This window comes from Nicotiana sylvestris, chromosome 6 (assembly GCF_000393655.2).
Source record: "Nicotiana sylvestris chromosome 6, ASM39365v2, whole genome shotgun sequence".
NCBI classification, from domain to species: domain Eukaryota; kingdom Viridiplantae; phylum Streptophyta; class Magnoliopsida; order Solanales; family Solanaceae; genus Nicotiana; species Nicotiana sylvestris.
The window spans coordinates 127,836,533-127,908,621 of NC_091062.1; the positions used below are offsets into that span (position 1 = coordinate 127,836,533).

The 72,089-nt window shown below is 39.1% G+C and overlaps 1 protein-coding gene across 1 annotated transcript; it reads right to left on the reverse strand.

Moving 5' to 3' along the window:
- Nucleotides 1-31,422: 31,422 nt before the first annotated feature.
- On the reverse strand, nucleotides 31,423-32,717 carry LOC138871259 (uncharacterized). The gene is made up of 4 exons (XM_070149133.1): nucleotides 32,349-32,717; nucleotides 32,135-32,303; nucleotides 32,006-32,084; nucleotides 31,423-31,903 (listed from the first exon to the last, which is right to left on the reverse strand). Exons 1-4 carry the CDS (start codon nucleotides 32,715-32,717, stop codon nucleotides 31,423-31,425), a joined length of 1,098 nt encoding a protein of 365 aa, XP_070005234.1.
- Between the last annotated feature and the right edge of the window lie 39,372 nt (nucleotides 32,718-72,089).

Consider the following 72,089-nt stretch of genomic DNA (forward strand, 5'->3'; position numbering starts at 1 on the left):
TGGCCTACAAGGATCTATGCCCTTTCCCGGACGTCCAACTCCCGGCTGGGTTCAAGATGCCTAAGTTTGATTTGTATGAAGGGCACGGTGATCCCATGGACCATTTGCGAGGCTTTTGCAGCAAAATGAGAGGGGCAGGCGGCAAAGACGAGCTACTGATAGCTTATTTCGGCCAAAGCTTGAGTGGATCGGCACTGGAATGGTATACCAGGCAGGATTCCAGCAGATGGTACACTTGGGATGATCTGGCGCAGGCTTTCGCGGGTCACTTTCAATACAATCTCGAGATAGTCCCTGGCCGTCTCACGCTGCTGAGGACCGGAAAGAAGCCTGGGGAAAGTTTTCGTGAGTTTGGTTTCCGCTGGAGAGAACAAGCAGCCAGAGTTGATCCTCCCATAAGAGAGGGAGAAATGGTGGACTACTTCTTGCAAACACTAGATCCAACTTACTTTGGTCACTTGGTGACGACGGTTGGAAAATCCTTCAATGAAGTAGTGAAGATAGGGGTCATGATAGAAGAGGGTCTGAGGTCTGACAAAATCCTGAATTACTCGGCACTCAAGGCAACGACCCAGGCTATTCAAAGCGGCACGGGAGGTGCGCTGGGAAGGAGGAAGAAAGAAGAAATTGCCACGATTGAGGCAAGCAGTTGGTCCAGGTCCGGCAAACCATACTACAACCAATCCAGACCCCACAGGCCAAACTACCCATACAGCCCACCACAACACTACTATCCACCTCAAGAACCACACTTCTCCGTACACCAAGCCCAAACATACACTCAGCCTCCGGTTCGCCCGCAATGGCGCGTGCCGGCTCCCCAGAACACACATACACCACCACAAAACACCTATCCTCCACCCAGAACGTACAGGAATCCTCCGGGGGCAGGATTTCGAGGGAGTCAAGCTGCTAAAAATGATAGGCTGCAGAGACATAGAGACTTTACTGAGTTGGGAGAGACCTATACCACCGTATTCCACAAATTGAGATGGCTGGGTTTGGTGAGTCCTGTCGAACCTAGAGAGAAAAACCCCCCACCCCAAAATTTGGACAGATTAATAAGCTGCGAGTACTGCTCAGGAATGCTGGGGCATGATACTGAAAAATGTTGGAGGCTGAGGCAGGCAATACAAGATCTTATTGATGCCAACAAAATCGAGGTCCAGGCGCCGGAGGCGCCCAACATCAACCAAAACCCATTGCCAGTACACCGCGAAGCTCACATGATCGAGTTGGTATACAAGGGAGGAGAGCCAATGAGACCATCCCAGACAGTGATGACAATCCAAGCCGCTCCGAAAGAGGAATCGACCGGTGGAAGACCAGGGGTACAGTCGTAGGGAGAAGGCGTCAAGCCAGTAGTGATATTGGGAAAGAGTCTGTTCACCGTAACAAAGAAACCCGAGACAGCCAAGTTGGTAATATCAGGGACTCCACCCACACCCGCAGTTGTGTTGAAAGGGGTATACAGGGAACTGGTCACCATAAAGCCTGTAGTCCAACTGCCGATGATTGATAGCAAGGCCGTGCCTTGGAAGTATGAGAAGGCAGTGGTGATGTACAAGGGAAAACAAGTGGAGGAAGATAGTTGTGAAGCGCAAGGGATGACTCGATCAGGACGGTGTTTTGCTCCGGTGGAGTTGAGAAGACCCAACCCAGCTGCAACAAAGAAACCTGTGTCCGAAGAAGAAGCTGAGGAATTCTTGAGGAAGATGAAAGTGCAGGATTATTTCGTGGTCGTACAGTTGAAGAAAACACCGGCCCAGATCTCGCTGCTGTCATTACTAATCCATTCTGATGAACATCGTTGGGCCCTGATGAAGATATTGAATGAGGCTCATGTGCCCAACGAGATTTCTGTAAATCACCTGGAAATAATTGCCAACAAAATTTTCGAGGTGAATAGGGTAACATTCTCAGATGATGATCTGCCAGTGGAAGGCACAGAGCATAATAAAGCTCTCTACCTAACTGTCAAATGTGAAGATTCGGTAGTTACTCGGGCATTGGTGGATAACGGCTCAAGTGCCAATATTTGTCCATTATCCACCCTGAACTAGTTAAAGATCGACCATGGAAGAATCCACAAGAATAGCATTTGCGTCCGAGGATTTGATGGAAATGGAACAGCCACCGTGGGGGATATTATACTCGAATTGACCATCGGTCCAGTCCAGTTCACCATGTAGTTCCAGGTATTAGATGCCGCGGTATCTTATAACCTTCTGTTGGGACGACCGTGGATCCACGCAGTGAAAGCAGTGCCTTCCACCTTGCATCAAATGGTCAAGTTCGAGTGGGATAGACAAGAGGTCGTACTGCACGGCGAGGACACTGCGCGCACCATGAGTGGCGCCATTGTGCCCTTCATAGAGACCAATGATGACAAGGGTCCTTGGGTCTACCAGATTTTCGATGCAATGTCGGCAAACAAGATATCTGAGGGTGAGATCATTCAGCACCCTAGGGTAGCTTCCGCAACGACCATGATGGTCTCGGAAATGCTGGGTAATGGGTTTGTGCCGGGAAAAGGCCTGGGGGTTGAGTTTCAGGGGATTGTCCAACCTGTCTCCCTGCCCAAGAATTTGGAGACTTTCGGGTTGGGGTTCAAACCAACTGCAGCAGATGTAAAACAAGCGCGGAAAATGAAGAAGAAAGTCTAGTTTCTTCCCAAACCCGTGCCACGTCTCTCAAAATCTTTTGTTAGAGCAAGTGCCAAGGGGCCACCGGTCCCAAAAATTCTCGGACCATTGATTGGAATGGACGGGGACCTGAATCAGAGTTTCGAGAGGCTATTCGCTGATGTCAATATGGTAGAAGTTGGAGAAAGTTCCAGCAGAGCGGACATACAGTTTGTGGGGCTTGAGGCCAAAACCAACAATTGGACGGTTACTCCTCTTCCTATTCGGGGGGAGTCCTGGTAGTAGGCTTTGATTTTTGCTTTTCTTGTTCGGAGTATTCCAGGGTGTAATCCAAATTTTATTTTTGTTTTGTAAAAGTGTGAACCCTGTTATCCCGTAAGTTTAATAAAGTTCTCTTCTTTTGTCTCATTTTAATTTTTGTTTTGTTCTTTTTCTTTCTGAATAGTTCTCTTTTTACTGGTTCTAATGACATGGCATGCACAGCGGATCTTCGACCTAGTCTAATAAATCAATCCGACTCCGACTTAATGATACAAGAGGTCATTTGTGACAATGAGTCTGAATATGACGAGGATGAAGCCTTCAAAGAGATAAACCGAGAACTGTGCCAATTTGAAGAGAAACCCAAGCCTAACCTAAATGACACTGAGGCTGTGAATCTAGGAGACACGGATAATGTCAGATAAACCAAAATCAGCATCCACATTGAGCCAAACATCAGGGAAGAATTGATCAAAACCCTCATGGAATTCAAAGATGTTTTTGCATGGTCATATAATGATATGCCGGGATTAAACAACAATCTAGTGGTTCACAAATTGCCCACTGACCCGGCATACCTTTCGGTCAAGCAAAAGCTAAGGAAATTTAAAACAGAGATGAGTGTAATGATCAAAGAAGAGGTGATTAAGCAGCTGCAGGCGAAGGTCATTCGGATCACTCGATATCCCGAGTGGTTGGCCAATGTGGTACCAGTTCCGAAGAAGGATGGGAAAATCAGGGTATGTTTCGACTACCGCAATCTCAACAAAGAAAGTCCTAAGGATAACTTTCCGTTGCCCAATATCCATATCCTGATCGATAATTGCGCTGGGCGTGAGATCGGATCCTTTGTGGACTGTTATGCAGGATATCATCAGATCTTAATGGACGAAGAAGATGCGGAAAAGACAGCTTTCATTACACCATGGGGAACTTACTGCTACCGGGTCATGCCATTCGGACTGAAGAATGCTGGGGCAATGTACATGCGAGCAATGACTACTGTGTTTCACGACATGATACACAAGGAAATTGAGGTGTATGTAGATGATGTGATCATAAAGTCTCGGCGACAGGGAGACCATGTAGCAGACCTAAGGAGATTTTTTCAAAGACTCCGAAGGTATGATATCAAGCTCAACTCGGCCAAATGCGCATTCGGGGTTCCATCAGGAAAGTTGTTAGGATTTATCGTCAGTCGACGGGGTATTGAGTTAGACCCATCCAAGATCAAATCCATCCGAGATTTGCCACCGCCAAAGAACAAAATGGAGGTAATGAGTCTATTGGGGAGGCTAAATTATATCAGCAGGTTCATCGCCCAACTTACGGCGACTTGTGAACCCATATTTCGACTGCTGAAAAAAGATGTTGCGGTAGACTGGACGGCAAAGTGTCAAGAGGCTTTCGACCAAATCAAAGGGTATCTGTCCAATCCACATGTGTTGGTTCCACCTGAGCCAGGGAGGCCATTAATTCTTTATCTGACGGTCCTGGAGAATTCATTTGGTTTTGTACTGGGGCAACACGATGTCACAGGAAGGAAGGAGCAGGCCATTTATTATCTTAGCAAGAAGTTCACGGTGTATGAGGTAAAGTACACTCAACTCGAGAAAACATGCTGCGCCCTAACTTGGGTGGCTCAGAAGTTGAAGCACTACCTGTCCTCGTATACTACTTATCTCATATCCCGTTTGGACCCATTGAAGTACATTTTTCAGAAACCTATGTTTAAAGGGAGGTTAGCAAAATGGCAAATTTTGCTCACAGAGTTTGATATCGTTTATGTGACGAGGACGGCCATGAAAGCCCAAGCGCTGGCCGACCATTTGGCAGAGAATCCAATTGATGAAAAATATGAGCCTTTAAGGACGTATTTTCCCGACGAAGAAGTGATGCACATAGGTGAGTTGGAATTATCCGAGGAACCGGGTTGGAAGCTTTTCTTCGATGGAGCCGCGAACGTGAAAGGGGTTGGAATAGGAGCAATACTCATTTCTGAAACGGGACGTCACTATCCTGTTACAGCTCAACTACGCTTTTATTGCACCAATAATATGGCCGAGTACGAAGCCTGCATTTTGGGTCTGCGATTAGCTGCGGACATGGATGTCCAGGACGTTCTGGTCTTGGGAGACTCGGACCTCTTGGTACATCAGATTCAGGGTGAGTGGGAAACACGGGATTTGAAACTCATACCCTATCGACAATGTTTGCACGATCTGAGCAAGCGATTTTGATCAGTGGAATTCAAACATATCCCAAGAGTCCATAACGAGGTTGCCGATGCATTGGCCACCTTAGCATCAATGTTACACCACCCCGAAAAAATGTATGTTGACCCGTTGCACATTCAGGTTCGTGATCAGCATGCTTATTGCAACGCGGTAGAAAAGGAAGCAGATGGTGAGCCTTGGTTTCATGATATAAAGGAGTACCTCAAAATGGGGATATATCCGTAATAGGCCACTGGAGACCAAAAAAGAGCCCTCCGGCGTTTGTCTAATGGTTTCTTCCTCAGCGGAGGAGTGTTGTACAGAAGAACCCTGGACTTGGGATTGTTAAGATGTATAGACGCCGGTCAAGCCACGACGGTTATGACAGAGGTACATGCTGGAGTTTGCGGGCCACATATGAGCGGATATGTATTGGCAAAGAAGATCCTTCAAGCAGGGTACTATTGGCTCACCATAGAGCATGACTGTATCACTTTCGTGAGGAAATGCCATCAGTGTCAGATACATGGAGATCTGATTCATTCTCCGCCAACAGAGTTGCATACGATGTCAGCGCCCTGGCCATTTGTCGCATGGGGCATGGATGTCATTGGGCCTATCGAGCCGGCAACATCCAATGGCCATAGGTTCATTCTGGTGACCATCGACTACTTCACCAAATGGGTTGAGGCTAAAACCTTCAAGTCGGTAACTAAAAAGGCAGTGGTGGATTTTGTTCACTCCCATATCATCTGCAGATTTGGGACCCCAAAGGTGATCATCACGGATAATGGTGCAAATCTTAACAGCAGCCTGATGAGAGAGGTATGCCAACAATTCAAGATTACACACCGCAATTCCACCCCATATCGTCCCAAGGCGAATGGAGCGGTCGAAGCAGCCAATAAGAACATCAAGAAGATACTGCGGAAGATGGTGGAAGGATCTAGACAATGACACGAGAAATTACCCTTTGCCTTGTTGGGTTATCGCACTACAGTCCGGACTTTCATAGGTGCAACTCCTTATTTGTTGGTATACAGAACTTAGGCAGTTGTCACACCTCCTTTTTCCGCCCCCGAGAGGGGACAAGGGAGTTTTTCCAATTAAAAGACAATCGAAAGGAGATTTATTTGTTTATTTCAGAGTCGCCACTTGGGAGATTTAGGGTGTCCCAAGTCACCAATTTTAATCCCGAATCGAGGAAAAGAATGACTCCATATTACAGTCTGCGTACCAGAAATCCGGATAAAGAATTCTGTTAACCCGGGAGAAGGTGTTAGGCATTCCCGAGTTCCGTGGTTCTAGCACGGTCGCTCAACTATTATATTCGGCTTGATTATCTGATTCTATACAAATATGAACTTATGTGCAGATTTTAACTTTTTACCGCTTTCATAATTATTATTATTAAGAATGTGAACATCGCTTAAAACATGTCCTTGGACTGTGTCACATGAAATGTACCCACAATCCGGAACATGTTTTATTTGACGTTTTGGGATTTGGATTTGGGTCGCATGAAATGCACACCCAAGTTTAAGAAAGTAGATTATTAAACACGTACCTAAAGAGACTATCGTGTTATTATTTTGGGAAGGCCGTGAAATTTGCTAAACGGCCCGTCCTGGAATCTAAGTATTTAATACCTATATTTTTGTGAGGGCTCCGCAATCTGTACATTTTTATTTGGCGAAGCTCGTCTCATTTTTATTATTTAAGGGCAAACTTAAGACAACTACGATTTTCTACCAATGAAGCCATCCGAGATTAAACGAAAACAACGATTCCAATAAGTAATAATATCCATGATAAAATGAAAGAAAAAAAAAATTCAACAAAGACGACTCACAAACCGTTCATATGTTCTCACATTTGCTTTAAGCATGCAGTAACTAACCATAAGATAAACATTTTTTAACAAAAACAACAAAAATTGCATTGTTGACATTCATCAATATCAAATACTCTCATTCGCCTTGAATCATAATATGCGAAACGAACAAAATGAAACAAAGGATGAAGAACAATAACCTTTGAACCTCGACAAACTCAGAACGACAAACACGACCCCGACGGAACTCACTGAACGAGGAACAACGACGAAACCTCGGAACAACCTCGACGTACCGGGCCTCGACGAACAACGATGACCTCAATGGAGACTGAAAGCTCGGCCATAACTGTCAACACACGAGATGTTGGTTGCTGCTGGATTTTCTCGACGCCGCAGGTTGGTTCGAAAAATGCAACAGAAAGGGGTCGTTTGGATGTGAGGAAGGAGGTGGCTATGGAGGGTCGTTTGGGCAGTGACCGATGAGCAGGAACTGGACGAGATGGGACGATGAGGCGGGATGACGAAGGAGCAGCGGGGTGGCTGGTCGTGGTGTTTGGACAGAACGGATGAAGTAGTGGTGGTGGGTCGGTAGTTTTTGGTCCGTTGCTGGGGGTGCTAGAGTGTTTTTTTGTAGGGTTCAGCTAGTGAGGCAGATGATGGGGGAGTTGGGCGACGATGGTTGCTGGATTTTTTGGCTCGGCAGGTGGTTTTGGGTAGGGTTCCGACTGGTTTGGGTGGTGGAAGGAGGTGGTGCTTTTGTGGTGGTTTGGGCAGTGGTCGACGGAGAAGCTGGACGGGATGGAGGGAGTTGGTTGCGACGGAGTTTGGGAGGAGACGGGGTGGTCGTTTGATGGTGGTTCCGGTGTTGGGGGGGGGGGGGTAGGGATCGTTAGGGTTTTGCTTTGGTTCTTCTTCTTTAGGAAGAAGAACATGAACAATGCCTGTTTCAAAAAATTTCCAAAGTCCCCCCTTTCCTGTGTTTTTTCCGTGTATTTGTAACCTTTTGCCAAGAAAAATGAGCCCCACGCGTGGTGGGGTTCAAGACTTGTGTCCCCCACGCGTGGTGGGGTACCCCTTGCGTCGTGTTCCATCCGTGTTCCCCACGCGTATCCCCCATGTGTGGTGGACTCGGATTATTGTGGGCTCGGTCTGAAAATTAGGCCTGAAACCGGGTAGTTTGAACCCGAATATTATTCTTTTGCCCGGACCCGAGAATAAGAACACGACGTTGCTCAATTAATCCTATGTAAGCAAAATAACTACAAAAAATAAGACTAATATTTAAAACAACTATATCTTTTTTAATATTTTTTCAAGATTAAAATAGCTACAAAATATTAATAGAACTATTTTTTGTAATTTTTGTTTTTATATAAAGATAAAATATAAAGTAATAATATTTTTTGTATTAAAATGACTACAAAACATTAATAGAACTATATTTTTTGGTAATTTTCGAAATTATATAAAATACAAAATAAGGTACTATTTTTTGTATTTTTCAAGTTTATGAGAAATACATAAACTAAAAATTTATATATATTTTTTGTAATTTTTCTTTTTGCAACGAAATAAAGCAAAAATAGTCAAAATAGGTATATTAGACCTAAATTACATATTTATGCTAAAAATGTGAAAATTCTCGGGGAGGGTAAAAAATCAGGTGTCTACAGCAGTAATACCAGCGGAGGTCGAAATTCCGTCCCTCCGGATTGTCGCTGAAGCCGAGATTGATGATGATGAATGGGTCAAAGCTCGACTGGAACAGTTGAGCTTGATAGACGAAAAAAGATTGGCAGCAGTGTGCCATGGTCAGTTGTATCAGAAGAGAATGGCAAGGGCATACAAAAAGAAGGTACGCCCCAGAAAATTTGAAGTAGGGCAGCAGGTATTGAAACGGATCCTCCCGTATCAGGTCGAAGCAAAAGGCAAGTTCGCCACAAATTGGCAAGGGCCTTATATCGTGACCAGAGTGTTGTCCAACGGTGCTTTGTGCCTAACAGATGTCGAGGGAAGATGTGTCGACATGGCTATCATTTCTGATGCAGTCGAAAGATATTATGCGTAATTTCTTCGATTATGATAGTTATTGGTTCGTTTGTTTGTATTTGGTACTTATCAGATAATGAAATGACGGAGGCAATTCTTTCTTCTATCCAAACACTTTTAACCCTTGCTTCCCCCTTTTGAGCCTTAAGTTACTCTTTTATACCCCTCTTTTGGAATCACTAAATGGGAAAAGATATGAAAAAGAAGAAGAAATTTAAAAAAAGAAAAAAAAAGAGAAAGAGAAAGATAAAGATCACAAGAAAAACACGAGAAGTAGGAACTACGTTTGACCTGATTCCTCAAAGAGGATACGTAGGCGCCTCACGGCTCGGTCATAGTGTGCATTAATGCGCATAGCTCAACATAGTGTAAATATAAAATTCCCCAAGCAAAAAAACTGGGGCAGGAATTATGTTTTGAATATCCAAAAGGGTTTGATTCCAAGAGTTGTAACACTTCACCCATCGAAGTTAAGTTAAATATTTGACACACAAAACCAACATCGATGCCCAAAAGACCTCCCGATCAATGTCCGAGAAGTGCCAAGTTAGGACAATGGAAGCCGAGGATAATACGCTGATCTCTAGCAAAGAAGGGGATCATAAATGAGAAATGAACTGATAGCCAGAAAGAATCTCCGAAAGAGAGAGTCATGTCGGCGACACCCCAATTCCCCGTTGAAGGGCAAAATGAGAGAGTCTTATCGGTGAAAACCTTCGCAGGCACCATAAGGCGACGAAAGATGAGAGATATAAAACGAGAGAGTCTTATTGGTGAAAACCTTCACGGGCACCGTAAGGCGCCGGGAGATGAGAGAAAAGAGAGAGTCTTATTAGTGAAAACCCCTCGAAGGGCACTGTAAGGCGACAAGACAGATTGGCAAAAGGATCCACATTTGCGAAGAAATGGACACCTATTTATCCCCAGCAAGTAAGGCCATCAGGCAGGTTGATTGGTACAAATAGACTGGGTCGGGGATCCATGGTGCACGACATGATCATAAGGACCAGTCATATCATCCAGATAAGTTCTTTTCTTTTCTTCTTTCCCACCAGTATTTGTTCAGAAAGATTTTTCTCCTTTTCTATCTTTTTCATTTCTTTCTAGAAATTCGTTTTGAAAAGGATTTTTCAGAGTTTACTACCAGAGGCCAAAGTGGTACAAAAGAAAAATACGAATGGGACAGGACCAGGATGAGGCAATAAGACAAAAGGCATTTGGTGCAAAACCAAAAGACAAATTGGCTTAGAAAGTTAAGGGGGACGTGAAGAAAAGCGGAAAATGACGGTTGAGGGACTTATGGACCAAGTTCCAAGAAGATCCCCTAGCATAACGACAATAGATCATGAACCAAGGTCCGAAGTGGTCAGACACCACATAAAGGAGGAAGGAGGCAGGGAGAATTGGCCCGCCTCAAGACAACTCTAACAGTCCTGTCCCCAATAAGGATATCCCCGGATGATAACGTCCTATGCCATGCAGTTCTAGGAGGGAATAAAACTTCCAAGAAAATAATGTTGGAATTAAAGAGGACTCCCACAGCTTGTTTTGAAACAAGAAGGCAGGGAGAAATAAATGGAAAGCCATCCCCAGCAGACATTCCATCCCCAACCAGTTTTGAGAGCACAGAAGGGGAAAAGAAAAAATATCCCCCAGCAGGAAGGACATGACTGCTCACCATGATTAAAACTAACAAAATCCTTTTGTCTGCTACAGGAAAATAAAGGTTGATGATGGCAGAGGGACGCAACGTAAGAAAGGTCACCAAAACTGGGGCAGAAAATTTTCTGCCGTTTTCAACATTTTTCTCGGAGGAACGAGGAAACAGACTCAAACATATCATGTCTTTAATATTATGCGCCCACCTGTATAACAAGGGAAAATATTGAATGTCTTTACCAATAGGCGCCCACCTGTATAATGAGAGGAATATTTTCATGTCTTAGTTTAAATAGGCGCCCACCTGTATAATGAGAGGAATACTTTTATGTCTTAGTTTAAATAGGCGCCCACCTGTATAATGAGAGGAATATTTTCATGTCTTAGTTTAATAAGCGCCCACCTGTATAACGAGAGGAATATTTTATGTCTTAGTTTAGATAGGCGCCCACCTGTATAACGAGAGGAATATTTTATGTCTTAATTTAATTAGGCGCCCACCTGTATAACAAGGGAATACATTTCATGTCTTTACCAATAGGCGCCCACCTGTATAACGAGAGGAATATTTTATGTCTTAATTTAATTAGGCGCCCACCTGTATAACAAGGGAATACATTTCATGTCTTTACCAATAGGCGCCCACCTGTATAATGAGAGGAATATTTTCATGTCTTAGTTTAAATAGGCGCCCACCTGTATAACGAGAGGAATATTTTATGTCTTAGTTTAGATAGGCGCCCACCTGTATAACGAGAAGAATATTTTATGTCTTAATTTAATTAGGCGCCCACCTGTATAAGAAGGGAATACATTTCATGTCTTTACCAATAGGCGCCCACCTGTATAATGAGAGGAATATTTTCATGTCTTAGTTTAAATAGGCGCCCACCTGTATAACGAGATGAATATTTTATGTCTTAGTTTAGATAGGCGCCCACCTGTATAACGAGAGGAATATTTTATGTCTTAATTTAAATAGGCGCCCACCTGTATAACGAGAGGAATATTTTATGTCTTAGTTTAGATAGGTGCCCACCTGTATAACGAGAGGAATATTTTATGTCTTAATTTAAATAGGCGCCCACCTGTATAACGAGAGGAATATTTTCATGTCTTAGTTTAAATAGGCGCCCAGCTGTATAACGAGAGGAATATTTTCATGTCTTAGTTTAAATAGGCGCCCACCTGTATAACGAGAGGAATATTTTTATGTCTTAGTTTAAATAGGCGCCCACCTGTATAATGAGAGGAATATTTTATGTCTTAGTTTAGATAGGCGCCCACCTGTATAACGAGAGGAATACTTTTGAGTCTTATACTGCAGATCTTGAAATCAGTAACCCACCGGAAGGTAGAAGGTTACAACAGGAATCCCCAGCAGGAAACAATAAAAATCCCCAGCACCGGGAAGGAGAAGGTTGCAACAAGGGGTCCCAACACAAATTCAAGCGCCTGAGTCAAAAGGGAGAAAAGACACGTCTTGAAAGAAGCGGCTTGTGAACATTAAATTGTGCCCAACATAACAAATATGATGAAGAAATCCGTATCCCTAGAGGAACCACCTAAAAGCTTGATGAAGCAAGCCATGTCCCCAGCGGACCGAACAAAATGATGAAAAGTGGTATTCAGAAAAGCAAAGGGCCAGTGTCATCCCCAAATTCACGGAAGAAAAGCACCGGAAGAATCACTAAGGAAAGGAAGTGAATGTGACCGAGCCCTGGTATCTGAGCTGCCTACATATCCTTGGTTATACAGGAATCAGGCCACGTGTAGTTCGGAAATGAGAGAGATGGTAGAGTGTACCGAGGTGAAGAGCCGATCGAGGGGCCGTTCCGTTGAGGTTCCGGTCCGTGGTCCTGTCATTACATCAAAAATGAAAACTGAAAAAGACTAACTAAGCCTATGAACTACTAGTTACAAGGATTCCTATCTTTAAGTCTTCTGAAACTTGATCTTGAGTCTTGAATGGTGCTTCATGCAGACTTTGGATTTGAACCTTGATACTTGCTAGTTGTAGACGCTAGTTCTTGAACAGACCACATATGTTCTCCCCTTCTGTACTTTGGATTCTTTTTTCTTTTTCTTTTTCTACGCCTGATTTCTTCTTTTCTTTGTCCTTGTTCTCCAGGTGGACGCCTGATTTCTTCCTTTCTTTGTCCTTGTTCTCCAGGTGGACGCCTGATTTCTTCCTTTCTTTGTCCTTGTTCTCCAGGTGGACGCCTGATTTCTTCCTTTCTTTGTCCTTGTTCTCCAGGTGGACGCCTGATTTCTTCCTTTCTTTGTCCTTGTTCTCCAGGTGGACGCCTGATTTCTTCCTTTCTTTGTCCTTGTTCTCCAGGTGGACGCCTGATTTCTTCCTTTCTTTGTCCTTGTTCTCCAGGTGGACGCCTGATTTCTTCCTTTCTTTGTCCTTGTTCTCCAGGTGGATGCCTGATTTCTTCCTTTCTTTGTCCTTGTTCTCCAGGTGGACGCCTGATTGCTTCCTTTCTTTGTCCTTGTTCTCCAGGTGGACGCCTGATTTCTTTCTTTCTTTGTCCTTGTTCTCTAGGAGGACGCCTGATTTCTTCCTTTCTTTGTCCTTGTTCTCCAAGTGGACGCCTGATTTCTTCTTTTCTTTGTCCTTGTTCTCCAGGTGGACGCCTGATTTCTTCTTTTCTTTGTCCTTGTTCTCCAGGTGGACGCCTGATTTCTTTCTTTCTTTGTCTTTGTTCTCCAGGTGGACACCTGATTTCTTCCTTTCTTTGTCCTTGTTCTCCAGGTGGACGCCTGATTGCTTCTTTTCTTTGTCCTTGTTCTCCAGGTGGACGCCTGATTTCTTCCTTTCTTTGTCCTTGTTCTCCAGGTGGACGCCTGATTTCTTCTTTTATTTGTCCTTGTTCTCCAGGTGGACGCCTGATTTCTTCTTTTCTTTGTCCTTGTTCTCCAGGTGGATGCTTGATTGCTTCCTTTCTTTGTCCTTGTTCTCCAGGTGGACGCCTGATTGCTTCCTTTCTTCAACATATAACAACCTCCGTTCTACAGGCGGGTCCCTGACAACCAAAACAAACAAAACAAAGGAAATTTCCTAACCCAGTTTGCACTGGGAAGATTTGTGAGTCGTTAGCAAAATCGTAACCCACTGATATTACTGATGCAATGAAGAGGAAATTTCCTCTAGGAAGTGCGTCTCCTAGGGGCAAAAAACTTCGATGGCTAAAACTAGGAAATGCGTCTCCTATGAATAAAATCTCAATTTAGGAAGTGCGTCTCCTAAAAAAAACTTGAAAGACCTTAATTAGGAAGTGCGTCTCTTACAGGTGAAACTTCAATAAACTAGACTAGGAAGTGTGTCTCCTATGGTCGAACTTAAAATGAATCAAACTAGAAAGTGCATCTCCTAAGGGTGAAATCTCAATTCGGGAAGTGCATCTCCTGAAATAAAATATAATCTGAACGATCTAAACTTAGGGAGTGCGTCTCCTATTGGTAGAACTAAAATTAGGAAGTGCATCTCCTATGGGGTAAAACTAAACTTAGGAGGAAATGCCTCTCCTATGGGTAAAGACGCGGGATGTATTCCCTTTTTATACATGTGGGCGCCTACTAGTAAAGACATGAAATGTATTCCCTTGTTATACAGGTGGGCGCCTAAAATATGAAATGAACAGACAAAAAAAAAAAGTATTCCTCTCATTATACAGGTGGGCGACCTAGAACAGAAAGTATTCCCGCATTTTACTGGTGGGCGACCTAGAACAGAAAGTATTCCCGCATTTTACTGGTGGGCGACCTAGAACAGAAAGTATTCCTGCATTTTACTGGTGGGCGACCTAGAACAGAAAGTATTCCCGCATTATACTGGTGGGCGACCTAGAACAGAAATGAAAAGACAGAAAAGTATTCCTATGGGTAAAAGTAAACTTAGGAGGAAATGCGTCTCCTATGAGTAAAACTAAACTTAGGAAGTGCGTCTCCTATGCGTGAAATCTTAATTCAGGAAGTGCGTCTCCTATCGGCAAAACTAGACCTAGGAAGTGCGTCTCCTATTGGTAAAGGCGTGGAATGTTTTCCCTTGTTATACAGGTGGGCGCCTAATGGTAAAGACACAAAATGTATTCCCTTGTTAGACAGGTGGGCTCCTAAAAATATTAAATGAACAGACCAAAAGTATTCCTCTCGTTATTCAGGTGGGCGCCTGTCTTTAACAACAATTTAGAAAATAAAATCCTATTCGAGGGCGGATGAACCCAAAATATCCTATTCGAGGGCGGATGAACCCGGAATATCCTATTCGAGGGCGGATGAACCCAAAATATCCTATTCGAGGGCGGATGAACCCAAAATATCCTATTCGAGGGCGGATGAACCCAAAATATCCTATTCGAGGGCGGATGAACCCAAACTATCCTTAAGACTTGAAAATGTCTTACCTCGAATACTTGCTGGGAATTGGGATGAATTTTACCTTTCTACCTTCCCCATTTTATTTTTTTATTTTTTATTATTATTCTTTTTACTATTATTATTATTATTAGCTTCTTCCTTTGAAGACTAACCGCTGAGGATACCGATTTTCACCAAACTTGGGTTGGACTCCTCAAACCTGCTAGGGATAACACTGTTGGGGGTAAAATGTTATCAGCTGGGGATAACGCTGTCGTGGATAATACTGTTGGGGGATTTTGATTCCTTCAGAACTAGTGCTTCACTCTTCGGAAGGCTGCTGGCCTCTTGCTTTTCTAAGTTCAAGTTTTATCCCTTTGCTGGAGAACAACTTCCTCCATTGAAACTTATTATGTTGGGGGCAACACTGGTTCTAAGACCATTTCCCTTGAGACTGACGTTATCTTTATTCTTCCCCGAATGGGTATCTGACTTTCAGAAAATTTTCTAAATAAAAAGAAAATTTTCTGCCCCAGTTTGATAATATCTCTTGTGGCATGCATTTCTGGCATCAATGCCATTTCCTTTACCTGTTTCAAATCAAACAAAACGCGGTGGTTGGTTGTGATACTCCCACTGGGATGGTTTTCCCTTTCTCCTTCCTTGCTCTGCGCTCCACAACTCGTTGGGGACGATGGCATTTGCTGGGGATAATCCCTTTCTGCTGGGGATATCCCTCTTCTTTTGTGGCATAGCTCGGAAACTGGCATTTCCCCGACCTTTTAGTCTAGGATGAATTTCCCAAATCATGCTCACTGCTTTCCTTGCTTTGTTTACGGGCCTTGGCCTTGAGGTTTATAACCTTGGTTTTGACAAGGATATCCCTCTTGACACTCGTCAATCCTTTGTCAATTCTCTTTTGCTGGGGATATCTTTCTTGACACTGGCCTCGCGCTTGTTCCTTGCTGACTATACCACTTGGATGTACTAGTCAGATCTCATCTTGCATATTTGGAAAGCTGATGGCATATTTTGAAGTCAGTTCACACTTGTTCTGACCAAACTGACTCTATTGGGGATTTTGCTATGAAAGGAAAAAGATAAAAAGGGACAAAATAAAAAGACAAAGGAAAAAGATGACTCTTTAACAAAAGAAACTATAAATAAAAACCTATCAAATGCAGATACTGACTCTAATGGTCATGACATGCATATGTGGTCTATCCTCTACCGCCAATCATCTTTCAAGATCTTCAATTGGCAATTCCCCATCTGATTCTCAATCTTATTCGACTTGTAGTGCCCGAAGGTTTTCACTATCAAGTCTCTCTCATTTTGGTTTCTCTCTCAGCTTTCATCGCCTTATGGTGCCTGTGAAGGTTTTCACCGATAAGACTCTCTCATTTGTATCACTTTCCAGCTGGGGATTTGGAGTGTCGCCGGTATGACTCTTTCTGCTGGAGATTAGAGTCCTTTCTGCTGTGGAACAGAATGTTATGTTCGCCGGTAAGACTCTCATTTGTCTGACTTGGCATCTTTTGAAGACTGATCAGAAGGTCTTTCTTTGGACCGTAATGTGGGTTTTTGGATAGGGCTAGAAAGAAAGGGTATTAAAGGCTCAAAAATGCATCGATTTTGGGTCATTAATTACAACCTTCGGAACCAGATTTATTTACAACGACCGCAACCTCTGCCCCAGTTTCTTGCTTGGGGATATCTTAATTGATTGATTTTTTTTTCATTTTTCAAAACTATGACCGAGCCGTGAAGCGCCTACGTATCCTCTTTGAGGAATCAGGTCAAACGTAGTTCCCAATTCCTCTGTCTCATTTGACTTTTTTTTTTCTTTGTTATCATTTTTCTTTTCTTTTCTCTTTTCTCTTTTTTTTTTCGATTTGCTGTTTTCTTTTCTTTTTTCTTTTTTTTCTTCGTTGCTACTGATTTCGAACGAGGGGTACGAAAGAAAATAAATAAGGCTCAAAAGGGGTAACAAAGGATAAAGTGTTTAGGTAGTAGAACAAAATGCCTTCGTCATTCCAGTCTTCAAAACATGCTAAGTGCAAACAACACAATTAAACAATAGATTTATAGTCTCTTCCGATGGTGCTGGACTTGACAATTATGTTAAACATTTGCTTTTTCCTTTGTCATTTCTAAAGCACCGTTGGGCGACACTCTCATTATCATGAATGACCCTCATGCCAATTTGGCGAATCTTGCTTTTAACAGTTTTGTTTGTGCTTTACTTGCCCTAGTTCCCCATGACTCGGGCTCCAAATAATCTCAAACCGTTCTTATTTCCTTTAAATGCTTTGATCACCTTCCCAGGGTTTTATGATTAACTTTTAAGATTAGGCCCAAACTGGGTGCGCATGTCATGTCCCTAGAATCGACATTGAACAAAAATGATAAAAGGACTAAACAAAAGAAAACCGGAAATAATAGAAGACCGGATTTTGCATTAGATTACCGGTGAAATGGTTTGAAAAAACAAAAACAAACCGGAATAAAATCCTAAACAACCTGGACAAAACTTAAACAAACCGCTATGACAAAACAAATGGAAAGATAAGAAAGTTTGACACAGGACAAAATCCGAATTACCATCCTAATAATCCGAACAACAAAAATGACAACAAAATAAGCCACCACAAGCTTCTCTCTTGCTAACCAAGGAACGGAGCGTCCTTCCCCTTTTATCAAAACTGGCATCTTAGCCACTGAACTTCGCTATCAATACTGTCAATACCATTACCAGCTTCAATATCATCAACCTCCGTCAGCAAGTTCCCAATAGGATTCGAGTGCTTCTGCTATCAGGCCTGATCCCCGCAAAGTGTGCATCATGATGTGCGAGTAAAGGATTCTACGCGATGTTCTGGGTGTCATTATCCAGCTTACCACATACCAACCACCTTTTTTCTTTGTGATTCAAAACGAAACAGGTTAAAATGGACTCAGTCGGTCCCCATTATTAACAACATCTTTTTTTTTCTTTTCTTTTTTTCATTTTTCTTTTTTTTTTTCGATTTTTTTTTCTTTTCTCTTTTTTTTTTTCATTTTTTTCTCATTTTTTTTTCATTTTTCTCTTTTTCATTTTTTTGTCGTGGTCGAATCTTATGGAGATTGCCTACGTATCATGACCCCGCATGAATCAGACCTTGCGTAGTTCGGACCAATAAGAGATAAACAATAATAAACATTTTTTTTCAATTTTCATATTAAAACAGACCAGGTTTCAAAGGTTTGAAGATGACTTACAAACTCGAAAATCAAACAACCCACATATTCTAATCAAAAGATTTACAAACGCCAAAACAAATGGCCAACTTCCTTCCTCCGTTTGCTAATTTTAACCAAATGGTTGTTTTTGCAAACGTGGCCTCTTCCAAATTTCACATGAATTTTGAGGCCGGAAGGATTATTTTATGACACTTTACAAACTTGTCCATTCTTTTACGAAAATAACCTTTCGACAACTGAAAGATACTCTAAGGCTATTTCGGCAAGAACAGTTTAAAACACGGCCGAAGCTAGCTCGGCTTATTTTTGACTAAAAATCCAAACGGTATTCACCTTACCGCTGACTCTTTGTTTTTTCCAAATTATAATAAAAATCTGGTGTTGCAAACACGGCCCTTCAACGCCTAGGGGAAGAAGATTTTTAAGGCTGTGTGGGTCAACTGGACCAAAAATCCTAAACATGACCCAAAAGGTGGCTGTTTATGCAAAGTCAGCCTTCCTGCGTCCCTTTCGAGAACATTCGGCTATGTCTTGATAAAACAGCGTCACCCGACTTCTTTATGACTATTTTTATCATTTTTCAAATTAGAAAACTCAATATTGCAAGCACGGCCCTTCAACGTCTCGGGGACGAAGATTTTTAAGGCTGTGTGGGTCAACTGGGCCAAATCTTAAAAAAGACCCCAAAGGTGGTTGTTTATGCAAAGTCAGCCTTCCGGAGTCCCTTTCGGGAACATTCGGCTATTTATGACAAAATAGCATCACCTGACTTCTTTATGACAACATTAAATTTTGACATATATTTTTTGTCATTTATTTGTATTTGGCTTTTTTAGCAAAAGGGGGGTTGGACCCGATGAGGGTTGCCTACGTATCTCACATCCGGTGAGAATCAAACCCGCGTAGTTCGGGAAAATAAACTATTTTTGAGAAGACCCTTTTCCATTTTCTATTTTTCCCACAACAAACAAACAAACTATTATTTTTCATTCATATCAAACAAACAAACTAACGTAAAACATAAAACATTCCTTCTTTTTTCTTTTTTTTTTCAAAATTTTGGCAGAGTTTCGACACTACTTGGACATTGGTTTTTTTTCTAAAAAAATAAGTAGTTATATCTCTACACTGTTATTTTCTCCTCTTTTCACGATTTTCTAATTTGTGGAAAAAGATGACAACATACAAAATCTTTTGAATTTTCATGCTTATATATATATAATTTTTTTTATTATTATTATTATTATATATTTTTTTTCAAAAATGTGGCATGGGAGACATAAGGATTTCCAAGACATCTTGGATTCCACAAATGTTCCCCATGCGCTTTTCCCAAAATATGAAGCGTGGGGGACATAGGGAATTCCAAGACTTCTTGGATTCCACAAATGTTCCCCATGTGCTTTTCCCAAAATGAAGCATGGGGGACATATGGAATACCAAAGCTTCTTGAATTCCACAATGTTCCCCATGTGCTTAATTAACATAATAGCATGCTTATCTAAAAAATCGTGCAACTTTCTTATTTAACGTGATCAGCATGATAAGGAGTGTCATTTGTCCGCAACTATCATTGGTCCGCCGAATGACCCATTCACCTTTGAATAAGTACAACATGTAGCACATAGGATGCCAAAAAATGGTCTATTATTTTCAGGTTGCTTGTCCTAGACGGACTCAACCCCTGTGTTGAGTCCCCTAAGTCAAATGCACATGATGCAAATAAACGTTCCTACTAGGGATCCGGCATGTGGCTTTGTTATACTAGGTTCAGAACCTGGGTGTTTGTTCTAGACCTGGCTTACCCGAGCGGACAGCTCGAGCCGAGGGGGGGCAGCGTACCGGGAATACAGAAGCTTCACCGGCTTAGCAACTTGTCCGAACCTCGTTCTAAATTGGGATTTGACACTATACAGAAAAGAAGTCGTACGAAGTACACCCTTCTTCATGATTTAGAAGACTCAGAAAGGATAGGGGTTTCGGCACAGTTTATATACAGTTCACGTAATATCAAAGCGGTAAAAGGCAACCAGTTAGCACATTAAGCACATATCATGTAACGACATCAGATAAAACCAAGTATAACAATTTATCTAAGCTCGAATTTCTAACCCTGAACCAGTGGTTCTGGTTTATCCCCAGCAGAGTCGCCAGAGCTGTCACACCTCCTTTTTTCGCCCCCGAGAGGGGACAAGGGAGTTTTTCCAATTAAATGACAATCGAAAGGGGATTTATTTATTTATTTCAGAGTCTCCACTTGGGAGATTTAGGGTGTCCCAAGTCACCAATTTTAATCCCGAATCGAGGAAAAGAATGACTCCATATTATAGTCTGCGTACCAGAAATCCGGATAAGGAATTCTGTTAACCCGGGAGAAGGTGTTAGGCATTCCCGAGTTCCGTGGTTCTAGCACGGTCGCTCAACTATTATATTCGGCTTGATTATCTGATTTTATACAAATATGAACTTATGTGCAAATTTTATATTTTAACCGCTTTATTATTATTGTTTTTAAAAGAAATATGAACATCGCTTAAAACACGTCTTTGGACTGCGTTACATGAAATGCACCCACAATCCGGAACACGTTTTATTTGATGTTTTGGGATTTGGATTCGGGTCGCATGAAATGCACACCCAGGCTTAAGAAAGTAAAATATTAAACACGCGCCTAAAGAGACTATCGCGTTATTATTTTGGGGAAGACCGTGAAATTTGCTAAACGGCCCGTCCTGGAATCTAAGTATTTAATACCTATATTTTTGTGAGGGCTCCGCAATCTGTACATTTTTATTTGGCGAAACTCGTCTCATTTTTATTATTTAAGGGCAAACTTAAGACAACTACGATTTTCTACCAATGAAGCCATCCGAGATTAAACGAAAACAACGATTCCAATAAGTAATAATATCCATGATAAAATGAAAGAAAAAAAAAATTCAACAAAGACGACTCACAAACCGTTCATATGTTCTCACATTTGCTTTAAGCATGCAGTAACTAACCATAAGATAAACATTTTTTAACAAAAACAACAAAAATTGCATTGTTGACATTCATCAATATCAAATACTCTCATTCGCCTTGAATCATAATATGCGAAACGAACAAAATGAAACAAAGGATGAAGAACAATAACCTTTGAACCTCGACAAACTCAGAACGACAAACACGACCCCGACGGAACTCACTGAACGAGGAACAACGACGAAACCTCGGAACAACCTCGACGTACCGGGCCTCGACGAACAACGATGACCTCAATGGAGACTGAAAGCTCGGCCATAACTGTCAACATACGAGATGTTGGTTGCTGCTGGATTTTCTCGACGCCGCAGGTTGGTTCGAAAAATGCAACAGAAAGGGGTCGTTTGGATGTGAGGAAGGAGGTGGCTATGGAGGGTCGTTTGGGCAGTGACCGATGAGCAGGATCTGGATGAGATAGGACGATGAGGCGGGACGACGAAGGAGCAGCGGGGCGGCTGGTCGTGGTGTTTGGACAGAACAGATAAAGCAGTGGTGGTGGGTCGGTAGTTTTTGGTCCGTTGCTGGGGGTGCTAGAGTGGTTTTTTGTAGGGTTCAGCTAGTGAGGCAGATGATAGGGGAGTTGGGCGACGATGGTTGCTGGATTTTTTGGCTCGACAGGTGGTTTTGGGTAGGGTTCCGACTGGTTTGGGTGGTGGAAGGAGGTGGTGTTTTTGTGGTGGTTTGGGCAGTGGTCGACGGAGAAGCTGGACGGGATGGAGGGAGTTGGTTGCGACGGAGTTTGGGAGGAGACGGGGTGGTCGTTTGATGGTGGTTCCGGCGTTGGGGGGGGGGTGTAGGGATCGTTAGGGTTTTGCTTTGGTTCTTCTTCTTTAGGAAAAATGAGCCCCACGCGTGGTGGGGTTCAAGACTTGTGTCCCCCACGCGTGGTGGGGTTCCCCGTGCGTCGTGTTCCGTCCGTGTTCCCCACGCGTATCCCCCATGTGTGGTGGACTCGGATTATTGTGGGCTAGGTCCGAAAATTAGGCCTGAAACCGGGTAGTTTGAACCCGAATATTATTCTTTTGCCCGGACCCGAGAATAAGAACACGACGTTGCTCAATTAATCCTATGTAAGCAAAATAACTACCAAAAATAAGACTAAATTTAAAACAACTATATCTTTTTTAATATTTTTTCAAGATTAAAATAGCTACAAAATATTAATAGAACTATTTTTTGTAATTTTTGTTTTTATATAAAGATAAAATATAAAGTAATAATATTTTTTGCATTAAAATGACTACAAAACATTAATAGAACTATATTTTCTGGTAATTTTTGAAATTATATAAAATACAAAATAAGGTACTATTTTTTGTATTTTTCAAGTTTATGAGAAATACATAAACTAAAAATTTATATATATATATTTTGTAATTTTTCTTTTTGCAACGAAATAAAGAAAAAATAGTCAAAATAGGTATATTAGACCTAAATTATATATTTATGCTAAAAATGTGAAAATTCTCGGGGAGGGTCAAAAATCAGGTGTCTACAGCAGTAATACTAGCGGAGGTCGAAATTCCGTCCCTCCGGATTGTCGCTGAAGCCGAGATTGATGATGATGAATGGGTCAAAGCTCGACTGGAACAGTTGAGCTTGATAGACGAAAAAAGATTGGCAGCAGTGTGCCATGGTCAGTTGTATCAGAAGAGAATGGCAAGGGCGTACAATAAGAAGGTACGCCCCAAAAAATTTGAAGTAGGGCAGCAGGTATTGAAACGGATCCTCCCGCATCAGGTCGAAGCAAAAGGCAAGTTCTCCCCGAATTGGCAAGGGCCTTATATCGTGACCAGAGTGTTGTCCAACGGTGCTTTGCGCCTAACAGATGTCGAGGGAAGATGTGTCGACATGGCTATCATTTCTGATGCAGTCGAAAGATATTATGCGTAATTTCTTCGATTATGATAGTTATTGGTTCATTTGTTTGTATTTGGTACTTATCAGATAATGAAATGACGGAGGCAATTCTTTCTTCTATCCAAACACTTTTAACCCTTGCTTCCCCCTTTTGAGCCTTAAGTTACTCTTTCATACCCCTCTTTTGGAATCACTAAATGGGAAAAGATATGAAAAAGAAGAAGAAATTTAAAAAAAGAAAAAAGAAGAGAAAGAGAAAGATAAAGATCACAAGAAAAACACGAGAAGTAGGAACTACGTTTGACCTGATTCCTCAAAGAGGATACGTAGGCGCCTCACGGCTCGGTCATAGTGTGCATTAATGCGCATAGCTCAACATAGTGTAAATATAAAATTCCCCAAGCAAGAAAACTGGGGCAGGAATTATGTTTTGAATATCCAAAAGGGTTTGATTCCAAGAGTTGTAACACTTCACCCATCGAAGTTAAGTTAAATATTTGACACACAAAACCAACATCGATGCCCAAAAGACCTCCCGATCAATGTCCGAGAAGTGCCAAGTTAGGACAATGGAAGCCGAGGATAATACGCTGATCTCTAGCAAAGAAGGGGATCATAAATGAGAAATGAACTGATAGCCAGAAAGAATCTCCGAAAGAGAGAGTCATGTCGGCGACACCCCAATTCCCCGTTGAAGGGCAAAATGAGAGAGTCTTATCGGTGAAAACCTTCGCAGGCACCATAAGGCGACGAAAGATGAGAGATATAAAACGAGAGAGTCTTATTGGTGAAAACCTTCACGGGCACCGTAAGGCGCCGGGAGCTGAGAGAAAAGAGAGAGTCTTATTAGTGAAAACCCCTCGAAGGGCACTGTAAGGCGACAAGACAGATTGGCAAAAGGATCCACATTTGCGAAGAAATGGACACCTATTTATCCCCAGTAAGTAAGGCCATCAGGCAGGTTGATTGGTACAAATAGACTGGGTCGGGGATCCATGGTGCACGACATGATCATAAGGACCAGTCATATCATCCAGATAAGTTCTTTTCTTTTCTTCTTTCCCACCAGTATTTGTTCAGAAAGATTTTTCTCCTTTTCTATCTTTTTCATTTCTTTCTAGAAATTCGTTTTGAAAAGGATTTTTCAGAGTTTACTACCAGAGGCCAAAGTGGTACAAAAGAAAAATACGAATGGGACAGGCCCAGGATGAGGCAATAAGACAAAAGGCATTTGGTGCAAAACCAAAAGACAAATTGGCTTAGAAAGTTAAGGGGGACGTGAAGAAAAGCGGAAAACGACGGTTGAGGGACTTATGGACCAAGTTCCAAGAAGATCCCCCCAGCATAACGGCAATAGATCACGAACCAAGGTCCGAAGTGGTCAGACACCACATAAAGGAGGAAGGAGGCAGGGAGAATTGGCCCGCCGCAAGACAACCCTAACAGTCCTGTCCCCAATAAGGATATCCCCGGATGATAACGTCCTATGCCATGCAGTTCTGGGAGGGAATAAAACTTCCAAGAAAATAGTGTTGGAATTAAAGAGGACTCCCACAGCTTGTTTTGAAACAAGAAGGCAGGGAGAAATAAATGGAAAGCCATCCCCAACAGACATTCCATCCCCAACCAGTTTTGAGAGCACAGAAGGGGAAAAGAAAAAATATCCCCCAGCAGGAAGGACACGACTGCTCACCATGATTAAAACTAACAAAATCCTTTTGTCTGCTGCAGGAAAATAAAGGTTGATGATGGCAGAGGGACGCGACGGAAGAAAGGTCACCAAAACTGGGGCAGAAAATTTTCTGCCGTTTTTAACATTTTTCTCGGAGGAACGAGGAAACAGACTCAAACATTTCATGTCTTTTACATTAGGCGCTCACCTGTATAACAAGGGAAAATATTTCATGTCTTTACCAATAGGAGCCCACCTGTATAATGAGAAGAATATTTTCATGTCTTAGTTTAAATAGGTGCCCACCTGTATAATGAGAGGAATACTTTTATGTCTTAGTTTAAATAGGCGCCCACCTGTATAATGAGAGGAATATTTTCATGTCTTAGTTTAATAGGCGCCCACCTGTATAACGAGAGGAATATTTTATGTCTTAGTTTAGATAGGCGCCCACCTGTATAACGAGAGGAATATTTTATGTCTTAATTTAATTAGGCGCCCACCTGTATAACAAGGGAATACATTTCATGTCTTTACCAATAGGCGCCCACCTGTATAACGAGAGGAATATTTTATGTCTTAATTTAATTAGGCGCCCACCTGTATAACAAGGGAATACATTTCATGTCTTTACCAATAGGCACCCACCTGTATAATGAGAGGAATATTTTCATGTCTTAGTTTAAATAGGCGCCCACCTGTATAACGAGAGGAATATTTTATGTCTTAGTTTAGATAGACGCCCACCTGTATAACGAGAGGAATATTTTATGTCTTAATTTAATTAGGCGCCCACCTGTATAACAAGGGAATACATTTCATGTCTTTACCAATAGGCGCCCACCTGTATAATGAGAGGAATATTTTCATGTCTTAGTTTAAATAGGCGCCCACCTGTATAACGAGAGGAATATTTTATATCTTAGTTTAGATAGGCGCCCACCTGTATAACGAGAGGAATATTTTATGTCTTAATTTAAATAGGCACCCACCTGTATAACGAGAGGAATATTTTATGTCTTAGTTTAGATAGGCGCCCACCTGTATAACGAGAGGAATATTTTATGTCTTAGTTTAGATAGGCGCCCACCTGTATAACGAGAGAAATATTTTATGTCTTAATTTAAATAGGCGCCCACCTGTATAACGAGAGGAATATTTTCATGTCTTAGTTTAAATAGGCGCCCACCTGTATAACGAGAGGAATATTTTTATGTCTTAGTTTAAATAGGCGCCCACCTGTATAATGAGAGGAATATTTTATGTCTTAGTTTAGATAGGAGCCCACTTGTATAACGAGAGGAATACTTTTGAGTCTTATACTGCAGATGTTGAAATCAGTAACCCACCGGAAGGTAGAAGGTTACAACAGGAATCCCCAGCAGGAAACAATAAAAATCCCCAGCACCGGGAAGCAGAAGGTTGCAACAAGGGGTCCCAACACAAATTCAAGCACCTGAGTCAAAAGGGAGAAAAGACGCGTCTTGAAAGAAGCGGCTTGTGAACATTAAATTATGCCCAACATAACAAATCTGATGAAGAAATCCGTATCCCTAGAGGAACCACCGAAAAGCTTGATGAAGCAAGCCATGTCCCCAGCGGACCGAACAAAATGATGAAAAGTGGTATTCAGAAAAGCAAAGGGCCAGTGTCATCCCCAAATTCACGGAAGAAAAGCACCGGAAGAAACACAAGCCGACAAGAAAGCAAGACAACAAGAACAAGTTGAAGATAGACAAAATCTTGTGATCCGTAGTCTAGTCTAGCGTCTTGTTTTCTTTTTAGCACGATGTAATAAGGAGACCGGTAGAGCAGCAATAATAGCATACAGCAGCAGTAACATCATGCAACAGCAGTAACAACATACAACAACATCGAACATTACAGTCACATGGTAGTCCCAGCTACCGAAACTTCCCGAACTACGTTAACCTAATTCTCTTTTAGCCAGGGATATGTAGGAAACCTTTGAGGCAAGGGTTCGGTTAAATAATTTTTCCAAAAAATGCTTCACACGGAGTACTCCAACGGGCAAAAATCGCTCGTACCCGCTCACTTTATCTTTGCACGAAAACTCTCTGTGTTTTCGGACAAAGAGGGGCAGCTGTGAGCATGCGATTTTTGCTTCACGGAAAACTACTCCAAAAGAAATCGAAAAATATAAAAAATTAAAAAAATAAAACAAGTTACCTTCGGGTACAATTTTGAGAATATGCGTGATATTTTGATAATTGTTCTGTCCGTAAATGCTCACCTTGTTATAGTTGAAAATACAAAAATATGCGTGGCAGGCACTTAGGAATTAATGGTACATCTAGGAATTAATTAACCATAATTTGGTTAAAATAAATTCACGAAAAATGCATGTGTGTTTCTGTATATTTTGTGATTTTAGTTTTAATTATAGGTATTAAGTAATATATGTGTAATTTTGATTGTATAAATTATTTAGGGTTTTTGTTTAAGTGTTGATAATTAAAAGAAAAGAAAGAAGATGTTTGAAACAAAGGAAAATAGGGATTGGGCCACCCCAGGTGGACCCAAATTCAGGCCCAAAACAGCCCCATGCCCGGTCCAATTTGGTCAAGCTTCCTGACGCCTCAAACGGCGTCGTTTCGCTCCTTTTTATTAGAGCCGTTGGATTAAATCAATCCAACGGCCAGGATCACACCCCCTAGATCCGTTAACCTGACCCGGTCCATTCCCATATCCGCTCTCACCCACCATAACACCCAAACGACGTCGTCCCTATTTAGTGAATAGATCCTGGCCATCGATCTCACTTGATCCAACGGCCAGGATCTAAACCCCTAAGTCATATATAAACCCAACCCTGTTGCCCCGCCCCCTATCCAAACACCCCCCCGGTTTCATCATCTCCCAGAGACAATCCCAAACACCCCAAACCCTAGCAGCCGCCGTAGCTCCCCTTTCATGTAAACCCGGCGGCAACAACGCCGATGACCACCAGACTAACACCCTTAAGACACAAGACCAACCTCAACCCCGATATGGTGATGGTTTGGCTCGAATCTTCCTAGAACGTCTCGAATAATCATTCAAAGGTTTAAGCCAAACACAAATCTGACCCAACTGACTCCAAACATACACCACAACACCCCCTTGCCTCCCTCATACCCCAGTTGCCTTTGGTTCCGGTCGAATCTAGGTAGAACTCTTCGAACCCCAAATCTGAGCTCAAGAACCCTAAAAGTCAAGTCCGGTTCAGGCCTGGTTCGTTTTGCTGTAAGCTTCCGGGATAATTTTCTTTTCTTTCCTTCTGTTTGTGTGTTATTCATATGTCCGTAGATTTGTTTTGGATTTTTGATTATTTTTCTGTCAATCCTCCCCATCTTCAAAAACCCTTTTATTTGGTCGATTCTTTTCTATTTTCAGTGTTAGGTGTATGTTATGAGATATCTATTCACTTCAACTAATGTCGTCGAATAGTTAAGTTTCGTGAACTCCCTGTTAAATGTCCCGAGTATTGAAATAATTTGGTAGCCTATTTAGTCTATGTTGTTTGTCGATCGATTGTTCATATAATAGTTTGTATAGTCGACCTGAGTAACATCGTCGTATACTAATTAGTCGCTAATCAACTAGAATCAACTTAACTCTTACGGTCTGACTTTTGTTGAATGGTTATGGTGAATTAATTATAGGTTATTGTTTGTTAGTTGTGGGGGTTCGAACTAGGTTTCACATAGTTATAACTGGCAGATTCAACAGAATGAAAAAGTGGGGCAAGGCAGTAATGATCAGGGGTTTGTTGGGTAATTTTGGTTTGTCAAAGACTGACAAATGCTTAGGATTAATGGGCTGTCAATTGGTTAATGAAAAATACTATTAATCTAGTATTAGTGGGGTGCACAACACAGGAACATGGGTCAAAATAAATAATCTAATAAAAGCCCATGACTCTTGAATGAATCAATATGACAAGCATGCTATAGTAGGGAACCAAATGACTTGCATCAAGAAGATACTTAGGCGTGGGAAGTTGAAGGGTATGGGGAGGAAGTCTGGATAGGAGGCAGTCCTGTGAAGGTCCTTTGGGCCTATAAATGAGCTCATTTTTTTTTACTAATGGGGGGGGGGGGGTTGGAAAAAAGATTGAAAGAAAACAGAATTTTTTTTCCCAGAAAAACTATGAACTAAATACTGTCTGAAACTACATAAGAGACTAAGGTTGGCAATCGAGAGTCAACACTGGACAGCCCCTTTAAAAGAAAAGGCAGCTGGTTAGTTGTTTGGTTGGATATTGCTGATTGTCAAGCTATCTTTGTCAAGTCGGTTATCTAGTTGGGCTGTTACTATTTCATTAGGGTGTTCTGATTTCTCTGTGGGATTACTACTGTATTCTGGGCTTCTGTATGCTGCTGATTGATTCTGGTCTTATTGCTATTGAAGCTGTTGTTGGTTATTCGTCGAGTTGTTGTGATTATTGAACTGCTGTTACTATTGCATTGAATATTCTGGGTTTTTCTGCTGGTTTACTACTCCGTTCTGGGATTGTTGGTTGGTGCTCGACCACCTGTGGGTTTATCGTTGTTGAAACTGCTGTTGGTTATTCGTGAACTAGTGGTTATACTGTTGCTGTTTATTGCTGCTGTGCTACTACTATATTACTGCTGTCTGTTTGATTGCTGCTGATATCATTCTTCTTCTTATCGTTCTTATTGTCCAACATCCAGGTACACATTCTAATTTCACTGGTGTAATGATGAACTTGGAGCATGAATAAGAGTATAAGAAGAATTGCAGTCTGAACTTAGTGTAGTGATTTTTATCTTTTTGCTGTTTGCAGTTTAGAACATTTTGTATACCCGACATGTAAAGTTTGACCTCCAAACTGTGTAATGGAACAATTTTCAGTCTATAAGAGTTTGGTCTAGTAATTTGGTCGGTATACGTTAATCAAGAAGAAACTAGTGGTGTAGTAGTGATGTTCGGCCAACAATGGTTTCACATAGGGTCGGTTAAAAATGACAATGCAGTAATCGCGTTTGTTTCACCTTGGTTCATCAGTAGATAATGTATATTTCAAAGGCATGCTAGGCAGTTTGGATTATCGCAAAAAAGATAAAAATCGCGTAGGTCATGTTATTGGATAAATGTCGCCTGAAACATGTAGTGGTATCACCTAAGTTAGATAGGGTCAGTTTCAGTCTTTTTTCCTTTAAGTGTTAAGCGTGTATGGAATAATTAAACTGAACCTCATACGTATGCCCATCGATGAACAAGGTTGCCATATGCATGTCTACTTTTTCGATCCAATCAACTGGTTATCACATTTTGCGAGTAGGTAATTGAAAAGTACTTCCTGATTGTTTTATTCCAGAGACGGATTTAATAGAGAAAATGTAGTCATTTTAGGATATCCTTTTAAAATAAAAATGAGACGAGCCTCGCCAAATAAAATACGTAGATTGCGGGGCCCTCACAAAATGTATTGCTTTAATTATTTAGCCTTCGGGACGAGCCGTTTAGCAAATTTCACGGTTTTCCCAAAATACCAATACGTTAGTCTCTCTAGGATGCGCTTTAATAAATCTTACCTTCTTAAACTCGGGTGCACATTTATGTGACCCAAATCCAAATCTCAACAGAATCAAAATGCGTCTCTAATCGCGGGTACATTGATTGTAACGTGGTTCGAGATGCATGTCCATGACGTTGCAAATTCCTTTTAAAAGAAAAATAAGAATGAGATGAGCCTCGCCGAATGAAAAATACAAAATTGCGGGGCCCTCAGTAAATATTTGATTTTAAAATTTCTTAGACTTCGGGATGGACCATTTAGCAAAATTCCATGGCCCTACCCAAAGTAAATGATACGCTAGTCACTTTAGGCGCGCCTTTGATAATTTAATTTTCTTAAACTCGGGTGCACATTTATGTGACCCAAATCCAAATCTCAACCGAGTCGATATGTGTTAATAATCACGGGTACATTGATTGTGACGTGGTTTGAGATATGTTTCCACGATGTTGCAATTCGTGATAAAAATAACAGTGAATGATAAAAGCGGTTAAAAGTTAAATTTTACACATAAGTCATACTTGTATAAAATCAGATAATCAAGCCGAATATGACAGTTGAGCGACCGTGCTAGAACCATGGAACTCAGGAATGCCTAACACCTTCTCCCGGGTTAACAGAATTCCTTATCCGAATTTCTGGTACGCAGACTGTAATATGGAGTCATTCTTTTCCTCGATTCGGGATTAAATTGGTGACTTGGGACACCCTAAAATCTCCCAAGTGGCGACTCTGAAATAAACAAACAAATCCCGTTTTGATTGTCCTTTAACTGAAAAAAACTCCTTGCACCCTCGCGGGGGCGGAAAAAGGAGGTGTGACACCCTTTATGTCTGCCATGGTCCAGCCAATGGCAGTCTTGCTTTCCTGCAGTACCTGTAAGAGCTGTTCTACCTGCACATCTAACAAACCGGATGATATAATAACAGGCAAAGTAGAATCGGGGACTAAGAAAACGTACCTGAGGTGAGCTGGAAGCGGCTTCAGCTCCAACTTGGGTGGTTCCTCTACCGATGGCTTTGCTAGAGGTGTAGCCCTTTTTTCTAACTCAAGGGACTCGAACTGAGGTTCCCTTTTCCAGAATCCTTGGCTTCAAGTGACACGACCCACTCAGCCAACCCTTCACCATCCATTTCTTCTAAATTTGTCAAACATATATCCAATAGATCTTTAGCAGTCAGGGTCACATCATCTTCTTGCAGGATCACATCCACTGCCTCCACTAGAGAGCAATTAGCATATTCACTGGGTCTCCTCATAGATTGCTGAACATTGAATATGACTTCTTCATCATTCAGTCTCATTTTTAATTCCCTAGTCTCACAATCGATCAGGGCTCTCCCACTGGCCAAAACTGGCCTACCTAAAATGATAGGTATCTCCTCATCTACCTGACAATCCAGAATAACAAAGTCCGCAGGGAACACGAACTTCCCCACTTGCACCAACACATCGTCAAGAATCCCAGTAGGCCTTTTTACCGTGCGGTCAGCCAGTTGCAGCAACATCGAAGTCGGTCTAGCTCTGCCAATACAGCCAGAGGTATCAAATTTATGCTGGCTCCCAAATCACATAATGCCTTTGGAAAGACGTAACTCCCAATCGTGCATGGAATAGTAAAGCTACCTGGGTCGGACATCTTTTGAGCCATCGGTCTGGTCACTACTACGCTGCAGGTCTGCGTCAGAGTCACTGTGGATAGGTCCTGAAAATCAAACTTCCGTGACATTAGGTCTTTCATCATCTTCGCATAACCTGGCATCTCCCTCAAGGAATCCATCAAAGGAATATTCAGCTGAATTTGACGCAACATCTCCATGAATTTTTTGTATTGATCTTCCTTCTTTTGTTTTACCAGTCTCTGAGGGAATGGTGCAGGTATCACCCTTTGTTCACTGCTTGCTGGCTTCTCTCTGTTGGGGTTCTGTGGCACAAGAGGCACCACCTATTCTGCATCTTGTTCATTTACCTTAGCCTTACCCTTTTCATCTTGACCCTGTTCAACTACCACTTCGGTCAGATTTGTTGGTTCATCTACCTCTAGTGGAATTGGAGTGGCTGGCGTAGTCTCTTTGCTGGCTTGTGCAACCTCCTGCTCTTTGTCTAAATCTCTCCTATTCCGAAGACTTACTGCCATCAGCTGATTCGGGTTTTGCTCCTTGGGGTTAATATTTGTATCCGCTGGCAATGTTCCCTGGGGGCGATTGTTTAAAGCCATAGACAACTGAACCAACTGAGTTTCAATGTTCTTTATAGCTGACTCATGTACTGCCAACTTTTCATGCATCTTACCATTTGTCCCAATGAGTTGCTCGAGCATCCCCCTGATCTCTACCATATTTTTATCTTGCTGCTGAAGAGGTGGCTGATATGTCAACTATTGCTGGTTCTATTGTGGGTAGCCCTATTGTCTCTGGTGGTATGGCACCATTTGGCCTTGAGCTTGCATGGCCCCAGGCTGAGGTATGTTGGGTCTGTATTGCTAATTTGGTACCGTTCTCCACTGTCGTCCTCCTTGTCTCTGACCCCCAAAGTTGTTAATATAATTCATATCTTCCCTTGCTCCTTGATTTTCACCTTCTCCGCTCCATGAACATACATAAGACTGATTAACACAGGGTGTACACAGTCCTCCATTTGTCGTTTCAACAATATGCACCTGTTTGGTACCCATCTCATCTATCTTTTTTGTCAAAATACTCATCTGAGTCAGGAGTGTGACCATGTTCTCTGCTTGCGAATTATTTGGGTCAAGAGGCACTGAATGCACTATGGGTGCCAGTGTTGTACCTCGAGTCATCCACCCCGAGTTCTGGGACATCTTGTCCAGAAGGACTTTGCACTCGGTGAATGTTTTACTCAAAAATGCACCTCCAGCTGAAGCATCCACATTGGCCTTTAAATTGTCAACTAATCCCATGTAGAATCTCTGGCCCAGCATCTGGTCTGGAATGCCATGGTGAGGACACTTAACCAGCATCCCTTTAAATCTTTCCCAAGTTTCTTGCAAGGTCTCAGTCGGCTGCTGCTTGTACTGCAATATTTCATCAATCTGCCACAAAAGTGAATACTTGTGCAAATCACCTGTCCAACACCACAATAAAAAAGACTTGTTTGACATTGAGCTAGCGCATAAAGGACCATGAATTTAATGTTACAATTATAGACATAGAATTTTCTACTAATCGTTTTATGTTAAACAAAATAGAAATGTAAAGCATATAGTTGAAGTACTATAGTATGTACTGGTACTGATTGAGTACCTTTTTTGAACCAAAAACAAAAAAACATGTTGTACTAATATTATGTATATAACAGATAATTAAAGAGTGGTGTATCTGGGAAGTGCCTAAAATTGACATTCCAAAAGCATCACTCCAGATAGGAGGAATGTTGAAGAAATCGGATAGACTCAAGATGAAGGAGTACTATACATGCATATATAGCTTCTTGACAATCACATCAAAGATACTTTATAGATCACTACTCCTAATGCATTCTAATCTGATGGAAATTACAAAGCCCGGTTGACCTTGGTTAGAGTCCCATATCGGTTGGAGAATGGAATGATGGTCTCCTTAAATGTACGTGGACAATCCTACTCCATATTATATTCTCCATGAGAGGGCTTACGAGCCTTTTAGGGCTGTCTCCCACATATAAGAACAAACTGATTTTCTGTTGCGGTTCCTTAACCAACTACATAAACAGATGACGATGCTTGTCTTGCCTAAATAGAGAAGTAAAATGATTCCACATGCAATGCAAATTGCTCATCTTTCTTATGTTTGTCTCTATTGTTTGCTACCCCTATATATAATTATAAAAAATATAAGCTCTTGAAATAACGAATATTTTCGTAAGTACATTATATGTTGGATATAATAGTAATTGTAATAACTATTTTCTTCAAAATTTAAAAACGCTAATTGTCGACTACTTGCGGTTTACCTCCTTTTGTATAGGTTTTGGATTCCAATTCCATTAGGCTTCTACTTACCGTGTTAGACATCTATTTCAATTTCTTTGTATAAGTTTTCTACTTACCGCATTAGGTTTCTTCCATTGGTTTCTTCTTTGTTTTGAAATCAAATTAGGTTTCTAGAATTTTACAAAGAATTTAATTTCTCCTTTACTTACCGTAGGTTCCTTCTTCGTTGTTTTGAGATCAAATTAGGTTTCTAGAATTTTACAACTATAAAAGACGCTATTTTCTACATTCTTTGTCATAAACATACGTCCTCATAACAAATTTGCTTCTCACTAGCGGTAAATTTCTATTTTGTACTATATTTTTGAAGTTATGTAATAATGGTTGTTAGTGCATTATCGCTTATTGTTCCTCGCATCTTCTCCTTATGCCAGCTTACTAATTGTTATGCCAGCTGAAGTTGCTGATATTTTCTCACAAAATTAAATTTGATTATCTCTTTTAATTGACTATTTTTAAATTGTCATACATATCACAATTTTTAAATTGTGTTATTAAATAATAGCCCTTGACAATTGACGTCGCTGAATCCAGCCAAAGTGTTGATAGTTTTTGTTGGTTCAGATAAACAATTCTCCTTATCGATCTCATAAATAATATTTTATATAATCTTCTTTTTATGATGTGATATATTATGTTCTGAAAGTTATGTAGCTTACTTGTAGTTCAACTATGATTTTTCTGTTACTCTTCTAAATCTTAGATTAGGATATTCTGTAATATCAATTTACATAAACTATATGCTAATTTAACTGCTTTAGCGTTATTTGATATTTATGCTACTATTGAAAAATAATTGGTTTTAATGTGCATAAAAATTAACGCAAAATAGAAATAGAATCATAAAAAGCTTATCAATCCTCAATTTTAATAGTAGGTACATTGTGGTTGGATTAAAATGCGTTGGTGCATTAGCTATCCTTATTATTGGTCTAAGTAATTCTTTTAAATCTTCTGTTAAATAAAATTTTTAAAATTATGAATGTCTTATATGATTTTAGTGCCCTTTTGATATTAGACCACATGTTCGCACTTGATTTCAGATACTCGCAATGGAAACTGAAACTGAATTTGCAAACGAATGCGTGCTACTTAACAGTTTGAGAAGATACGACTCTCAGTGGATAATAAAAGTCTTACTTATTCAATGTGAAGTAGTTAAAGAATTTAAAAATGAAACAAATCAAGGCCTTCGATGGACTCTCATGTTTGTAGATGAGGAGGTAATGTTATTTTTATTTTTGTATTATATTCGATATTTTTCGTATTACGTCCAATCATGATATTAAATTATGATAAACTTTACAGGGAACAAAAATGCAAGCTATACTTTTCACTGATCAAGTGAATATGTGGAAGGAATACTTAGAACAAAGCAGTATCTATTACATCATTAACAGCCACATAAATGATCGCAAACCTAATTTTCAATCTGTACACAAAGAATTTGAGATTGTGTTCAGTAATAATACTATAGTCAAGAGATGCAACAACCCGTTTTCAACCGTTAGCTTCTCAAACAGTTTCGTTTCGTTCGAAGAGGCATTCCAATGCACCAATGGAACAATATTTGGTAATTTCTTTAGATTTCCGTCATTAGATAAAAATGCAAGTTGCTACAAATACATGACAGAAAGAGCTATTTTAGCAAGCAGAAATGAATATGTTGATCAAATAAATAAGATGTTAATTTCCAAGTTTCCGGGCGAAAGTAAGACGTTTATTAGTTTTGACTCGGCAGAGAATGATACAAACAACTATTACCAGGAAGAGTACCTAAATACTTTAACACCAAATGGCCTTCCACCACACAGGAATGTTTTTTGGAATTTTTCTACAAATTCAACTGACGTGCTCTCTCTTTTGGTTCGAATTATCATCTGCTCTCCGTGCTTTCTTACATTTCAAATTGTTTCTTGGCTAAGTAAAATTAATGCATTACATTTGCCAAAATTATTTAAGCTATTTAACTATTATTTAAATTTCTTCATTATTTTTAACTTTCTCCAGTTTCCTTTAGTGAACTTTAAATTTGATACTTTCTGATTATTAATACCATTGTATATACTTTAAGACAGTAGCAAACCTATGCATATTATATAAAACAGGTATATATGTTGCAGATCTTCTTTTATCCATCCTTGAGGAATGATATATATATATATATATATAAATGATATATATATATATGAAAAAGACGTGGCTAAAATTATTTATGCCATATGAAAAGAATAAGCACTCCAATTGAAGTTCTCGTAATAATCTTTGGCAAAAAAATAAAAGGACTATAAAAAATTATAAAAAACTATAATACTAATATTAAAGACATGGACTTCTGAAAATTTTACAACGAAAGATCCTTAGTCTACTTTTTATAACTCTATTTTATTTTTATTCATGCGTCATTACATACAATATATATATATATAATTAATTTATAATGGTATACATGTTAGTTTTGAAGAAAAATGCACCAATCATACTACTAAGAAATTTGGATCTTTCAAATGAATTATGCAATGGTACAGGAATGATATGCAGAGGTTTTGACAACAACATTATACATGTAGAAATAATGATGGGGCAAAATGCTTTCAAGCATGTGTTTATTCCAAGAATTCAACTTTCGCCGCCAGAAAATGAAGGATACCCATTTAAATTCATCAGAAAACAATTTCCAGTACGTTTATGTTTTTCAATGACAATAAACAAGGCACAAGGTCAACAATACCCAACGTTGGATTGTACTTGCCACAACATATTTTTTCACATGAACAACTATATGTCGCACTATCAAGAGGTATATCGATGTCAATAACAAAAGTTTTGGTCATGACAGAGCAACCGAAGAGACGAAGGGGCACATACACCAAGAACATTGTCTACAAAGAGATATTAGGTAAGATATAACAACATAACATGTTATTAACTCATATAATATATTATCTGTAATTACAAATGTGATACATATCACGACCTTAACTAATTGTAGTGTTTATATTTGCAGGTTCAGAAAATATTAACCATATTTAAATTAATCTATTACATCAGTGTAATGACACTCATGTTCTCATTTCAGTTTCATGTTGAATCTATTTTGACGTCAATTACTATTATACATAGTTCATTCACGTGATATATAATTTTCTTACAAACAAACGCGGCTTACACGTGCAACACACGTACCCCAAAACTAGTTTAGTCAAAAAGTAGCGAATGGCCTAGCTAAGTATGAAAATAACCAAGATAATCTTGAAAGATCAGTGTTCTATTATGTATTCCCTTCTTTTATTTTAATTTCATATCAAAATGACCGTCTAGGTACTTATTATAGACATGTCAACTACAAAAAGGAAAAAAATAAAATAAGTGATGGACCAATTATGTAGCTGAATAATAAAAATTTGTTGCTAATCATATTCAGTGACTAAATTAGTGAGAGATTATAAAAATATCCTATTAGCTACAAGATGAATTTTGTAACTAATTCCTATTTTGTAAAGTGAAATATGTATAATAATATTAGTTTCTTTTTTACCAAAAAATAATAATTTAGGTACTTCTGTAAATTAATTTTTTATCACAAAATAATAATACTATTTTTTCCAACAATAATTACTATTTTAAAACCTAATGCCGTCTTAAATTTTAAGAACAAAAACAAATGGATTAAACGACCAAGCTCTAAAAAATACATTGTGGAGTTTACTTGTTGGAAAAGAAACTTTCCTCCTATTTTTTTGTATTCTTTTAGTGTCTTAATATTTTGTATCCTATTAGGAGAAGATATCAAACACTAAATTATATTTTTTAGAACTTCTTTAATTTAGAACTCCTAAATATTAGGAATGTTTTTTGTTACAATTTTATCCAATATAAAATATATTTTTAACGAATAAAAAAAATAAATAACATTTCGCTAAAGTCTTTTGTACTTTTAATATAGTATAATATAATATAAATAGATAGATAATACCGACAACTAGCACATGTAGCTGATAAGATAGACTTTTATTCCATTCACAATTCTTTTCTCTATAATGGTTTGATAGAGTGTTTTTTTTTTTTAGAACGTAGAGCTTAACTTAATTGGATTAGACTTATGTTTTGATGATATGTTGGTCTTCACTGCTTCTAAATGGCGAAAAATATTTAGTCTATTTTAGGGGATTGTGAGGACCCTAAAGGTCATCTCTTGTTTTAGAAGTTAAAATTGTGTTCTGAGGCCTTGAAAATCTTTTTTGTCTCATCTCGATTTGCGTGGGCGCATTTCCGGAAAACGTTTATATGAAATTTAAGAAAAATAATGAAATTGGCTTTTAAAATGGGTTAAAGATGACTTTGGTCAATAATTTTTGGTAAACGGACCCGAACCCGTGATTTGATGGTCCCGTAGGGTCCGTAGTAAAATATGGGACTTGGGCGTATGCCCGGAATCCAATTTCGAGGTCCAATCCCGAGAAAAGAATTTTTTAAAGAAAATTATTTGCTGAAAAATATAAAGGATTTTAGAAGTGAAATAGTGCATTTCTTGATGGTATCAGGCCCGTATCTTGGTTTCGGAGCCCGGTATAAGTTTAAAATAATAATTAAGTTGAATCTGTGAAATTTGGTAAGAATCAGAATTGGTTTGGTATAAATCAGACCTATAGTTGAGAAAATGGAAATTTCAATGTTCTTGAGTGATTTCATGAATTTGGGGTTTAATTCGTAGTTGTTGATGTTATTTTGATGATTTGATCGCACGAGCAAGTCCATATGATATTTTTAGACTTGCGTACATGTTTGGTTTGGACCCCCAATGGCTCGGGTGAGTTTTGGACAGGCCACATAGTGAATTTGGACTTAGGGAGATTGCTAGACTTTGCAAATGCGAAGTTCTAAGGCTTGGGAAATGCGACCCAGGCGTCGCAATTGCGAACCAAGCCTGGGCAGGCCATTCTCGCAAATGCGACAATTTGGTCGCAAATGCGAAAGAGTCAAGAGTCGCAAATGCGACATATCCTTCACAAATGTGAAGGTAGCAGACTTTTGAAGGGTTCGCAATTGGCGAACCCCTATTCGCAATTGCGATAACTGCACCTGCTAAATGAGATTTCAGACGGGATTTTCTTCATTTTTCCAGCTCTCTTAAACCCTAAACCTCCTTAGGCGATTTTTCAAGGGCACAAACTTCTCCAAATCATTAGTAAGTAATTTCTAACTTATTTTCTTCAATCTATAACATCTTTTTACATGATTTCACTTCAAAATCTAGGGGTTTTCATGGGAAATTGGGTGTTTTTGGGTAGAAGTTAGTGTGAGCACGTGATTTTTGCCCTAGATATGATTATTCCCAAAATCCCAAAACAAAATAGTTTTTCTTTATTTTTTACAATTTTTGTGCATTTCGGTATCACTTTCTGATAATTGTTGCATTCTATTGGTGCATGTTAATTTTTATAAAATACAGAAATATGCATTTTTGCATTTAGGTTTTAGTTTTTTAGTATCAACTAAAGTTTAATTTGTTTAGAACAAAACATGAAAATCACAAAAATTAGTTCATTTTTGCATTTTAATGATTTCTATTGGGAATTTATCATGAAATAGTTTTCAAACAATTTTAAGAATTAATTAGTCTTCGTTTTGAAATAACTAGGATTTCATGTTAGTTTTACATCTCCATAAAATTGAATTTTTTTTTATAAAAATTGTAAAAGTAAGAAAAGAAAATAAAAGAAAATAAGAGTGGAAAATTTGGTCTTACTAAAAGACCCAAATTTGGGCCAGAAGCGATCCCAACCCCAGCCCAAACCTATATCATCTTTCCCCCGCCCAATCACACAGAAACCCAGCCCAAGTACAAGCAACCTGGTCCGTTCCCCCTTCTAATCGAAACGACGTCGTTTCGTGGTCTCCGAATCAGGACCGCTGGATCTCACCAATCCAACGGTCCGGAACTAACGAGGTTCCTGATTTAAAATGGTCTGAAAGCCCACCCCAGACCCTCGTCTTCCTCACCCCACCTCTCATCTCAAACCCTAATCTGCGCCGCCCCTAAATCCCTCGCCGGCGGTGAACGCAACCTACGCCGTTCACCCCCAGATTAACACCATAGATCCCACATGAATCCCTCCTTCCCCTCCCGTTATTAGTTTTCCTCGAATGTTGCCGGAGCTCGTCGAATCTTAGTTTGAAGTTTTCCGGCCAAGTGGCAAGTTCATCCAAACCAGCCCAAAATTACACCACATAATCCCCGTTCTTCCCTCAACCATAATCCGTGATTATTTTCCTTCAAATCTCTGTGAAACGGCTCGAATCTTAGATCTAAGAATTTCTGGCCAAAACCCTAAACCAAATCTTTGTGATTTCGAACCGTAGTATCCTTAACCATGTATTCTCTTGTAAGAACACATGGTTAGGGATGTTACGCATAAAAAATCTGAAAGGATTCAGACGTTAATGGCTGGCCGGAGTTCCTCGTGCCTCTGTGAGTTTTTCCTGTTTCTTTTTACTCGCATGTTTGAAGTTCTAGTTACAATTTTGGTTTCATTAAGTATTCTGTTAATTTTATGATTTATTTGTATTAGTTTAGTTCTGTCAATTACTATTGGTTCTGAGTTTGATTATTTGTTTGATTGATTGTGAGTTTATGAGTTAAGAATTAGCTTAAATTCATTTAAAGTTGATCATGTTGGCTCAAGCTTTGCTTTGATCGATCCTGGTTTCTGGGTTCCCTTAGCTTGACTGAGTTGGTATAATTGAACAATTGGGTTGGTTAGTTTAATTAGTTGATTTCTGAGTGCTAATTAACCAATTTCAGTTAGTTTTAGATTAAATTAAGGGATTGGTTATAGCTGTTAAGGATGAGGTTAGGATCAGTAAATTAGAGAAGCCTTTAGGGGTAGTCTGGGTATGGAAAATGGTAGTTCTGATAGGAATAGTAACTTCAAAGCATATGAAAGGGCAGTATAGGTATTGTATGGGTAGAAGAATACCCTAGGGCCTTCTAGAATGGGATTTTAGTGCACATTTCAGCACAATAGGGGTGCTTACTTGTTTAGCAAGTTAAGAATAGAGGGACTAAACTGAAAATAAGGGAGGGATTAAAAAGAAAACCCAAAATCTGATTGACTCTCTTGTATCACCTATAAAAGGGGCATCAAGTGCCTTGAGGAGGGGGACTTGAACTTTCATCCTAAAAATTCCACAAAACATATTCTGCAGTCTCCAGATCTGAAGTTCCATTAGTGGAGTCACAACACTTGTCCTGATTTAATGTCGAGTGGTTTTTGAAAATCAAACAAGTAAAACTGGGAATCATTTAGCTAGGATTTTAAATGGTTGATATGTCTGAATGTGTTTTGGGTTGATTCATTGAGTTTGCCCTGCATTTCAACTCATTTCTGCTAAATTGACTGAATCTGGGTGGACTGAAATGCTCCTTCACTAACTGTGACCGGAATATTACCTTAGTTTCTGAGCTGCTGAACTGTTACTGCTGCTAATCTCCTCTTCTCTATTTACATTTCAATTTCCAGGTACATTTTCAAAAAAACCTTGATGTAATCGCAATGTGGGATGAAATGCAATCACTTTGGTCAATCTGTGTTCGTTGGATGCATATAGTTGTAATCAGCTGATTGATAAATAACTATATGTATTTGATTCGTTGGGATTGAGTTTTATTAATTCAGACCATATCTAAACTGTTCAGACTGTGCATTTCATGTTTATGTAATTGTAGTTTTCAGTTTTGCTTAAGTTCCATAGTCTGTTGAAGTTAAATTTGCAAAGTTGTAATTGATTTTGAGTTCAATACACGTGACTGCTTTTAATTTTGGTTTAATATGAATTGTACATTCAATAGCTTCGTACTGGGCCAGGTTTTGGGCCTGGCGTATTAATAGGTAGCCCAGATTTTTTGGTTAGGTGATAAATTGAATTGGGGCCTAGGTGCATTAAAGCTTAAGAAATTAGTTAAATCAAAAGGTGCCCCAAGGGCTCGATCCCTGGGCTGTACAAATGCCTGTCAATAAGTTAAAATTTTGGCCTAAGTTAGGCCCGATGCTTAGAGCTCTAGGAGTCTGCGCCTGCAACATGTGCAATTGCATGATTTGGACCTTATGGGCTCATAGCTCATTTTCTTAGCATTTCTTCCTGGATATTCAAATTCAAATCCGACAAAGTACTGGCCTTAACCAATTAGGATCCTTAAGTAATTAATAGCATAATTATCTCACTGTTTAGATTTGGAAAGGTTGTTTAGTAAATTTCACCACCTTCCTCAAAAATAATAATACGTTAGAATCTTTAGGCGCGATTTTAATTAAATGTCCTTCTTAAACTCGGGTGCGCATAGATGCGACTCAAATCAAAATCTCGACGAAGTCGAAATGTGTCAACAATCACGGGTGCATTGATGTGACGTGGTTCGAAACGCGTTTTCACGACGTCGCAATTCTTATTAAAAAATATAATAATAATAAAAGCGGTTTAAAATTAAAAAGCACATAAGCTAGCATGTATTAAAATCAGATAAAACCAAATACAACAGTTAAGAGACCGTGCTAGAACCACGGAACCTGGGAATGCCTAACACCTTCTCCCGGGTTAACAGAATTCCTTACTCGGATTTCTGGTTCGCGGACTGTTAACAGAGTCATAAATTTCCTCGGTTCGGGATTCAACCGGTGACTTGGGACACCATTAATCTCCCAAGTGGCGACTCTGAATATTAATAATTAAATCCCGTTCCGATTGTCCTTTAATTGGAAAAACTCCTTTGCGCCCTTCCGGGGGTGTAGGTAGTGAAAAAGGAGGTGCGACAGTTAGGATTTTCAAATTTTGGGATTTGGACCTCAATTTGAGGTCCTATTTCAAAACTAATTACATACTTGAGTTCATAAGTAAATGGGTGATCGGGTTTTGGTTCGAACTTCGGGTTTTGACCAAGTGGGTCCGGGGTCGATTTTTAACTTTTTGGGGAAATCATTGGAAAACCTATTTTCATGCATTAGAATTAGTTTATTTAGCATTTATTGATATCATTAAGTAAATTGTGACTAGATACAAGTGAATTGGAAGTGGAACCGAGAGGTAAAGCGGTAATAGAGGCTTAATCTTGTTCGTGGAATCGAGGTAAATGTTTGGCCTAACCTTAGCTTGAGGGAATATGAGTTGTGGTCTATTTGCTATGTGTTTGTATCGAGTACGACGTATAGGTGTGGTGACGAGTACCTATACGTTGGTGTCAAGCATGCCCGTGAGTCTTATATCATGATTTTGTGACTATAATATGTATCGATCATGCTCAATTTGATGATTAGTAATGTTGGACAAAGCTTATGAAAGTTTCGTGGTAATTGTTTATTGTTGAGAATTTGCACAAGCATGCCCATGAGTCTTACATCATGATTTTCTGACTCTAATATGTATCGATCATGCTCAATTTGATGATTAGTAATATTGGACAAAGCTTATGAAAGTTTCATGCTAATTGTTTATTGTTGAGAATTTGCACAAGTTTAGTTTCATTCTTGTAAAGTAATTATTGAAAACGAGATTGGTTATAGCTGAATCCCTTGTCGGGATGGTATTGTATGTTGTCGATTCCCTTACCGGGGCATTATTGTTGATATTGTTTTCTCCCCTGCCGGGACGTATTGTTTCTATTGTTTGGGTGAGGAAGAGTGTAAAGCACGAAGGATGATGCTGTGCATGATATTATGAATGAGTGTAATGTACGAAGGGTGATGCCGGGCCGATATTATGAGTGTTAATGCACGAAGGATAATGCCGTGCCATGAATTGAGAGTTAATGCATGAAGGGTGATGCCGTGCCAATAATGTGAGGAATAATGCACGAAGGGTGATGTCGTGCCATGATTATGTGAGGTAATGCACGAAGGATGATGCCGTGCCGTATCATATGGTGAGAAAGAGAGTAAAAGCACGAAGGGTGATGCCGTGCACGTGTACCGTTTCATTATTCTTGTTGATGTGGATATGATGCTCAATGTACTTCTTTACTGATGTTTCTATATTGGTTTATTGCTAGAATATGACATTCCTTGCAGCATGTCTCCTTCCACCTTATTCTGTTGATTCCTGTTATTATGCTTCTGTTTGTATATGTTTTAACTGCACAGGTTTATATGGTTGTGGTGTTCTAGTCTCGTCACTACTTCGCTGAAGTTAGGCTCGACACTTACCAATACATAAGGTCGATTGTACTGATACTACACTCTGCACTATTTTGTGCAGATTCGGTACTGGACCCAGTGAGTAGCTGAGGTAACTGCCTTCAGTCCAGGGAAACCAATGTAGATCTGTTGGCGTCCACAGAGCCTGAAGTCCCCCTTCCTAGTTTTAGTTTTCTACTGTCTCCTTTCTTTACGAGAACAGTTGTATTTCCTTTTCACACTAGTATTTGTAGTAACTTGTAGATGTTTGTGAAGTTGTGATACCAGATTCGTGGGTAGACTGGTAGTGAATTATTTGATCGTATTATAACTCTTCCGCATTTATAATCTGTTTAACTTTCGTTTTTGGCTTATATATGTTTGGGTTGAATGTTAAATGTGTAGAACTTTAATAGTTGACTTGCGTAGCTTTCACGAGTAGGCGCCATCACAACTTCTGAGGGTGAAAAATCCGAATCGTGACAGTAACCCGTAAAGTTGAGTTTTAGTAATGATTAAAAAGTGTTATTGCAGAAATTTCCATTTTTTCTTATTGTCAGCATTAAGCAGTCTAGCTCTATTCAGCTAAAATTATAAAAAAGAGAAGTTGTGTTCTATCTAGAGAAATTGTGTCGGTAGTAAGGTGCTCAAATGTACATGATCAACATATCCGTGATATAAGCTTCTTCCCCAAGAATCTTCTTTTCGTCCAAGCTTCCAAAACTCCACATGTAGCATTTAAATAGTGTGAGCAATTTTCTACAACTTTAATAAAATTCTAGAGCCTAGTACGAAGAACTAAAATATATTGCATACAACTTATCAAATTGAACCAATAAGGTTCTTTCTAGAGAAATTCCATGATCCTAAATAATAAAAAATATAAGAGAAATTTTAATTTGCTTTTAATTTTTTATCAATAAACAAAAGATATTATAATTAAGTATAAGAGAATTCTTCTGACATCGATAGTGTCTGCATAAACTTCCACCAACTCATAGTAAATGAACCTCAAAGCTTCAGAGTAATTAGACTCCACTGCATCAAATGCATCAACATAAATTGGACAATGATGATCATAGTTCCTTATAAGCACAACTATTTTATTAGTTTGTAGATACTATTCATTTATTTATAGGCTACCACAGACAAAGACCTTATGATTCCAAGTCTTTAATGCGGAAGAGTTTGCTGTAATTATCTCAGACCATTTCTCGTCATAGTAGCATTTCGGGTTAAGAAAATCATTTGCCAATTTAGAATTGACAATAAAAGCCCTATTAATCTTTAAAAAAATGCACCCTTCCTCAAAGAGCCCCAAAGCATGGGCGTTAGATATAACCAGAATGCAATACTGCTAGGGCTTAAACAACATAACTAAAAAATTACAATAACTATACATTAACTGCAAACAAGAGTTAATCATAGAAAATGCGTTACACCTTAGCATTCAAACCAAAACAATAGAGAGAAGTGTCCACGCCTAAAGAATCAAATATTATGTCAATCTTGCTAGATGTCCTTTAGCACATAAACACTACCTAGAGTCTGTTTATACTTCTGTATGCATTTACCTTATGCTGACTCTATACATCAATTGAGTGCACTTGCGCAGGTTCATTAACAGACACAACACCCACATACCCTTCTACATGCACTGAATACGACCCATAGTTTGCAGTAACTGCCTCCACTTTAACAGGGTTTGTCTTAATAGTGTGAAGACATTGTCATGTTCAGCTTTGATCTCAACCTAGCATCTCCAAGCAAAAGCAATAATTGAATGGATGTTTGCAGTAACTGCCTCCACTTATCAACTCGATGCTTTTCTCAAGACTATCATCATTAGCTACAAGTTTCAAGTAAAAAAAGGTTACCACAAAATAAAATTATAATTAATTGTAATACATTTTCTTAGAATCGAGTACATACCTTTAGCAAGTAGGCAAAACTTTTCCTGTGACCATAATTGCGTTATAAATTAATATACAAATTGCCAAGATGTTCAAGTTTCTTTTAAGATAATATTAGATAAAATCATTGATGGCTCAAGGCTTCTACAATATATATTATTTTTGTTAGATATAACTAGCAAACACAGGTACTATAAGATAAAAGTTAAATTATATGACGAGTTACAATATTTTTTGTAACTTGTGTTGATATACTACATTGGTTCTGGTTGTTAAAAACCTTATTAACAGATAAGAAAATTTTGAGTAGTTTAATTCAAAGTTTCAAAATGTTAGACAAAATTTTATGGTTGAAAACTTGAAATATTAAATAGTAACTTAAACTTTAAAAGATTTATTACATTCCTAATGTCATGTCAACAATAAATTTTTTTAATTAATTGTAACTTTTTAACAAAAATAGTAAGTTTTCTTGTGGTAAATATTTTTGTATTAAATAAAAAGGTCAAATAATAAGGATACGAAAATAATGAAGTTTTTAGATTAATTCTAATTACAATTTTATCCAACAAATAATACACTTATGAAGGATAGAAAATTCAATCAATATTTTTATGTTGAGATTTCGTGCTTTATATAATAGTATAAAATAATATATAATTTTATAATTAGCCAAAATAAAGGTTTCAATGTACCTACCTCATTGGTTCTAGTTTTTCCTTCTTCACATACATTTGTTTTATTTTTTTTCTTTATTATGATGATTTTTTTTTCAATTTTAACTCAATTTTTTAAAACCAATTGTTTCCATTTTAAGGAATTAATTCTTAAGGAGATTACTATATAGCTTCACATTTCAAAAAGTTAGAATAGTAAACTATAAATAAGAATATTTATGAATTTATTCAAAAATTTATAATAATATCGTATTGACTTTTGACTTTAGGCCACAAATTTTATTGAGTGGACCTCGGATAAAATTTGTTGTAAAGGAGGAACGTGGTAGAGGTGCTGTAGAGGAACAAATCAAAGTGTCTCATAAGCTAACTTTTTTGGATGATAAAGTCAGCAACGTGGGCAAAATGAAAAGGTGCTTACAATAATTTCAGCTGGCAAAGTCAATTTTACTTCGAGAAGTTTTCTAGATTATGTGGAGGGTTGTGGCAAAGTTCCACTACTGCGATCCCCTCCTATTTATATCTTATCTTCTGTTATTGCTGGACTGATTATCGTAATTCAACTTGCTCAAATGCTTTTAAGAGCAACAAGGAGAAAAAGAGCTTCAACGCTCTAACCAGGAGAGGAGGTGGAGTATTGTCTAGGGTTCGGATGAATTCAGTCGCTTTTACTTAGATCTTTGTCATGATCTGGATTTTTTACCTTCGAAAATCGTGATGCGCCTACTAGTGAAAGTTAGGCAAGCCAATTATTTTAATTACTTAGCCTTTTTTATTTTTAATCCCTTAATAGAGGTGAATAAATATCACATAAACAATGGAAATAATAAAGCGGAAGAATGAAATGTAACAAGTTAATAATAATCCGATACATAGCCATAACAAAACTACCCAGAACTGGTGTCACAATCTCACAGACTGTCTAGGAATACTACAAATAGTGGATTTGAAAGATAAATACAAAACTGTTTCTGAAATACATAGAAGGAACAGTAAGGAAAGATAGAAGGAGACGCCAAGGACTGCGGACGCCTGCAGGACTACCTCGGGTCGCCTGAATGGACTGAAGACAACAACCTCACTGCTGTCCAAAAGTTGCAGCACCGGGATCTGCACACAGTGCAGAGTGTAGTATCAGCACAACCGACCCCATGTGCTGGTAAGTGCCTAGCCTAATCTCGGCGAAATAGTGACGAGGCTAGGACAAGACCACCAAATAAACCTGTGCAGTTAAATCATATACAGTGGAAAAATAAAAGCAGATATTTACAGTTAAAGATGGAAGGGGGAAAGCATGCTACGGGGAGTATTAGATAACAATAGAATAACAATAGAGGAATGTAAAGAAAAACCATAATTCAATTGCCACAAGAATAAGGAAAACAAACACAGTATTCACTTTCATTTCTTTCTTGTTGCGGTATGCAACCCGATCCCAAATCATGTAATACCGTTGCGACGTGCAACCTGATCCCATTTCATGTAATACCGTTGCGACGTGCAACCCGATCACATTTTATATAATACCATTGCGGCGTGTAACCCGATCCCATTTCATATTTTACCGCTGCGGCGTGCAACCCGATCCCATTTCATATATTACCGTTGTGGCATGCAACCCTATCCCATTTCATATTTTACCGTTACAACGTTCAACCTGATCCCATTTTATATATTATCGTTGCGGCGTGCAATTCGATCCCATTTCATATATTACCATTGTGGCGTGCAACCCGATCCCATTTCATATATTTCAACATCAAGCATAAAAGAATCCCGGCAAGGGAACTAGAGTATAACAACAACATCCCAGCAAGGGAGACAATATTATAAACAATAACATCCCGACAAGGGAGACATTATCATAAACAATAACATCCCGGCAAGAGAGGCAATGTCATAAACAATAACATTCCGGCAAGGGAGACAACAATGATAATCATCATACTAGGCATGAATAAATCACAACGGAGTCACAACAATTACAATACGAGACTCACGGGCATGCTTGACACCGACATATAGATACTCGCCACCATGCCTATACGTCGTACTCCGCAATTAACACATAGCAAATAAGACACAACTCCTAATCCCTCAAGCTAAGGTTATACCAAACACTTACCTCGATGCCACGAATACAATTCAAGCCTCAACTACCACTTTACCTCTTGTTTCCACCATCAATTCGCTTGTATCTAGCCACAATTTACTTAATAATATTAATAAATGCTAAATGAATCAATTCTAATGTATGAAAATAGGTTTTCAAATGATTTCCTCCAAAAGTCAAAAATCGACCCCGGGACGACATGGTCAAAACCCGATTACCCATTTACCTACGAACTCAAATATATGATTTTTTTTGGAATCAAACCTCAAATCGAGGTCCAAATCCCCAAAATTTGAAAATCCTAAATTCTTCCCAAAACACCCAATTCCCCCCCCCATGAAAACCCTTGATTTTGAGTTGAAATCATGTAAAAAGATGTTATACAGTAAAGAAAATGAGTTATAAATGACTTACAATCGATTTGGAGAAGAACGTTTCTTTGGAAAATCGCCCAAGAGAGCTTAAGGTTGAGAGAGTTTGAAAAATGAAAGATTTTCGGCTAAGTTATGATTTAGCAGGTCGCAGATTCGCAGTTGCGAATCCCTTTGGAACCTGCTATCTTCGCAATTGCGAAGAATCTGTCGCATTTGCGACCAATAAAAAATTCGGTCACCTTCGCATTTGCGAAGGTAATGTCGCATTTGCGAAAAGGAGGGCTTCGCAATTCCCACCATTGGTTCGCATTCGCGAAAAGGGCCTGCCCAGGCTTGGGTCGCATTTGCAATGCCTGGATCGCAATTAGCCTGAGAACTTCGCAATTGCGAAGCTTGATCTCGCAATTGCGAGATCAGAGGCCTGGGCAAAAATACCAGATACCAGCAACCTTTCCTAAGTCCAATTTTACTCTGTGGCCTATCCAAAACTCACCCGAGCCCTCGAGGCTCCAAACCAAACATGCACACCAACCTAAAAATATCATACGGACTTGCTCGTGCAATCAAATCATCAAAATAACATCAACAACTATGAATTAAACCCCAAATTCATGAAATCACTCAAGAACACCAAAATTTCTAATTTCTCAATTTTAGGTCCGATTCAAGTCACATCAAGTCCGTTTCTTACCAAATTTTATAGGCTCAACTTAAACGCCATATAAGACCTGTATCGGGCTCCGAAACTAAAATACGGGCCCGATACCAACAAATTCCAATATATTTAAATTTCCAAAAACTCTTAAAATTTCAGTTAAACAATTTCTTCAAAAATTCATTTTCGGGATTGGGACCTCGGAATTCGATTCCGGGCATACGCCCAAGTCTCATATTTTTCTACGGACCCTCCAAAACTATCAAATCTTGGGTTTGGGTCCGTTTACCCAAAATATTGACCGAAGTCAACTTAAATTCATTTTAAAAGCAAAATTTATCATTTTCCCCAGATTTTCACATAATAGCCTTCCGAATACACGTCTGGACTGCGCACACAAATCGAAGTGTGACAAAAGGAGGTTTTAAGAATTTACTTTCAAACAAGTGATGACCTTTTGGGTCATCACAATCTTATATTTGTATTATAAAATTTATTAAATATGTGTTAATATTTTATTGTGAACCGAGTAACTAAAACATGTTATGGATTCGATGGCAAGTTCATACCATTAATTTCAAGCTTTGGTTCTGCCTCTGGCTCTTGTATGAGCAGAAAATATTCAATGCACCACCATTCGTTTGTTTTTAAAACAAAATCATTCGGCTCTGCTAGTTAGTCCAGGTGAGAGCCGAATGCAATTCGAGGATTTAATTTAACTAGTAGAAGTAGAATGCAATAACATACGTACTTTTATAGGATATAGCAAAACTCTCTAGACATTTTTACTGTTTAAAGGGTGATGATTAAGAAAACATGAAAGATGGCAGAGTATAGATTCATCAACTATTCTATAGCAAGGTAAAGAAACTAAGGAGAGGCAAAAAATATAAATCACACGAGTGGAAAGATACTAACCAAGCCGAGACTCAAGAATAAAGTCGATAGAAAATTAAATATTCAAAAAGATGAATCTATATCATACGAAAGAAAACATATCCAATACATTGTAGTTTGCTACTCATAATCGCTCGAACACCTTGTGACTTGCTAGTGAATATGCTGAAAATAATTTAGCTTTAATCGGAGTGGCATAATAGGGTTATGAATTAGTATTTTGAGTCTTAATTACTTGTTGGCTTGTAACCTGTAATGACCCGACAGGTCGTATTGAGATCTAGTGCGTCCCCCGATGTTTTGAGGCCTTGATTATTTTCACTTCATGTATTATGACTTGTATGCGTAGTTGGAATTGAATTTTGGGAAGTTCAGAGTTGATTCGGATGGAAAATTTTCAATTCGGAAGCTTTAAGTTGGAAGAGTTGGCCAAGGCTTGACTTTGAGTAAAAGACCTCAGAATTGGGATTTGAAGGTTCCAATAGATTTGTATAATAATTTCGGACTTGGGCGTATGTGCGGGTTGAGTATCGGGTGGTCCGAGAGCATTCAACGCTTATTGTGGAAAGTTGGCATCTAAAGGTTTGGAATTTACCTAATTTTGACCATGGTTTGACTTTAAGGCTACCGGGCTCAGATTTTGGGTTCGGGACTTGGAATAGATCTGTTTCGTCATTTGAAACTTGCTTGCAAAATTTGGTGTCATTTGGAGTTGATTTGATGTGGTTCGGATAATTGGTTGCAATTCTAGAAGTTCTTGAAGTTCATTATGATTTTCATGCATTTTGGCACCCGATTTGCGATTCTAGAGGTTATTTTGGTGTTTTGATCGCACAGGCAAGTTTGCGTTATGTTTTTTAGACTTGTGTGGATGTTTGGTTTAGAGCCTCGAGGGCTCGGATGAGTTTTGGACACGTTCCGGAGGAGTTTATAGAGGTTCAATTGGTTTTGGTGATCTGTTCTCTCATTTGCGAGATTTTTATCACATTTGCAATGTCAACATTTGCGAGATAATTCTCATTTTTGCAAAGATAGGCTGGGGTAGGGGAGTATGCATTTGCGAATAATTTAATCGCATTTGCGATTAAGGTAGCTTCCGCATTTTCGAAGCAACTGTCGCTTTTGCGATGCCTCTAAGCTTGCATTTGCGACTTATGCAGAGTTAGTCAGGCTTCGTATTTGCGAACTTCGCATTTGCAAGCCTCATGCTGCAAATGTGACATCTGAGACTGTTATTAAGACTTTATTTCGAGGTTCAGCTAATTCTCTCACATTTTTACTTGGTTGGGCAATTTTTAAAGATCTTGAAGAGGAGATTTTCACCATCTATTGTGAGGTATGTTATTCCCACTTGTTTCGAGTTAAATACATGGTTGATATATAGATTTTAACATAAAATTTGATAGAAATTGTGAGATTTTAAGAGAAAACCTAGAATTTGGTATTCTTGAATTTTGACCACGAAATTGGACTTGAAATTAGTAATAAATTATATATTTGAGTTTGTGGTGTTATGGGTAATATTTATCTTCGAAAATTTTTAGAATCCGAACATGTGGGCCGAGGGTTGACTTTGTTGACTTTTCGAGCGAAGTTGGAAATTTTTATAAATTGATTAATTATGAGTATTAGAGTATATTTTTATTGGTTTCCACATTATTTGAGTAGTTTTGGATCAATGGACAACAGTTTGAGGTGTTAGAGAGGCGTAGTAGCCGGTTATGGAACTTTGGAGCAAGGTAAGTCTGCTGTCTAACCTTGTGAGGGAAAATTTACCCCGTAGGTGTTATGCTTATTACATGCTACATGTTGTGGGAGCTACATTTGCGTACGCTAGATTTCCTGATTATGTCCAAGTAGACTTAGATTCATGCCATGCTTCAATTGCACTAATTGAGTTACTTGCCTGTTTAATTACTTTATTTCGTATTACGACCTAAGACTAGACTTGCGTAGAGTAATAGATTCGGTATTTTAGAAATTTGACGAGTTACTTGATTAGCTGTGGAAATTGTGCTTCCCTTACGAATTTCTTCCGCATTGTGCGTATTCATTGAAAAGTTTTCTTAAATTTCATAACTCACACGCATATTCGTGAGTGGGGTCAAAGACCTGTTAAAGCTTCTTATTCTAATGGGATCGGGTCATTCGCCTCAGTAGGATTATTATAACACACACTTATGGGATCGAGCCGTTCGCCTCGACAGGATTATTGTAACACACTCTTATGGGATCAGACAGTTCGTCTCGGTAGGATATTTTAACACACTCTTATGGGATCGGGCCATTCACCTCGGCAATATCATGTATCACATTCTTATGGGATCGCGCCATTCGCCTCGACATTTTTATGAAACACTTTTATGGGATCGGGCCGCTCGCCTAGGCAGAATCGTGCAAAATACTGGATAAGGAGTCCGCATACTCATGAGTTTCCTGACTTGAGATGCGACCGTTGATTTGATAGTGGTGACGAGTGTCCATGCATACGCTAGAGTTCTTGATTATGTCCGGGTAGACCTAGATTCACGCTATGCTTTAATTGTACTAATTGAGTTATTCTTGCATGTTTAATTACTTTATTTCGCATTACGACATAAGACTAGACTTTCATAGAGTAATAGACTCGATATTTTAGAAATTTGACGAGCCCATTACAAATTTCTTCCGCATTATGCGTATTCATCGAAAAGTTTCCTTAAATTTCATAACTCACATGTATATTCATGAGTGGGGTCAAGGACTCATTAAAGCTTCTTATTCTAATGGGATCGGACCGTTCGCCTCGGCAGGATTAATGTAACACACTCTTATAGGATCTGGCCATTCACCTCGGTAGGATTATTTTAACACACTCTTATAGGATCGGGCCGTTCGCCTCGGCAGGATATTGTAACACACTCTTATAGGATTGGGCCTTTCGCCTCGACAGGATATTGTAACACACTCTTATGGGATCGGGCTGTTTGCCTCTGCAGTATCATGCATCACATTATTGTGAGATTGGGCTGTTCACCTCGGCATTTCTATGAAACACTCTTATGGGATCGGGCCGCTCGCCTCAGCAGAATCGTGTGAAATACTAGAGAAGGTATTTGTGTACTCATGAGTTTCCTGACTTGAAATGTGACTGTTGATTTGGTATTGACCATTATGTATTCTATTTGAGGAGGTATTAGACAATTTAGGACTTTGTGTTCATTGTTCAGCTGTAGACCATATTATTTGCCTATATATGTACTCGTTGTTAATTTACCATGTTCCATACTTGTCTACTTTATTATAACTGATTTACTGGACCACTAGTAAGTGTCAATGTCGACCCCTCCGCACTACCTTTCGGGGTTAGGTTAGATACTTACTGGGTACGCGTTGATTTACCTACTCATGCTGCACTTCTGCACTAAAGGTGTAGGATTTGACAGGTTCATTTGCCGGTCATTTGGGCGTGTTGGCGCAGTTGTTGAGGGGACTCTATGGTGAGCTGTATTCCATGCTATGATTCGCAGCACACAGAGTTTCCATCATAATTATTTACTTTATCTTGTCTACCTTGTATTATGAGACAGACTATTTTACATACCTACTATTTTTAATGTATTGACCTCTCTACTTAATAAGATTCATAATTTCAAAAATAATAAAATGAATAAGTAAGCTGATAGTTCACTGTTGTCTCACCTAATGGCGAAGTTGGGCGCCATCATGACCTGTAGTGGTGTTTGGGTCGTGACAACTTGGTATCAGAGCACTAAGTTTACTTAGGTCTCACGAGTCATGAGAAAGTTTAGTAGAGTCTTGCGAATCGGTACAGAGACGTCTATACTTATCTTCGAGAGGCTACAGAGCTGTTAGGAGCACTTCCCTTCTTGATTCCTCGTCATGCGATTTGTTTCCATTGAAGCTTATACCTTCATTCCTTCCTACTCATTCTTATATAGTGTTGAGTGCTTGTTATCAACTGGGCATCAAGGAGTTGTAATGGTACTGCAGATGTGGTGCAGGATGTTTCTCTCCACGTATTCGAGTGGGCTAATATCGTCGCCTTGTAGAGGGGTTTCTGTCATTTCAGCACAATGTTGGTGTTGCCTACGGTCGAGATTTGATATTTTTGAATTTGGTGGAATTCTTGTTAATATCGTGGTGTTTCCATCCTTGATTGAATGCATTGAGGCTCATCGGCATATTGGTCTTCATTTGTTTGCCTCTGGGCACAATGTTATGAGATGGAACCTAAGAGGATGTTATCAGAGATGGTTGTATGTTGCGACTTCAGGATCGAATCAGCGTTTCCAGTGTTGATGGTTCGAGGGAGATGATCTTTCAGGTGGTTTTCATGCTTAGGAATTTTGAATATGACGAGAAGGGTGTTACACCCCATATTTTCGTACGTGAAAGTACGCCATAAATAAAATTGATAAGAGCTCGGAAATGAGATGTTACATCCTACATTTTTTGTACATTAAAGTTTCGTCTTTAGTTAATTGACATAAACTCGGGGATGAGATTTTCTTGAGATTATAAGTATTTATGCTATTTATAACAAGCACTAAGTAAGTGTAGTGAAAGATAAAGGATAAACAAATCAAAGAAAATGAGTTTCATTAAAGGTTGTTGATTTGGGATAAAATACGGTCCGAACGATAATATCCGGTATTTATGGACTAGTGCCATACAAGATACTACATGACCATGATAGTAAGGTGTACAAAGTATATTAAAAATGAGTAGTATTTTAAGTAATTTGAGATAATTCTTAATTATGTGGGTAATTGATTAATTATTGGTTTAATGGGAGATTAACCATATATTTAAGGATTTGTGGATAATTATAGGTGGGGGCAAAACCTCCCATATGGAAGCAAGTGGAGGAATTTTTAATAAGTGACTCTTGAAATTAGGAAATCAAACTAAGTGGGCACATGGATACTACATTTATCCATCTTGCAAACACGTAGAAAAAGGGCTTGTATTAGTCATCTTTGCACTTTGTCTTAAGTAGATATCAGAATTCATTAGTGGGCACATGGATAAAACATTTATCCATCTTGCAAACATGTAGAGAAAGGACTTGTATTAGTCATCTTTGCACTTTATCTTAAGTAGATATCAAAATTCATTTTGGGAGGAGATTTGAAATTTCATATGAATCTTCATATTACAACAGTAACGAGAGCTCTTGGTTAGTAAAGGAAGTCATACAAAATTGCACTGCGTAATAACAACGGGATTTTGTAATTCCAAGGGAGTAAAGTGTAATCCTTCTTAAGAATATTATACGGATTTCCCCTATTCTAGGTATGTTAAGGCTAAGCCCTTCCTTCATTTTGGAATGATCTCGTAATTACACAAGTTTGATAACGAGGCATAAAGAGAAATTCATGTTCCTGAATTTATGTACATTTTTCTAGTCTCATAAATTATAGTATTCTGCCTTATCATATTCAATTGAGTATTATCTTCTTTCAGTCAAGAGCAGAGAGCCTATATATACAGTATTACAATATTTTCATTACCATCGAGCTATAATCGATGGGCAGGCCCTTATTGAGCAACCTCTGATTAGATGGTAAGTTATATACTGAGCCTACTATGGCCGAGCGCCTATGAGCGAGCCCAGTTGGTCAAGATACAGAGCCTAGTATGTTCGAGCGCCTATGAGCGAGCCTACTACGACAGAGCATTTATATATATATACCGAGCCTTATAGGACCGAACAACTATTTTACTTACTATATTGAGAGAGTTGAGTCAGTATCAATAGGTAAGCATATCATCAGATTATCTTTGACTCCCAGTTACTTTCAGTTATTATATTATTAGCTCAGTTTCAGCTTTCAGTATATTGCCTTACATACTCGGTACATTATTTCGTACTGACGTCCCTTTTCTGGGGGCACTACATTTCATGCGTGCAGGTTCAGACAGACAGATGGGTAGACCTTATCATTAAGTGTTGCCCAAGTTCAGCTTGATCGGTAAGCGTAGTTGCCGGGTCTAGAACCTTATGTACATCTTATATATATATATATATATATATATGTTATAAGTAGGTCGGGGACCTATTCCATTCACAGTATATCCATCAATAGAGGCTTGTAGACATATCCTGTCAGTTAGTGCAGTATGTTGGGCTTGTAGGCCTTTTATGTATACTTTGTTGGTTTGCCAGCTGTATTAGTTATGACGGCCTTATCGGCCAGCTTTATATTGATTTTTAGTCAGCATTCTCAATTGTCTTGCAATGTGTCCCACGACCAAAGTATAACATTATATGTTCGGAGTTCCTTAGTCACAAGTTGGTATGCAAGGATATATGATGTATCAGGTGCCGGTCTCAGCCCCCAGGTTCGGGGCGTGACAAAAGTGGTATCAGAGCAGTTCTGTCCTAGGAAGTCTATAAGCCGTGTCTAGTAGAGTCTTGTTTACGGGTGTGTTGTGCACCACGCTTATAAGCAAGATGCTATAGGGCATTTTGGACTATCACTCTTTCTCCTTACTCTAGATCGTATTGTAGACCTCAGTTCTAAGAACTCAAACTATTATACTCTATTTTGTTCGTAATAAGACAATACCTACATCCAGAAAGACGGTTGGTAAGAGATATGTCTATGGAAGAGTTGAGTCAGATGAACTCGACTTTGCATCATGCCTATGATAAGTAAATGTGAGGTCTTCAGCAGATTACGTGTGTGCTGAAGGGTGTTAACTTCTTAATAAGGATCCCTAAGGCAAAATTATCTATCCCCTCTTATAGTGAAAAGCAATGAAAGAATCAGAAGATACAAGTTTCAACAAATATAATAAGCAAGTTGAAGAAGGGTACGAGGTACCAATTAGTAGATATGAACATTATCTACAATTCAGGAAGAGAGATATAAGCATTTTGAGTTACCTTCATCAATAACAGAGGTATATACAATTTGCCGCACCCATCTCAGTTATGCCCTATGAGGGCTAACAGGTGTAGTTTAAGAAAAGAACGGAACTTCAGGATCCAGCTAGGTTTAGAGTAACCCAAAATGGTGAATGAATTGTTTGTGCTAGTTGACATTTACGAAGGATATTACAAATATGCTAATAGATCTCCTTGTGAGACACCCAGATGATGCACTCTAGAATATTACAATTAGATGTGAATACTAGCATGATCAAAAAATTCAAAAGATAGGCACTGAAAGCCTGGAAGGGATAAATATTACCTTAGTGTGACTCGTGTCCCTAGTAGAGCGAGGACGTTGGGCAACCTGAAGAGCGATGAATGAAGCAAGGGGAGCTAAAAGCAAAAGAATGTCTTGTTGAAGTTTTCGCAAGAAATGGGTAGGCAAGAAAGGGCATCAGAAGGTCCGTCGAGTATGCAATGTAATAAGCTCACAGCTTTACAAGAGTTAGAGGGCCCTCCCTAAGTACTAAAATGAAAGACTAGCTAAGGAAAATAAGGAAGAAGGCTTCAACCTAAGCTCAGTAATCTAAAGAGGAAATTGTCTTATAACAACAGTTTCAAAACAACATTGTATGCAATCCATAAGAAAGTGGCACCTACCGAGGCTGATAAACGGGGAGTAAAATCAGAAGTGATATTCAATATCATGTGAGTTGTATGAAATTCCAATATGTGTGGGCACTAAGATAAGCTAAGTATGGACGCAACAAGAGGGCTGAAAGACAAGGAAAAGTAATAGCTTACGTTTAAAGAAAGTTAAGATGGAACGAAAGGAATTATTCAATAAGTGATCCAGAGTTGGTTACATTATGAACGCACTTAAGAGTTTGGAGTACTATCCATGCATCATATATGTTGACAATCATATAGCCGTAGAAGGTTCCGATATGAGTTAAAAAGGAAAAATTGAGTCGGGTCATAAATAAAGGATTGAATTGTTAAAGGATTGTGTCATAGATATTCCATAGCGCCATGAAAGGCTAAAAGTATAACTAACATCATGAGCCACATATCGGAAGATAGCTTAAGCCTACAATAACGTTGATCAGAGGAAAGAGGAAACTAAAAAGTTACATCAACTAAGTAAATAAGGAGTTTGATTATTGAACCCGGAAAATTATGGACAAAGTGATTCAGAACATTACAGAGTCACTCTTAATATCAGAGGTCCAGTTAGAAGAATACCAGCCTCATAAGAAGTCAGTATAAAGCTCTCATCGAATCATGTAAAAAGGTGGAAGTATTATAATAGAAGATCAAGTTGTGGATGCAAATTATACCTATATGGAAGGGAGGTGATGAAGGAGATTGAAGATGTGATGCGAGACTTTAAGGTAAGTAAGGTAAAGGTGAACAAATTACGAGATACTCAAATGTAGAAGATTGTGAATAGTCCATACTTCAGGTAGAAGGCTAGGAGCGCGGGGATTCAATATCCAGGAATGATAGCTTCATCGTTAGTGACATATCTTATAGCCTATGGTTTTTAGGTATCGAGAGGTCTAGTTAATAAAGTAAAAGAAGAGTTAAAGACGATCTGATTTCTCACTTGATGTTCTAGAATAACATAAGAAAATCTATGGTGCAAGAAAGTTGAAGGAAGGCTGCGAGTAGTATAAATGATAAGCCCTCGGGATTAAGCCCACGAAAATGAGAAAGAGCTGATGGGTTCTTAAATTATATAAAGCTCAGTATAGCCTGAATGAGCTCAAATAAGTCTAGGACTAGTAGCATTTAGAAGAAGTTAAATGCTGACCTGGTAATAAAATGAGGGTATAATTGTGACAGATGAAAGATGATGTTTGGGCCTTTGATTGAATAATGATTTGAAGAAAAAAATGATAAGGAGAAAAAAGAAAATTTTCGTGTACGAGACGAGACTAGAATACCCTCATAAGGTGAATCACATTGAGATACTATGAAATACGATTATGAAAATCACTTCAAATATTCCTCGATGCAACGTAAGCCCTAGTGCCAAAGTATTACGTAAGAAGTTTCAAGTTATTAGTGGTATATTGTAGATCAATATTGAGGTGAATCATAGTGGATGGAAAAAAGTCACAAAGTATGAGCTGAGATTAGGTCTTCATTCTTAAGATGAACAGTATGAGGAAGCATTAAAGAACTTAGATTTATACATATGGGATAAACAACAACAATAAGATGGAAATTGGTAGCAGACCTCAGCAACGATAAATCGAAGTAAGAGTTATGATATAGTATGACCTACCTAGATACAGTAAAATCATGCAGATAGATAACCGGGTCTATGAAACAAGATAAAGCAATATTTGTAATTTCAACAAAGTACCGGAAAAGAACTTTAGTATACCTACAAATGCCAAGAGGGACATTTTATCAAGCTCTGTATATGTTTGCAAAGTGAGACCTAGTGATTGGCTAGAAACTAGAAAAAAAGAAAAAGAAAGAAGAGTCGCATAGGCACACTTACAAGGTCAGAGTCATACATGCTGCATCACAGAAGGTAGCAACAGTTATGAGATTGGAAAGGTTTCGGCCACAAGTCGTGGTATGAAAAAGAGGACTAAAGGGGGTAAATTCCCTGACCTTTGGACTTATTCACAGAAGAGTTGCCTAGATAGGAAGAGGAGTACTAAAATATTCGCAAGAGTTATGGGTAATGAGAATGATAAGTGCATCAGTCAACATTCGAGGACGAATGTTCCAAAGGGGGGGAGGGAAATGATGCTACACCCTATATTTTCGTACGTGAAAGTACGCCATAAATAAAATTTATAAGAACTCGGAAATGAGATGTTACATCCCGCATTTTTTGTACATTAAAGTTTCATCTTCAGTTAATTGACGTAGACTCGGAGATGCGATTTTCTTGAGATTATAAGTATTTATGCTATTTATAACAAGCACTAAGTAAGTTCCGTCAAAGATAAAGGATAAACAAATCAAAGAAAATGAGTTTCATTAAAGGTTGTTGATTTGGGATAAAATACGGTCTGAGCGATAATACCCGGTATTTATGGACTAGTGCCATACAAGGTACTACATGACCATGATAGTAAGGTGTACACGGTATATTAAAAATGAGTAGTATTTTAAGTAATTTGAGATAATTCTTAATTATATGGGTAATTGGTTAATTAATGGTTTAATGAGAGATTAACCATATAATTAAGGATTTGTGGATAGTTATAGGTGGGGACTGATCGGCTCTGACACTATACCACTATAGAATGGCAAGAGTGGTTGATGCAGCTTTTACCCGAAAGGTCAGGATCGAATCCACAGAGAACTAATATTTATTTGGAATTGGGTTCCTATCTAATCTAGCAATTGCGCGATGTTCTTAATTGCACTTCCAATCATGCTTTGTTTTGATTACTATTCTACTTTTAATCACTAATGAAGAATGAAAATAAGCTAAGTATGATATTTTTGTAAGGTTTTCTCAATTGGTAAGAAGGCACTAGGGAAGTGACTTACATCTAGGTGAGTATCTAACGGGGTCTAAAACTTAGGGAAAACTTATTGTAATTGGGATCATGATATAGCCATTGCATATAACTACTCACTCTATACCTCTCGGTAGTTTGAGTGACTTTTCCCTAATTGTCTTTCTCAAGCCCAATTGGGTGTTCAAACAATGCAAACAAAATTGGCTCAAGTCGGGTATTACTATCTCTAGGTTTAACCCTTTAATTGGGGCTATCAATCTCTTGAATGCACCCCGATTCCTTGTTAGCCTGAATTTCCTAGACTTAGTCTCTCTTTCTCAAGAAGAGCCTAAGTCAAAAAGGCACAAATCAGTGTTTGCAACCACCAATTCAACATTTAAAGCATAAATCAAGCCAAATATCATTCACCCATAAATATTTGAGCCCTAAAATTAAAGACCCATTAAATACCCACACTAGGATTGAGCCACAATCCTAGATAATGAGTTTAGCTACTCATAATAAAAAAAGAAATCAAATATGGAGATGAAATATAAGCCATAAAAAGTAATTACAAGAGTAAAATCTAAGATTAATTGCTAAAGGATTTCTAAAATTACTCAAAAAGTTAAAAAGCGGTTGTTCACGTGCTCTCCCAAACAACAAATAACCTAAAATCTGAAAAAGAACTATTTAAACTCAGCTAAATTTTCTGGATAAAATTTCCCCTACGAGGATTCCGCTGACATCAAAAAATGGACCGCCTCAGCACTTGGACTACTGCGGTCGCGCAAAAGCAAGCGCGGACTGCAGTTCTTCTCTTTTTAAGTGGTTCTAAACTTGAGTCCGCTGGGAGCAAAAAAACTACCATCTTAGTGTTCCTCCAACCGTGGCCGCAAAATATGAGCACGGACCACAGTCTTCAATTTGAACTCAGGACTTAGTTCTCTGATTCTCACTTCCACTGAGGGTGAGAACTTGACCGCTGCCACGTCAGAGACACTGCTGTTGTGCAATTTCACCGCGGGCAGCGGTAACTTGTTAAGCCCAAAAATTAACTCTCTGAACTTTGCCACCACTGAGAGCGTAATCAAGACCGCCTCAGCGGTAGACCCTCCGCGTCCGCATCCGTTTCTTCGCTGTCAGCGCCCTTTTGACTTAGCTTTGAACTTGTGCAGGTTTCACTCCTTTATGAGCTAGTTTTGACTTTCTTGTCTCTTTTTGACCAAACACTGCAAACAAGCACAATAAGTTAGCTTTCGGGAATTCTTGTACACACTTTTAATCCAAAATTCAAGCAAAAAAGAGCATAAAATAGGCTAGAATCCCTAGTTATTAGCTACCCCAAACATAAGCTTTTGCTTGTCCTCAAGCAAACAAAGTAATTCCCATCTTCTCAAGATAAAATAAAGGATAATTTTAGCTGTCCTAAAGTAGCTTCATCAAGAATCAACTGGAACTAACAATTAGCCTCAACTCATATGCATTATTAACAATACACCTTTTTAGCACTATGGTTTTAGTGCGACACAAAAGCATCAAGAGTTGACTCAACTCATCAAGAAAACTCTTTCTACCACATTGGTCACTGTGGAACCCAAACTCATACTCCTCGACTCTCCATATGCAAACCTCACTTTTATATTGTAGCACTCAGAACGAAGATTTTGGAAAACACACTCATCTCTCTCAAAGGAAAGTCACAAGTCCGGCTCTAGGTACCATAAGCTTGCCCCTTATATGAATCACCACTAATGTAAGCTCACTCAACTCAAGATCATATAGGGCTTTTGCGGGAATGTAATGAAGGCTTTTGGTTCAGGGTAGGATATATTGGTCTATGAAGGTTTAATCTTTCCTTAAACACTTCATTTTCTTCATTTTGGCTCATATTTTCTTGTCTCTTTGAGTCATTTGCTTCTTCGTTAGGGGCTAGAGAGACACACTGTCACTCTTTCTTGTTCATGTCAATCCTTTTTCTCCTTTATAGTCTTTCCAAGCCTTTCGTTTTTGCTTTTTTTGAATCCCTTCATTTATTCTATATTGTTCGCTTTCTTTTTGACTTTTTCTTTCTTTTTCTTTTTCCTTCCCTTTTCTTCCTTTTTGTACATTTTATCACTTTTGCATTTCTCGTCTCATCCCCCAAACTTGTACTTTTGCCAATTTTTTCTAAGGAAAGATCGGGTGTCAAGAGAGGATCATTTTAGAACAGATAAAGGCTTGTATCATGGTTTTTGAAAGAATAAGGGTTATGGCTCAACGGGGTTGACTAGGGATGTCATTTTTTTTTGTGGTCCACGGATGTTTTCAAGTCTCAATTAGGATCAAGTAGAGCATATGATTAATTCTCAAGCCGAGCTACACTTAGGATTTTGCCTAGACAAACATTCGGGGTAAGTTCTAGACTCATTGGCACGAGACGTGGACTTGCAAATCAATACCTCACTACACAAGCTATAGGATTGCTAAAGAGACAGAGTCAAGGGACCATAAAATTCTTTACTAAGATTTGAGTAGCACAAATGGTTCCGAAAAACCAGTCGATGGCTATTTAGTCAACACAAGATTCTCAGGGTCACAACTATTACCATCCTATACACACCAATTTGTTTTTAACCATAAGGTCAAAGGTAAATATATTAGGCCCAAGTGAAGCTTTTCCTGAGGCACTATTGTTCATTAGCTACTATTTACACAAAAATTAAAAGAAAACAGACAAACCCTTATGAAGGTTGTCATGCCATCCATCATCGGGAAGAGCCACCCAGTTCACACAACTCCACCTTTGGAAAGAACCGTGGCATTAAGAAAACCAAAGGCTTATTGATCACAAAAACTTGTAAAATAAGAAGCTATGAACCGAAAAAAGCTACTAAATGAAATAAGAAGCTATGCTATTAAGGAAAATTGCAAAAAAAGTTATGAAGTAAAATACGGAAAGTAAACTAAATATGTACAATAGGGGATTTAGACGAATATACATAAGAGGGAATAGATATATACATGGAAAAGTAACTTTATATACATACTGAAATTGAAAAAAAAACGAAAAGTAAAAAAAATATAAATGGTAAAGTTATATACATACCAAAAGTGCAAAATAAGCATAAAGAAAAATAGTATCATCATTACAACCCAACTATCAAATCATCACAATAGGGCCACCCCCTCAAATGAAAACTAGCATTGTCCTCAATGCTAAATAACCAAAAATAAGATAAAAAAGAGAGGGTTAGAGAGTAAAAAAAACTCCCTATGGGTCCTCTGTCTGCATGGGGTCCTATGGCTGGGACCCTTAATCACCTGGCTCGGGGTCCTATGGCTGGCCTGAGGCACCTCCCTCAGGATCCTCCAGCTCAATCTCCGCATCATCAACCTGGGGCATCACTATCCTCCTCTTGGGCTCTCCCTCAGTCTACTACTACTGAACCTGATCTGTCTGAGCTGCTGGCACTGGATCCTCCAATAAAAGCTCCAATGGTAAGTAGCCAACTGACTTCTTCTTCTCCACCTGTCCCCTCAATTGCTTCACCGACTCCTTTGAGGCCCGAGTCTTTTTCAACTTCTTTGTTTGCTTGCTCAGTTCCTTTATTGATTTTCCTTGAACCGCAAGAGCATCAATGATAAGCTTTTGGTTGTCTAGGAGCTTCATCTGGTTGTCCATAAGCTCCTTAAGGGACTCCTCTAGTGAAGCTGGCACCTGGGGCTGTGCTGGAACTGACTGGGCTGCCACTGAACTAGATAGTACAGACAACTTAAAAGTTGCTGCTTGCATCCAGTTGTTGATACTGGAGAGGGTCTGGTTCAACCTATGGGTAGTAAGAGGGTATGCTAACGAGGAGGGCACTGAGGTAGGTGTGGAAGTAGATGGCCCCGATGGAGGCTGTGGTATGGTAGTGGGAGGCTATGAAGTAGTGACTATCACTTCTAGCTCTTCAGACTGGCCAGTAGAAGTAGTAGATTTGCCTTTGGATCCCTTGGATTTGGGGTTGCCTAGACCATGAAGGCTGTACCATGAGAAAGGCTTCTTGGTCTTCACCTTGATATTGTAATCCCTTTTCTCTACCTTATGATCTTCTAAGTACATGGAAGTTCAGAAAGGGGTAAGATCTATCACCCTCGTTGGCCACTCTGGTGATCACCCTAGACATGATATTCCCGACATTGATCGGGGATCCCGCCATGATAGCCGCCACTATAATCGCCCGGGAAATCGGCATGTCACTGTCGTGAGTAGTGGGGTCTATCCTGCTGCATAGAAATGTCTCCTCACCCTTTGCCTCGAAGCTCAGAGTGTTCTTGAAGATAGGAACCCCTGCTTCCAACCAAGCTGGAGTAGTATCCAGGAGAGCTAGTGGTGATGCCAATCATAAGCATGCTGCCTCATCCATAGCCACTTTCTCTAAGTACATCGACTCATCTTCATCATTGAATCCAAGATAATCATTCAGAGTCTTCCCATCAAACTTGACCTTCAGGTTCCGCACCTTAGTCACAAATGTGCCCTTTTTGATGTGGGAGGCATTGGCGTCAAATTCCTTGACTAGGTGCTCATTAGCAATCCGGCACCTTGCTAGTGAAGTATTCCCACCCCACTCTTTCATTAAAGTGCTGCTTCACATTGGGGTTGTGAGGCAGAAGATCCCGCTCTATGAACTGATGCTCATGTATGAGTGACTTTTGAGGCTGCCACTCCCTGAATTTGTGATATACCATCTCACTAACAAACCTCTGTTGCCACACGTCATGGTTTATTGTCCTTTCCACACCTCTGGTCTGGGTATCACCCCCTCTCCTATCATCCAGTTCCTCGGCATCTACATCAATGGGATCCTGTTTCAGTGATAAAGCTATAGGTGAGGCTGAAGCTGAGGAATCACTACTCTCCGCTGAGCCATCAGACAACTCAGAAGCAGCAGGAGCAGTAGGAGAGGCTGGGGGTGTAGGCTCATCTATCAAATGAAATTTTCCCGGAAAGTCTGGAACATGTTTGGGCACCGAGTCACCCTCTGAGGCCTCCCGGTAGGGTACATAATCACTTCCCTCTGAGTGGGATGCATCTAATATTTTTCCTTATTTGCCCAATTGATTTCCGTATTGCTGGGATTAACTTAATTTGTCTTCGTCCCCTACCCCGGGAGGACTCTGCTTTCCCCTTTTGTTTCTCACCGCCACCTCTAGATTTAACCATTGTTTGCAAATATAATCAGTGGAAGATTGTTAGTATTGGCTCTAAAAGAAGTAGTGAAGAACAACAGAGAACAAATGACTGTATTGTGAAAACTTGTAGAACCACTGATAGCGAAAAAAGGAGTGAGACCACGAAATGAGCACCGATGACCGCGGAATATGCATCACTGACCGTAGAATATGGGGATAAGACTACCCACCCTCTGATTCTATGGTACCATTGAGCGCGGAACATTGGGCACGGCCGCATAGGTTGCACCGCTGTCCGCGAAAAAACAACCGCAACCACGAACCCTTATTTGTACTTTTCTGAACTTGCGCACCGTCGACCGCGAGAAAAGCATTGCAGTTGTGGAGGTTGGGCCACTGTCATTAGAATTTTCCATCACTGACCGCAGTGATCAAGACTTCCAACTCAGATATAACACATGAATGCTGACCGCGGAAAATCATCCATGGCCGTGGAATTCAATATCGGCCTGAGGAATCTTGGGGTTTTAATTTTTCATGCATTTAGTGGTTATTATCTATACTATTAACCTCAACTGGCTATTAAATCATCAACCCTAACTAATTAAGCCTAATTTAATTAACACTAATGAACCCTATGTAAAAATGAAAAAAAAGAAGAATAAGGAGTAACAACTAACAATTAAAAGAAAAACAAGTACAAAATTATAGAATAATGAAGGAGTGAAATTACCAGATGTATAATGAGTGATGAAAAATGGACTTTAATTGTGTTTGTGTAGATTAGGGCTCAGATGAACAATGAAATTGTAGCTTGAGTGTAAAAATATCGAAAAGGGTAAAAGGTCTCATGACCTTTATTTATAGAAAACACCTTGGGATCTACAACACCCACCTGGTGCGGCCGCGAAAAATCACCGCGGTCCGCGCTTATGACGAACAGAAGGAATGCTTTACTGAGACTACCGCTGAGAGTAGAAAATGGTATGCAGCCACGGAAAGGCACCACTGATCGCGAAAAATGCATCGCGGACGAAACTTTAGAGAAGTCTCATTTTGGACTTTTCAATCCCGTGTCCATGTCGACGCCCCCTTTTTCTATACGTGTCGAAATCGGGTATACGACATTGGGCGGACAACTCTATTCCCTTTCGAGAATTGGGTCTTAGAAGTTGAAGAGTTGCCACCTAATGATTATAGTGCATTAGGAAACTTTTAAGAAAGGTTTGAGTTGGAAAACCAGAGTTCGGGTAAGGGCTAGAAATTATCTCGAGGGGAAGGTGTTAGGCATCCCTCAAGATCCACTAGTGTGGTCCCGGCCATGTTACAATTGTGACTTTACAAGTAAACAATCAAGGCTCAAATAAGGACTCGCATATAACATTGCAATTAGGTTGAAAACTTTTGAAGGCAAGTAGAGAGGGCTGAAATTTATGAAAAAAAGATTTGAATAGTTTTACAAGAAGAGATGAAAGCAAATAAAGGGAAGGGGGTCCTAGGTTTATGATTAATATGGATCACTTCAATGCAATATCCAACAATCACTCCTCAGAAGAAGGGTCACACGTGATATTAGCGCACCGGTCATCATATCCATATTCTACCCTTCCCACCCCGTTAAGGTATTAAAGCATGGAATGGTATCGTTAATTATTGCATGCTATTACCCGCCCCAATCCTATCAGTCTCGGAGGCATTGAGCCTACTAATCCTATAGGGTAAGGAGTAGGCTGAACCCTCAGGTTTAAAGGATAAAATGCTAAGCGACATATATAACAAATATGACCGCACATAAGGGAGCATACAAAGACAAATAAAGGCTCATAGATCCCTCCACAAGTGAACATGTAATCAGCACGTCTCAAATGCATTTAAGGTCTCAAAGACGAGAGTTTTCAGAAAACAGGAATAGATAACAACAGTTGAGTTTAGCGACAGATAAAAATATCGTTAAAGCATGGTTTTTGAAAATCAAGTAGTGACAGTAGCTTAACGAGGTGCTGGACAAGTATTCAAAATAGCACGATTCTGGGCAGAGAATGGTAACCCAGTAGTTTGAAAACATAATAGAACAAGAATCAGAAAATCAGTGAGAGTAAATAGATGAACAATTTCAAGATTTTGTTTCCAGATAAAGCGGGAGTTTTTTTTTAAAACAAATAGAGTGAACTTCAGCAAGAATGGGAGCAGCAAAGTTCAAAATTATATGAGGCTGATTGGTCTTAAACCGGTAAAATATGATTAATCGATTCTTATTAGGCCTAAAGTTTGTCTAGGCGTCGTATGCGTTGCCTAACTTAAAGGGCGAACATGCATATCCATTTTTTTAGTTGTAAGAGGGATAAACAAATAGTTAACCATACTTGTATTATTAGATTAAGCATGCTAATGAGGCGTTTAACAGTTTAACAATTGCAACTCAGACAAGTATAAAACCCTAAACAACAGGATGTCTAATGCACATAGGAGTTCCTAAAACATGATTTCTAAATGCTAATGATTATGAGAATGCAGCAGTAGCCATTATAACAGTTGTTTGCCTATTATTAACTGATCATAGTTACGAAATGAATATAACAACAGGGTGAAAGTAAAGAACCTAGAACAAGATTTCTAATGTGTGAGATGCATGTCCTATGCAGGTTATCTATTGCGCAGATAAATAAATAGAGTCCTATAAGCATGTTTTCTACCCATTACTTAAACTAAGCTTATATAACCCCCCCATATTCACTATTCAACCCTAATCATTCGTTTACAAATTATTACAAACCAATGATAGCCGAATTACAGTAAAAAGAATAAAATAAGAAGTTATTCTACAGGGAGCCTTCAATCAGGCCCATTCTTCCAACCTCACTCCTTTCAAGTTTCACAGCCTTGACATGGTCAGGGTGAGGCAAAGCTCCATAGGGCCCCCATTGGGTCCCTGGCCAATACCAACACCCAAACACTTACCAAAATGTTGGACATGTGCAGTGTGGAATTACCATCCTTGCGTGTCAAAGTTCAGTGAGTACTCAGGGGTACTCAAAGCAATACTCACACGAAGGGGTAGGACCTAATTTCTAGGAGTAGTGTGAAGTGCAGGAAGGAGAGGAAAATTCGTAGTTCAAAGAGTTTTTCCAAAAATTAGAGAGTTGCACACAAGTATAATGGGCAAAGGGGACAAATAGATCACATAATATCACCAAGAGATGCAGAGACTTGTGAAAATTCAGTACCATGAGTACACAAAATCAAAGAGTTTTAAAGGACCTAGAAATGGTCGAATTTAGGCATAATAGTAAGTAGTAACAGAATATAGTCATAACAGGCAAGATTAGGAGCAAACAGTGGTCATGAGCATGCAAGTATCAACAAGCAATCAAGGGGTCAATTACATGTTGCACAACAGAAGCATAGGTAGAAAACAATTAGGAATATAACACACTAAAGTAGTAATAACCACATTGGTTTGGAACTTCGAAACTAATCAGGACATACCAGTAATAAGAGAGCACAACAGAATGCAAGAGCCAAATATGAGCACAATGTTAGCCTTGGCTTTCCAGCCGTCTAATAATAGTCAGGAGTAGGGAACAACAACAGAGCAAGAGAGAGAAGTAGCACAAGAGAGAGAGAGCAATGTGTATTGCTATGTGAGTTTGTGATATGCAATGTGTTAGTGAGTGTCATGCAAAAGAGAATGGGGGGTACTTATAGTACTAAAGACGAGTAAACAAACAAGGTAGAAATCCATATTTAAGTAACTGAGTATCAATCATAATCAAATCAGTATAAGGAATCCCCTTTAATTAAGGAATCAAAGTCAAACGGTAATAAGCAGTTGTTTAAAAGGAAAGAAATAATAAAGCATAGTATGATCACATAAGGAAACAGAATAACATAAGGTATACAATAAAGACTAGGTACATGATACTTAATTAGGGAAATATGTCAGACAAATCAATCAACATATTTGTGCACACATATAGGGCTGATACTACCTTAATTCTGGAAAATAGTCTCAAAAATAATGAACGAGATTGAAAACCTAGGAGATCAGTATTAATTGAGGAAGGTATCCCGTAAATTAAAGAAGAATTCGAAATCAGTACCAAACTATAAGGAAAATACGCAAAATCCCATTTTTTAAGGCAAGTATCACAGTCTTAAAGGGAGCTTGTAAGAATCAGTATAAAATCGCCCCGTAAACAATCAGAGAAATCTTAAGCAAAGAACACAGAAGGGTAGGGGAATGAAACACTAGCGGCAAAATTAAAGCAAAGAGCACGGATCTCAAAGAAGAATCCAGAAGAACACACATACAAGCTAACACGACAATAATACAAATATAAACCCTAAAGCTAGGGTTTCATCAGACTTAAGCAAAATGTTTAGAAATAGTGCTGAGAATCATGACTTAGTACTCAAAATCAGAAGAAAAAGTATTTTCGAAAAGGGGTTAAGAAACCCTAGTTTCCAAAGGGAACAAAAACGTTTAAAACTTGAATAATTGTAAAGATCGAGTAGAGAATAGTGCAGAACATAAAGGTATGAGTTGAAAATCGTTAAAAAATACAGAGATTTAAGAGGTTTGGGTCGAGATTAGGGTTTCATAAGAAACCAGAGGAAGAGGTGAGAGAAACCTGGCTGTGAAACTTAGGAACAATGGTGTTTACAACACCATCGAACAAAAACCCATCGGAGAAAGGATGGAAACAAACCCAGGCAAGGCTTCAGTGACCGTTTTGCATGGTGAAGACCCACGGAGTCTCATGAATGAAAGGAACCGATGAGGTAAGGCTTCAAGGCGGCTGGTGGTTGAAAGAGGCGAGGTTGGAGGTGGCCGGAGAGATGGTGAAGGCCATTGGAGAAGAAGAACCAGAAGGTTCTAGAGAAAATGAGGAGAGGAAGAGACGGATAGATAGAGAGACCAGTCTCGAAAAGTGAGGGGTCAGGGGGGTAGGTGAGAGTTTAATTAAGGAAAAGGGATCTGGGCCATTGATCTTATTTGATCAACAACTCAGATTAGTTCGGAGATGGGCTAGGGCGAATTTGGTTGGGTCTTGGGTTAAATTAAATCTGATGGGGGTGGGGTTAAATTGGGGCTAAAATTGAAATAATAATGGGCTATGTGTTAAATAGCCAATTTTCCCCTTTTATTTTATATAAAATAGTTAAAATAATTTTAAAAACAAAGTAAAAGCACTGAACTAATTAATAATATATAAATATTAATATAAAAATACTGAAAATGATTTTATAATTATAAAATGTTGTTAATCGTAAAATAGGTTATAATTGCAATTATATGAAATTTAGCCTGAAAAATACCCAATAAATTTGTAAAAATATGAAAAAATCACCTTAATTATATTTTGGTGTAAATATGAGAATTGAAATAAGTTATTCACAAAGAA

What these genes read in the sequence shown, in the direction of transcription:
- LOC138871259 (XM_070149133.1), bottom strand. Translation starts at nt 32,717, where the DNA reads ATGGTAGAGATCAGGGGGATGCTCGAGCAACTCATTGGGACAAATGGT. An exon ending in ATGAAAAGGGTAAGGCTAAG is followed by an intron (nt 32,304 to 32,348) that starts GTAAATGAACAA and finishes CTTGTGCCACAG; the next exon opens with AACCCCAACAGAGAGAAGCC. An exon ending in TTCCTTGAGGGAGATGCCAG is followed by an intron (nt 32,085 to 32,134) that starts GTTATGCGAAGA and finishes TTTGATTTTCAG; the next exon opens with GACCTATCCACAGTGACTCT.